The sequence below is a fragment of the Quercus suber genome, unplaced genomic scaffold, assembly GCF_002906115.3.
Source record: "Quercus suber isolate HL8 unplaced genomic scaffold, Cork oak 2.0 scaffold_363, whole genome shotgun sequence".
NCBI classification, from domain to species: domain Eukaryota; kingdom Viridiplantae; phylum Streptophyta; class Magnoliopsida; order Fagales; family Fagaceae; genus Quercus; species Quercus suber.
In genome coordinates, this window is record NW_027069815.1 from 685,700 (window position 1) to 757,788 (window position 72,089).

The 72,089-nt window shown below is 34.7% G+C and overlaps 3 protein-coding genes across 20 annotated transcripts in view; 1 reads left to right on the forward strand and 2 right to left on the reverse strand.

Moving 5' to 3' along the window:
* The first annotated feature begins 22,019 nt into the window (after positions 1 to 22,019).
* LOC111995614 (aminopeptidase M1-like) lies at positions 22,020 to 24,008 on the forward strand. The gene is made up of 6 exons (XM_065760361.1): positions 22,020 to 22,191; positions 22,275 to 22,389; positions 22,473 to 22,540; positions 22,646 to 22,720; positions 23,539 to 23,616; positions 23,797 to 24,008. Exons 1-6 carry the CDS (start codon positions 22,060 to 22,062, stop codon positions 23,974 to 23,976), a joined length of 648 nt encoding a protein of 215 aa, XP_065616433.1. The 5' UTR covers positions 22,020 to 22,059; the 3' UTR covers positions 23,977 to 24,008.
* Positions 24,009 to 28,475: 4,467 nt separating this feature from the next.
* On the reverse strand, positions 28,476 to 29,395 carry LOC111994692 (probable F-box protein At5g04010). Its single transcript, XM_024026576.2, has one exon. It carries the CDS (start codon positions 29,313 to 29,315, stop codon positions 28,536 to 28,538), a length of 780 nt encoding a protein of 259 aa, XP_023882344.2. The 5' UTR covers positions 29,316 to 29,395; the 3' UTR covers positions 28,476 to 28,535.
* Positions 29,396 to 48,525: 19,130 nt separating this feature from the next.
* The window catches only part of LOC111994691 (serine/threonine-protein kinase ATM-like), a 27,983-nt gene continuing 4,419 nt past the window's right edge, over positions 48,526 to 72,089 (reverse strand). For 5 of the 18 annotated variants that reach the window (XR_010623762.1, XR_010623763.1, XR_010623755.1 and 2 more), the window contains 18 exons: positions 70,240 to 72,089; positions 69,445 to 69,527; positions 65,824 to 69,345; positions 64,722 to 65,611; positions 64,564 to 64,634; positions 64,331 to 64,454; positions 60,594 to 61,306; positions 59,831 to 59,899; positions 58,636 to 58,730; positions 58,279 to 58,393; positions 57,737 to 57,787; positions 56,929 to 57,018; positions 55,917 to 56,047; positions 55,725 to 55,804; positions 55,559 to 55,634; positions 54,420 to 54,466; positions 52,535 to 54,312; positions 48,526 to 50,771 (listed from right to left, as the gene is read on the reverse strand). The exon at positions 70,240 to 72,089 is cut by the window's right edge. Coding sequence is in view for 5 of the 18 variants with exons in the window: in XM_065760349.1 (XP_065616421.1) it covers positions 54,291 to 54,312; positions 54,420 to 54,466; positions 55,559 to 55,634; positions 55,725 to 55,804; positions 56,929 to 57,015 (312 nt within the window). In the remaining 13 variants the exon portion in view is untranslated. Of the gene's footprint in view, positions 50,772 to 52,534; positions 54,313 to 54,419; positions 54,467 to 55,558; positions 55,635 to 55,724; positions 55,805 to 55,916; positions 56,048 to 56,928; positions 57,019 to 57,736; positions 57,788 to 58,278; positions 58,591 to 58,635; positions 58,731 to 59,830; positions 59,900 to 60,593; positions 61,307 to 64,330; positions 64,455 to 64,563; positions 64,635 to 64,721; positions 65,612 to 65,823; positions 69,346 to 69,444; positions 69,528 to 70,239 lie in introns of those variants that run through there. The other 13 variants (XR_010623758.1, XR_010623759.1, XR_010623754.1 and 10 more) reach the window with 13 other exon arrangements.

Below are 72,089 nucleotides of genomic sequence, written 5' to 3' on the forward strand. Positions count from 1 at the left end.
TTCAATTGATCAAACCATAATTCGTAAAAAATAGTAAGCATTAAGAATAAGAATTAAACACTCAATCATGGAAATATTAAAAATAAAATAATTCAGAATATAAATTTTGTGTTCATTGCTAGACTACATCAACGCTTTAGAAAATAAAATTTAGTTCATAATAAAACTGAAAAGAAAACAAATAAAACTTATGTCTTTCATCTGATGGTTGATCAACATGAAGCTCTCGCCTTTGCCCTCAGATCCTCCTCTTCAGAAAGACTCCTAAAAGAAAAATCTTCAATGCGGCAGCGCCCTTTTCCTCTCAGGTTTTCTCTCCTTTTTTTTCTTTTTACCCTAAAGAGCCTTTAAATAGGTTAAGGAATCCTATTTCCGTTTGGAGAAAATTCTAGATTTTTAGGCTTCACTTAACCGACGATTTTGGCCCATTTAACGTCAGAATTCGGACATTTGGTAAACTACAAAGTTGTAGCCCTTTAAGTTAACTTTCCAGCCCAACTTGAATCATCTCGATTGGATATCTGAGCCCAAAGTTATGCTAAAAATACTAACTGATATGCAGGCTGGAATCCTAATCCGAATTGGACTTGGATTTTGTACAAAATTCCTTTGATTCCTTGCTCTTCTCATTCCTTCAAAGCACAAATGAATAGATAAATATAAATAAAAAAAATCGAATCAAATCAAAAGAAATGAAGGAAAACTAACAATTTTAATAAATAAGAGGATAATAAAAATCATGTAAAAATTACACTTATCAAGTACAAAGCCCTACTGATAGGAATGACTATGGTCCAAAGAATGGGAGGAAAGGCAGTGGAGTTATTCTCGGACTCAAGGTTAGTTGTGGGTCAAGTACAGGGGGAGTTTGAGGCGAAGGATAAGAGGATGCAGGGATACTTGAGCCGAGTTAAATGTCTGCAATCACAGTTTGAATTTTTTTAGTTTGCTGTACATACCCAGAAGCGGTAATGCACATGCTGATTCTCTAGCCACACTCGCTACCTTTTCAACACAAAACTTGCCGAGAGTTATCCTCGTCGAGGACTTGCATGGGCCTACTGAGGCAAGAAGAGATGTAATCCAAGTTCACCAAATTAGAACTGAGCTCTGCTGGAAGGATCCGATAGTTAAATTCTTGAAAGAAGATATTCTGCTTGGAGAGAAGGGGGAAGCTGACAAAATTTGGAGGAAAGCAACCAGATTCTAGCTATCCGAGGACTAGAAATTGTACAAACGCTCCTATTTAGGGTCGTACCTACTATACATACATCCTGAAGCGGCTGAATTGCTACTAGAGGAATTGCATGAACGAATCTCTGGAAGCCACACTGGAGGTAGGTCTTTGGCTCACCGAGCCGTTACTCAAGGTTATTGGTGGCCGAACATGCAAAAAGAAGCTCATGAATATGTTAAGAAGTGCGATCAATGTCAATGATTTGTGCCGAACATACACCAACCAGGTGGAGTCCTCAACCCATTATCTAGTCCATGGTCATTTGCTCAATGGGGCTTAGATATAGTTGGTCAATTCCCAAGAGCCGCAGGAAATAGGAAGTACCTCCTAGTCGGCACAGACTATTTCACCAAATGGGTTAAAGCTAAATCTCTAGCCAACATCTGAGACGTAGATGTGCAGAAATTTGTATGGAAGAATATTATTACTCATTTCGGAGTTCCTCATACTCTCATCTCGGACAATGGCCTACAGTTCAACAGTAAAGCATTTCGAAATTATTGTAGCGAACTGAGAATCACAAACAGATACTCCACCCCTGCTTATCCCCAGGGGAACGGACAAGCAGAAGCAGTTAACAAAGTCATAGTTAATGGATTGAAGAAGAGATTAGACGATGCGAAGGGCAAGTGGGTGGAAGAGTTGCCACACGTACTTTGGGCTTACAAAACTATGCCTCGCAGATCTACTGGAGAAACCCCTTTCTCGATGACTTATGGGGCTGAAGCTGTCATCCCTCTAGAAACTGGGTTCCCAACTCTGAAAACCAGTTCATTCAGTCCAACCAGTAACAATGAGCTACTAGAAAGGAGTTCGAATTTGATTGAGGAAATGAGAGAAAATGTAATGGTTCGATTGGCACATTACCAACAAAAGCTCAGGCAAGGCTATGATGCCAACGTAAAGCTAAGGCCTCTAGAATCTGGTGAATTGGAACTCAGAAAAATTATGGGCACTGCGACAAACTCAGCCTGGGGGAAGCTAGGACCCAATTGAGAAGGGCCATATCATATCACTTTAAGGGCTGGCATCGGGGCATATTTCCTGGAGGACCTAGATAGTCATGTAAATAACCTCAAAAGGTATTATTATTAATCGAATCTTCTCTTTAATCACTATGACAATTCGTCATCCTTAACGGTTCTTAAGTGTTCAAACTTAAATTCAATCATGCCTGTAGTCCTCGGACCAGATGATTTGGGTTAGTTAACACTCTTTAACGATTCTCTAAGTGTTTAAAATTAAATCTAATCATGCCTGTAGTCCTCGAACCAGATGATTTATGTTAGTTAACACTCTTTAATAGTTCTCTAAGTGTTTAAACTTAAATCCAATCATGCCTGTAGTCCTCGGACAAGATGATTTTGGTTAATTAACACTTCTTAACAGTTCTCTAAGTATTTAAACTTAAATCTAATCATGCCTGTAGTCCTCAGACCAGATGATTTGGGTTAGTTAACACTACTTAACGGTTCTCTAAGTGTTTAAACCTAAATCCAATCATGCATGTAGTCCTCGAACCAAATGATTTGGGTTAGTTAACACTCCTCATCGGTTCTCTAAGTGTTTAAACTTAAATCTAATCATGCCTGCAGTTCTCGGACTAGATGAGTTAGTTAACACTCCTTCACATGCCTACAATCCTCAGATCAGATAGTATGGGTTAGTCAACACCTCTGCGTAGTTATTGTTATTGAAGTTTAACTCTGGAATGAGTCTTGCCTGAAATTCTCGAATGTATTTAAATTAACTCTAACTTATGTTAACCTTCTTTGTGCATATTCGAAAAGACCTGTGAAGCTTTTATAACACTCGTTGCATTCATTATTTAGTAGTAGTTCTTATACAAACTGCTCTTTTTAGTGCCAATTTTAGTTATGTACATTGTCAGCATGATATGGTGATTATGTTTACCTACATTACCATAATTACAAAGTGCAATTATTTGTAGCAAAAGTAAGTCATATGATATGCAACAAAGATACCAAAAGTAAAAGAGAAACTATTTCATTGATCAAAAGATAATAGTTTACAATCCCTTACATAAAAGAAAAACAAGTACAAGTAAAAAATAAATAAATAAAAACCTAAGTATCTAAGTTTTCGCTTGAGGGACCACAGGGTCGGCAGCCTGGCTTGTCCGAGTAGCAGCAGTTTTTGGGGCCTGGTCCTTAGACTCTGAAGAGGTCTTCTCTTTTTCCAAGCCCTCGCTCTTATCCTTGGGTGGCTCAGCTGGTTTGCTCTGATCACCAGGCTGACCAGACTCCTTGGAGGCCTCAAGGGTGGTTGGAGAAACTTGGCTGACCAAGGATTGCTCCGAAGCCTCCGGGAGTTGTGTTAGAGGAGGGGGATCAGACCTTGGGAGCTCTCGGATGTCAGGGTTGTAATATATGCTCCCAAGCAGCCTCAGTTCCGAGTCAGCAGGCACCCCAGCAGCATCCAGTGCCTTGCCCCACGTTATATCGCAGTAGTCTCGGCTGACCATGGCAAACTGCTCGATGAGGCCTTCTTCAGTCTCCTCTACCCCCAGCTGGTATGCTGCTTTCTTTTCAGCCTCAGTCGCCTCCTTGGCCAGCTGAGCCTTCCTCTGAGCTAGCTTGGCAGTCTCCTTGGCCTTTTGGAGTTCGGCGCGAAGTTCCTTCACAAGCGCTTTCTTAGCTACCAAATTGGTTTGAGTCTCATTTAGCAACTTGCGTTGGGCTTCGGCCTGGCTCTCAGCATTCTGCAGGCCAGCATTAAGACTATTCCTCTCATTAGTGACCTCTTTGAGCTGCTCAGAGAGTTGGAAAAAGTCCTCCTTTAGGCTGCCCAAAGATTTCTCTGCCTCGGATCGAGAGTGGGCCTCCGCTTGGGCTTCGACATAGGCTTTCTTGTTCCACTCTTCAGCCAAAAAGACTTGCTAGGTAATATGCATAATAAAGTGAAAGAGTTAGCATAAAATAAACGAAAAATTAACATGCCAAATTGAAGAGCTGGATTAACTCGCTTACCATGGCCAAGTCCCTCTTCAGGGACATAAAGAGTTCATACTGGTAAAGTGCCTGTATGACTCCATGTCTCGGGGAAGGAGCAATGGTTGCTCCAAAACTTTAGCTACTAGTCTTGCTCTTCCCCCATCATAGTTTCTGAGGGAAGTCTCCCAAGAAATAGAGCGCCGTCTAACTCCAACTTGGGAGACCATGTGCGTGGCCCTCGGCGCACATCGGCAACGTGAGGGTCATCTCGGCTCTCAGTAGATAAGGCCTTCTTGCTTTGGTGGTCTTTTGCCACCTTCTGTTGCTTGGTTGTCTTTGGTGGCACCACCACCTCCCTCTCCTTAGTTTCAAGGGGCCTCTTCTTCTTCAGGTCCGGCAAGGGCTTTAAGCTGAGATCACGAACCTGAGGTGGTGGTGGAGGTAAACTCACCACTGGTTGGGAAGTCCCAGTGCCTTTCGGCTCGGCCTTTTTACCCCTGTTCCTCATTAATGCCTTCAAGTCTGACATGTTTTCCCCTTCCGAAAAGTCTTCCGGAAGAGCAATTATCAGAATAGGAGGATGGACACTGGATTGCCTATCAATCTCCTCTTAGAGTCTGAGGATGGTATCACTTGAACCCTTCATGAAGCTTCCCCCTCAAATTTAAATTTGTCTATTTACTCCTTTAGTAAGGAGGTCGAAGAGCTAACCCTTTCACCTACAACCACCGGTTCAAAGGGGACTTACTGAACCGGCTGGACGAGCAGTGGTACACCCTGTAGGTTTTGGATGTGGCACCGGAGAAAGATCAAATAGAGCCAAAAAATCCTTCTGACCAACGTTGATTCGGTTGAGGCGATAGTCTCCTTGTCTTATTGCGTTCCCGACAGGCTGCAAATCAGATGGTTTGGACATGTATCCGAGAATGAGGGGAACCGATCGGAGTTGCTCGTCTTCACTCACGAAAATCTCTGATCATAACAAGTAGTTGAGCGTGGCGGTGTTGGTAAGGCCCAGCCGAGGAGAAACGTGGCTTTTATCTGTCAACATCACAACAAAATTTAATCAGAAACTTGACAACAGCAAGACCAAGAAGACTAAGTTGCAAAGAAAAGTCGATCCTAAATCTAATGTTAGCAAGCCTAAATCTAAGATGCCCCCACCTGGCTCTCCTGGTGTGGTTGAGCAGTGGAAACCGTCATGCCAGGCGCCCGAGATGATCAAATAATCGTCTTTCATCCCCTTATTAGACTTGGGAAGGCAGGAGACAAGCCTAACAGCGTTGGATCAGGATTTCAAATAATATCCCGCTCCTTTATGACTGTGGCACTCGTACATATGCCCCACGTCTCGCCAGGTGAGTCCCAAGCTCAGATAGCGGTTCAAATCATCAATGGCTCCTAAAACCCTAAAGACATTGGGCGCACATTGCTCGAGGCTAAGCCTATGGTTTCGAAGATAGTTAGTGGTGATAGAGCCCATAGGAATCATCATTCCTCCTTCCAAGAAGGCAATGATGGGGATTATCATTTCACCCACTTTTCGATCTGTTAGGATTTTTTCTAGGGGGCTATATCTCAAACCCACATCTTTAGGTATGAGATATGTGGCTCTAAACTTCTCCAGCTGAGCGGGACTGTCCACCAGATACTGATACCTACCCATCTTAAACAAACGATATAGGAGGAACTCTAAATGCAGTGACTAGGGGGCGACTACTCGAAGGACAAATAGGGTGTCTGAAGAGAAGATTAAAGATGAATATATGAAGACTTACACGAACCGGATCGGAAAATGATATCTGAGCTTGTGGAGATGCTTGTAGATTTTGGATTTGATGATCATAGAGTCTGATCAATTTGAATGCCTCTGTTTACTGGAAAGTCTGAAAATATGTAAAGTAAGGGAGGAAAAACCTCCTCTAGGGCTTTATATAGAAACAAGCGAAGGGGAAGGAGTTATCCCGCCCAAATTCAGAGGAAGAATCACGTCCGTTGGATCAGTAGTCCACCGTTAGATGGCAAAGACAAAACGCCGCCTGGAGTAATTAATGGTGCTTTGGAAACCTTGAAACGGCAGCAGCAATTATGAAGCGTGCAAATCCATGCTCCTACACGTGTGAACTAAGATATTTTTGCATTTTTTATTTTTATTTTGTAGCAAATCAAAATCTTATTTTTTCTCTTTGGAGGCGAAGGAAAAATTAAAATTTTGAGGGGCTATTATAGGGGGAAAAGCCCAATCATACGTAGTGGGCCTAAAACTCAATGTGAATGTTATTGTATGTTCGAAGAGGTTAAAATCGTCGAGGGGTACTTCGCACGAAAGAAGGATACATGGGGGCGAAGAAGATCGATTCGAAGAGAGCACTAGTGTTCCGAAGAGATCATTATCCTCGGATGTAAAGATTCTGGGTCATATAAATATCTGGGTGGTTCGAATGAGTTTACTAGTGACTTCAGCAGTCTAGATAAGCTTTGGACACGCCTGGAGATAAGAAGAATGAAGAAATATCTAAAAGGAAAAGCTGTCACCACCGTATTAAATGCACTGCAGCAACTTTTCTGGCCACATTTATGTGGAGAAGACCCCTGAACAGTATAACTTCATCTACTGCCACTCACAAAAAACTGAGAAAGATACATGACATGACATGCACTCAAGCAAGGAGCTAGATGAAGAACAAGTGGACAATGAGGATGATGTGTGAGGATACTATATAAAGAAGAAGGGCCCCTAATAGATAGGGGGGAAAAAAGAAGGAAAAAGAGAAAAGAGAGGTTTTACTATAACCCTGAGAATTGTAACCTGTATTCAATTTATCATAAGTCTCTTCGGACTTGAACTTACTTGATCTTTACATGTATTTTTATGCTGGTTCATACTGGGATGTTGTGATCAACCGTTGTGAGCTCCATAGTCAACCTAACTCTATCATCCACACTCTACAAATTTATTGTTTTTGGGCTTGGGCCACAAATCCTAAACATATATATATATATATATATATTTTGTAGTATTGAAAATGAAAAGCATCATGGATGATTTCAAATTTTAAAAGCGAGCAATTATATAACAAATGACAAACTTAGTTTTATTATTTTGAAGTGAACATATTAAAGCAAATAAGCATGCATCTATCACAGTGAAGGATAATACCCTCTCTCTCTTGTCTTGCATGGACACGTGTAAGGATTTCCATGATGTTGTTTAAGTGTTTCTGTATGTGTGGTTTTAAGATATTGCCCATTCATGGGTCAGTCCTGTATTATTATTGTCCTAAACTCGGCATTATCTATTATATTGCCTATTGTGGGCTTGGACTTCCTATTGCCCATTGCGGGCTTAATCTCATGTATTTTGGATATTGTTTGTGCTGAATATACAAAATACACTCATAGGAAATATTCAAAATACATGAGTTTCACAATGGGCAATAAGAAGTCTTGGACTGCGTCCTCTTTATTTTTATTTTTTAAGGAACTGTAGTAATGCCTCTGAAGTCTTCTATATACAACTTTTTATTATATAAATGGTGTCCTTTTCATTTTTATTTTTTGAGGAGCTATAGACTGTCTTTGAAGTGTTTTATGCCTGATGTGTAAACTTTTTATTATATAAATAGTAAGCTACTCCTACATGACCTAATAAAACTCATAAAAAATTGGTAAGTTGATAACAATTTGAAACTCTAAAAGCTAGCTTCAGCTCTACAACCAATATAAAGCTGGGCAAAAATCTGAATGATTTAACATAAAGGTTATTCGATGTGATTTGTTGAGAAAGGCAAAAGTGGTTAGACTTGTTACTAAGTTTAGTCACAAACGAACCAAGACTTGGACAATTAGAGCATTTCCGGCAGACTCTTTAAATTTTTGTACTGTTTGGAGTGTGAACAATTCATTTTACCTTTTACCTATTTACTTTTTCAAATACACTTTTTAACAAACTCTTTATCATTTTCTCTATCTCATTTAAATATTATTTCTTCATTCTTTCTTTAATATTTCTTTTTCAGTCTTCTTTCATTCATTTAATTTTAATGAAAAGTACTATGTTCTTAACATTTTACAATATTTTCACAATAAATTATATGTGATAAGTTATTACTGATTTTAATTTGAACAGACTACAATAAATATTTTTCAAATTCCAAACAACATTAACAATTATATTCTTTTTAATGAGAAATGTTACGTTTATTACATTTTTTGGCAATACTTTCACAACAAAATGAAAAATGAAAAATTGTGATGTTTTAAGTTATTAGTGAAAATTTTTAGGTTCTCCCCCCGCCCTCTCCCCCCCAACCCCAAAAAAAAAAAAAAAGGATCCCTGAAAGGAAGTGAAGATTTCTTATGATGGAGATTTATGTAATAGCCATCAATCAATGTTATTTATGTAATGTACTTTCTATTTAGTAATTGAATGTTTCATATTGAGAATAGGGATATCTAAGATTAGAATCCTAATGTGCAACATTCATTCAGAAGCAAATTACAATATTAAGTTTTCATGTTAAACTATAATGAAATGATGATTGTAGTAAATAAACAAAGATTAAATAATAATTCATACTCAATATCTTTTCCATGCATCGCACGGGTTAGCGACTAGTATTTTTTCAATCAATAAATCAATTCAACAATACAACTTATCAAAACTAAGTGATGAGTCCAAATGAAAACTATTAACAACTTGTTACCAAAAAAATTTTGTAAAATTGTTGCGAAAATATTGTGCTCTTAACATTACTCTTTATATAATAAAAGTTTTTAGTTTTAATAATTTTTTATATAAAATATTTATGCACACACTTGGAAGTTGCGAGAGAGAAAAAAAAAAGGTGGTAGCTGATTGTAAAGTGTATGGTTTATTAATCATATGCGTGGCCACCTTGAGCATATCTGTCACACATAGGGGTGTGCAGCCAACCTGCCAATTTGCCAAAACCGACCCCACCCAATCCAACCCACTGAGTTGGGTCAGTTTTTAGGCCTTGGTGGGTTGGGTTGGGTTACAAAAATTTTTTTGTCATAAAATTCCAGACTCACTAAACCCGACTCGACCCACCCACATATTTAAAATATATTATATAATTAATAAATTTTTTTAAATAACCAGTTCTTCCTCCTATCATATATAAAAGCCAATATTAATGTATATTACTTCATATATTAATGTATAATTGAGTTGAAATATTACTTCATATATTAATGTATGTTTTGTTTATCAACTTAGGTGGCAGGTGTGATATATTTTTTTCTGCTCAATTTAATAATAATAGTAATAAAAAAAAAATTGTCAAACTCATGGGTTCAACCCGACCCATGTGGGTTGAGCTAGATTGGGTTGGACTTATGTGATGGATTGGATTGGGTTGAATTTTTTTTAACCCACACGGTGAGTTTGGTCAAAAAATCCCCTTAACCTAACCCATGCACACCCATACTCACACACTAAAGAGATAAGATTCAGAAAAATGAGAGAAGAAAGGAGAAAGTTCTGGCTGAAAAAAAAAATTATATATTGTTGGGAACTTGCGTGCAACCGCATCGTACGCCACACGCCGCATTCCCAAGTGTCCAACGGGGTTGCGGTGACTAGACGCATTGTACTTTCCAGCCATAAACACATCTAATAAATTTTATATTCAACCCAAGTTTTTTTTTTTTTTTTTTTTTTAAAAAAAAAAAAAAAAGGAAAAGACAAGATTGACATAAAATAATAATAATGGTTTTCCTTTAAAAGTATAACAAGCATTATAATTTTGTGATTAAACATATAAGTAAAAGACCATTTGAGATTTAAAAATTAACTAGATGCATATGAAACAAGAATGACTCATCTTACCCACTCCATCATCTATCTTTTTTAATTAGTGAGATTAAAAAATGTGCTAAATTTCAATAAGCAATAAGGCACCAACATATTATAGAATAACGTTCAATTAAAATATGCTGTAGTTAGCCACTTACTACACATCCATAACAGAAGTGAAAAAGAGTTTAAATTTCAAATATATCTATTTTACGACAAAAATGATCAAATTTAATCTTAAAATGTAGTGTTTTAATCATAATAGTTAGCCACTTAGTGCACATTCATAAAAAAAGTTAAAAAGAGTTTAAATTTCAAAGATATCAACTACCCTTAAAACTAAGAAAAGGTACGTAACATTTTTTATGGAGTAATAAATTAATAATTATTAAAAAAAACATATATTGAATTTCACATAGAATTATACAAATGATAAATATAATTTATGTTACAAAAGAAATTTTTTTACAACAATTTCTTAGATAACAACCACTTCATGTGAGGTTTAAATTGTATAACCATTAGCATGATACATCAAAAATATAATAATACCTTTTTAAAAAAAGTAGCATAAATTACATTTTTTTTTTTAAAGTAGCGTAAATTACATGGAAAAACTTGTTTACATAATACCCTCTAAAAAAAAAATAGCATAAATTACATTAAAAAGAATAGCGTAAATTACCACCCTTAAAACCCAACACCAAATTGACCAATCATGCTGACATCTGCTCCGGCTTGCAATGCCTTCATAAATTCTTTGGTCCTAGACCTTGCAATTGTACCCAAATTGTTCACCAAATCTATAACCCAAAAACCAGAAAAAGTGTTAGCAATCTAAATCACTTTAAATATTAAGTTCTTGGACCAAACAGAGAAGAATAATATATAAGTACTTGCACACATAAATAGAGAGAGTCTTGTTGACTTTGTCTGTGAGGCTCTCAAATTGATTCTTATCCAATACCTCAAGGATTTTGGTCGTTCTTCTCCGTTTTCATGCTGAATTTTCGCTGTTTTCTAGATTTCCGGCCCCAACCAACCCGCTAGGATCCTGTTGAAGTTCCAACCCACTCGATCCGATCATCCTCTCAGTCGGCTGCAGGTTGAGATTCCGTCCACCCGATCTGGTCAGGTCAGATGCAGGTTGAGCACAAATCCAATGTAGGAAAGTAGGAACTCATTAATTGAGTTTTTGGAAAAATTGCCCTGTAAAAGTACAAGCTCATCAATCAGCTTTTGTAGAGGATGTAGACTCTAGTTATGTTAACCGGACTTAATAAAAATCAAAAAACCACATTTAATGAAATATAATATAATTTTTTTTCCAAATACGGTGAGTGAGAAGTGAGCATTGGATTTGATGGGTTCCTATATACCCTTCTTTCTTTCTTTCTTTTCTTTTTCTTTTGGTTTAAAATTCTCAAAAGTGTGTTCAAACTCACTTGCCAAACACCCCCTTCACTTTTAAGAAAAAAAATATAGGGCCACTATATTCCTAATCCTTGGATTTTATTTCTCAAATTATATTATTTATTTATTTACTAAAATAAGCTGATTGGGATTTGCCACGTGTTTGTAGGAAAAAAATTAATAATACGGTATTGTTAGAGAAAATTTTATTGTTTTTGTTTTTGTGGGGATGTACTATTTAATAGTAAAAAGAAAAGAAATGGAAAGCCACTATGACCTGAGGATGGGAAATTTACTGGCTCCCACCAAAGGGTCATGTCACTATCTATAGAGCTAGGATAGGCCTCGGGTCACATGACTCTGATACCAACCAAAATGTACGTTTGGGCTTTTTGGGTATCTGATCCAATATTGGGTTTTGTAAGCAAATTTTTGAGGTCAGCTTTATTTTTTACTTTTTGAATTATCCTTCTAAAAAATTCTAATTATACTTTATAAAATCATAAAATATTTACCTTAACCAAATTAGCCTATGATCTTTAAGGGTCAGGCATGTGGTCAGGTTTGGGGGCAAAATTCTTACTGTCACGACCCAAATCCATGAAACATGAATTTAGATGCATGACTAACGTGCCAAATCTTGCACAACTAAAAGTAAAATTAAACCAAAATAATTTAAAACTCCAAAGAAACAATGCTCTTAATAAATAACCTCTTACAAAAATCTAAACTCCACAAATTGGAACTAGTCTCCAAAATATAAATCATGAATTACAAAATAAGGATAACTAAAATTCTGTAAGTCTTCAAGTAATATAGAATTCGCCTACAACTTCCACGCTCAACCTTGCACCTTACAAAGCGATCAGAAGGTCCTATATTCCCAACTACACTTCAATCTGAAAAATAATAATTGATGGGGTGAGCCACATCTAGTAAGTAATTATACAGAATACACAACAGAACAGAGTCAAGCAACGCACGAGTATTTTGATTTTTCACAAACTCATTTAATGATATCAAAAATAATTATTCCAAAACATATAATGAATCACTTAATACATATGTAATCACATCTTAAAATCATTAGAAATCACATACATAAAATTGATCAGAGCACAGTGTCACATATACACATCACATATTCTCACATACAATCCTGTGAGCGGATACCAACATCTAACCCCTGCTGGTGAGGGATCAACACATATTCTCACATACAATCCTGTGAGCGGATTTACACATAAATCTGATATATCTGATCAATTCTAAAAACTTTCATTCTGAGTCACATATCACAAAACGAAATATATACAAAATAGAATAATTTTCTTAATATTAACAATTATTCCAAATATACAAGCATAGGGAATATCACAATATCGAATTGAACATAAATCAAAGGATGCTTGACTCTCATGGGGAACGAATAGAAACTGAGAAGTTTATATAAATATATTACAATTCTTGAGTAAATCTGAAAATTTGATTTGCTAAAAGAAACTTTTTAAATACCATTTGGAGAATAGGAACATGACTTTGAAATCACTTGGTTTTAACAAATTTAAAGAACAATAACCTTTTTAGAAAACTTACTTTGAAACTCAATTATTTTCGATAAACAATTTAGTATATAAATCATCTTTTAAATGAGATTTGGACATTCAAAACGTTATTTAAAATTCGAAGTTTCTCTTTAAAACATTGTCTAAAAGTCGGAGTTTTTCTTTCAATGATGTAAAAATAATGCTTTCGATAAACTTTCGAAATATAAGTTTGAAATACAAAACTTTTGAAAACTTTTAACTTCTAAGAACCTAATGGACAAAACTTGTGCATATAATGCATAATTACTTACAGCACTTGAATCACTCTGAAAGTCCAGCCGAAACAACCTCCAATAGCCTCAAAATACTCTTAAATAAGACCTATATTCAATCATAGAAATTACTTAATATCCTTCACAAAATATAAAACTTATTGAATTGTACAATCTGATTCACTAGGAAAAATACTTTGCAGAACTGATAACACTTTAACACTAAGTTAAAGTCTCTCTAACTAATAATAATCCCTTGCACTAATCGAAACTCATATTGCCATGAGGAAGGCAGTAGCCAAAATATCATTGACCTCAGATTTAATATAAACCCCAATGAAAATGTAAGAGCCATATACCTGAATAGATATTTGCAATCCATGGCTTGTTTAGAGACACACAGTCGGAAACCTAGGATTTAATTATATAACTCCGATGAAAACATGAAGGCCATATTCGTTAATAATATTTTGAACCATGACTATGTTCATGGGTACACACGGTGGCAAAATCATTGACTTCAAATAAATTATATATGTACATATCCGGCATAATCATTGACTTCAAATAAATTATGTATGTACATATCCGAAGGAAGGCATATACCATAAACATAGATCCTTGATATCCCGTGGCTCAAATCTTGGTTTATATATATATTTATATCCCTACGGCACAACGTTAAAGGCTTAATGCTATTCTAACGTTAAAGCCATCCTATAATATATCTATATATGTTAACCAAAATTTAAGTTCTACAGCCATGTTCTTGAATTAGGAAATTGAAATTCCAAAAATCTGTTCAAGAACCCACGTACTGGGCAGTGGGCAATCCAAGGTTTAATAATGTAAATAACAATTCTAGGAAAATACCCCTTTTTTTAACAATCTGCACATCACTAACTCTTTTAATTCTTTGATTCTAACAGATGAAAAATCATACCTGAACAATTAGTTGCCTCTTCAATTAACTCCAAGGAAAAATACACCTTCTAGCCTCCTTAGTGATGAAACCCTAGCCTCCTTAGTGTTGAAACCCTTCTTATCCCAAACCCTAATTATCTTTTCCTCCAACTTATATTTTAACACATCAGAAATGTGGGCCTTGTGGGGTAGTGGGCTGGAGTTTAAATTCACTTAGGCTTATCTCTTCAGTCTCCAAGAGGCCCATAGAATGTCTTTCTCTTTTCTTTTTATTTATTTTAATTGCCTCACTAAATTGTATGCACTAAAACTTTAATTTTCTCACCTATTTGTAGCACCACAAAATTGTCTACTCCCATCTTACTATGCACACACATACAATACCTCAACTCTATATTAAAATTGACAAGGTACAGTGATAATCATAAAATCAAAATTGGGGTATTACATATTTACTTATGCTTTAATTGATATCAATCAAGTTACTTTGATAGACTACTTTTCTTCATTTATGGCCCTATAAAATAAAGTTCATCAACCTTGTCTTCACACATAACTTTTTGCTATGAATTAGGCTATTTGTATGTCATTGTTTTGTTGTGAAAATACATGCAAAATAATAAAATAGCAAGCTCCACAATACACAAAACTTAATGTGGTTAGGTTAACTCCAAGCCTACTTCCGCAGGCAATCCCAACAAAATTCACTATTAAAAATAGGAATTACAATCACAAAAACTCTCAACAATAAACTAACCCAAAATCCCAATACACCCAAAGGTGCCTCACACTAACTCACTAGGCAAAGCTAGTCTTTATCCCTCTTACAAGACAAAGCTTTGCTATAACTCTCACACACAATAAAGCTACTTTACCACTCCTTTTATAAGGGACAACACTCCTCCTTACTACTTCTCTTTTCAATATGAGACTAACTTGTAAAGTTGTTATTTACAACTATGTATTTTGTTGGCTTTTATTCTGTGTCAAATTTGATTGTAATTTTATTCAATTGTTTATACCCTGTATTTATTGTGGGATCTCATTGTAAGGGTTGTGTGTTAGAGAGAGAGAGTGTGTGAAGACTCAAGCATTTGAAGACTGAAGATTTCTCGCGGGTATGTCGCGACTTAGCTTCCCGCGAAGTGACACATGTGCCCTGCACATGCTGGAATGTGAAGAGTCAGGACAGATGTAGATAGCTTTTTTTTGCGAGTATCTCGCTGGTAAGGCCTTCCTGCGAAACGTTCTGTTTAGCTGATCTGTCATTTTTTATACACTCTATCCTTGCCCACTCTATATATACCCTCATTACCCACATATGTAGGTAAGGCTATTCAGAGAGAAAAACCCTAGAGAGGTTTTCTAAAACCCACACACCCATCTTTGAGAGAGAGCTACTCATCCTTAGTGAAAAATCATTGTAGTCTCTTCTCTATCCCTCTCTCATTATCATACCTTGAAAGGAGATTTGTACCCAAACACAACCCACACATATTCAGAGTGTAGTGAGTGTTTTGGAGTTGCTAGGAAGCATTGGAAGAAGCCAAGGATGGCAGATGCAACATGAAGCTTGTTGCGGGATCCGGAGAACTAGGACAAGACACAGTTCCGAGAAGCCTTGTTGGAGTAGGAGCTTGGAGGGCTTAGGTACATCAGGTAGATTAGGCTTGGAGGGTCTCTTACTAACCCATGTATCCCAACTGATTGTCTAGTGATTGATTTCTGCTTGGAGGGCGGCGGAGAGGTTTTTCGCCGAGTTCTTCAGTTTCCTCTTCAAAAACACGTCTTGGTGTTTTCTGTGTTTGCATCTTTCTTCCCTACTCTTTTATATTCCATTATACTGCTATGTTGCATAGTTTATGGACTAGAGTAGCTTATTTGCTTATCCGCTTGCATTTACACTATTCCGCACTTTGTATTAAGTTAGTGTAAAAACTATTGAGCCGTAACTTTAATTGGGGGTCTAAATTGCTCTTGTGTTTTTCAACACATTTCCGAGCTTAAAATTGGTATCAGAGCAATTTAGACCCCCAATTAAAGTTACGGCTCAATAGTTTTTACACTAACTTAATACAAAGTGCAGAATAGTGTAAATGCGAACAGATAAGCAAATAAGCTACTCTAATTCATAAACTAAGCAACACAGTAGTATAATGGAATATAAAAGAGTAGGGAAGAAAGATGCAAACACAGAAAACACCAAGACGTGTTTTCGAAGAGGAAACCGAAGAACTCGGTGAAAAACTCTCCGCCACCCTCCAAGCGGAAATCGATCCCTTAGACAGTCAGTTGGGATACATGAGTTAGCAAGAGACCCTCTAAGCCTAATCTACCCGATGTAACTAAGCCCTCCAAGCTCCTACTCCAACAAGGCTTCTCGGAACCGTGTCTTATCCTAGTTCTCCGGATCCCGCAACAAGCTCCATGTTGCATCTGTCATCCTTAGTTTCTTCCAATGCTTCCCAGCAACTCCAAAACACTCACTACACTCTGAATATGTGTGGGTTGTGTTTGGGTACAAATCTTCTCTCAAGGTATGATAATGGGAGAGGGATGGAGAAAAGACTACAATGATTTCTCACTAAGGATGAGTAGCTCTCTCTCAAAAGATTGGTGTGTGGGTTTTAGAAAACCTCTCTAGAATTTTTCTCTCTAAATAGCCTCACCTACATATGTGGGTAATGAGGGTATATATAGAGTGGGCAAGGATAGAGTGTATCAAAAATGACAGATCAGCTAAACAGAGTGTTACGCAGGAAGGCCTTACCAGCGAGATATTCGCGAAAAACAGTTGTCTACATTTGTCTTAACTCTTTGCATTCCAGCATGTGCAGGGCACATGTGTCATTTCGCGGGAAGCTAAGTCGCGACATACCCGCGAGAAATCTTCAGTCTTCAAATGCTTGAGTCTTCACACACTTTCTCTCTAACACACAACCCTTACAATGAGATCCCACAATAAATACAGGGTATAAACGATTGAATAAAATTACAATCAAATTTGACACGGAATAAAAGCCAACAAAATACATAGTTGTAAATAACAACTTTACAATCTCCCCCTTCGGCTATTCCGTGACAAAACCCTAAAACAGACTCTAGACTTAAACGTGAGTTTGGGAACAAAGGCAAAACTCACTCACACCTAATTCTAGATTTTAATAAGCTCTTGAAACACATGAACAAGTATCTTCTGAAACACAACAACACAATAACATCATTGTATGCAAAAAAACTTGAAAATCATATGGAGCAATAAAAGCATGATCAAACAAAATGAAATAGAAACAGTAGATCGTGGCAAGATCAAACAAGCAATCACTATACAAAAGCGATCACTATGCTCATTCACACAAGGAATGAACATCCGGACATGCAAGATGATAAGCTCATTTGAAGAGTATCATTTGCAAATCCAACACTCAACCAATGCGAAATACACGAAGTATTTGCATCTAGGAACAATCCTACAAGGGCACAAGAGTGATGTATTGGCGTAAAATGTATGACATTAAACATCAAGTGCACAAGCATAAAGGCTGCATAAACAAGGTACTGCATATGCATGGCACAAACCATAAAAGCCTACAAACATGCATGGAAACAAACCCTAAAAGCTTACAAAAGCATCATGGGTACAAACTATAAAGTACTTCCCTATCATATCACTCCCTCTATCATGAATCATAGGAGCTGTGATGAACTTGGAACATATATACCTGTAACCTGAAACACTTGCACAAAACACATTAGACCCTCAAGGTAAATTATGTGATAAAAAGACAAGTATAATGTAACAAGTAAAATGCGATCAAGTAAACATGTTGTGAAACATATGAGCAACTTGATCAAACACATGACGGTCATATGGAAATGACTACAATGATCATATAACAAAGCAAATGATCATCCGAACATGCAACCAATAAAGCGCAATAGCATAAGGGTAAAGCATGTCTAACACATAAGCATGATGCAATAAGAGCAATAAAGCATATCAAAACACCATAAAGTAATGAGAAAACAAGCATAAAGTAAATCCAGGTTTTCTCAAAAAATATCTTCTCCCCCTTGGTATATGCATCTCCCCTATGGCTTTCTCCCCCTACGAATGTGCACAAGGTAGAATTTCTCCCCCTAAGAGCGTGCACATGAGTCATATAGAAATGACGAAACACACTAGTATACTCTCCGGAATATAACTCTTTTAATATAATTGGTGCACCTCCTTATTATTCTTCTAACCAATGTGGGATTCCAAAACCAATGAGGAATTCTTGAACCTTCTCCTATCATGCGCTGGAATCAACATGTTTATAACTTTCTTAAAGAAAGTTCATTTAAACCATATATATAAAAGTCAAGCCTCAAGTTCCACTAACTACTTAATACTATGTTTTAACTTGATTTGTTTATCAATCAAGCCTCAAAAGGTTGGCTTGAGCCTAACTTCCTTATCATTATTAATCCACTATTTCACATCTTTTTTTTTTTAATGTGTTAAAATGGTGACATTTTTAAAAGTGGACATTCTTGCATCAGTTGTAGATATGTGAGTGAAATCAGTTGTAGATATGTGTGTGAAATAGTAGTTTGAGCTAGTGTGAAAAAATATTTTTCCTTATTAAATTAAACTACATAATTTTTTTTTGTTGGAACATAGCCCAAGCACTTCGTAAATGGTTTGGTTTTTTCTTTTTTTCTTTTTTTCACACAGCCAGCATGGATCATGTGTCTATATATTATTCCTTATTACAATTCGTGTTGTAAATTATATTTCGTTTATTTCAATATGTGCAGGTCAGTTATTTAGCAGCTGATCGCTTGTTCCTAGAATGGAAAGTGTGGACTCAGTTTCTTGATGAATATACAAAGGGTCTTGAGATGGATGGGCTTAGAGAGTCCCATCCCATTGAGGTACTATAATTGCTTTAAGGAATTAGTATTATATTTTTTTGTGTATATCTCAATTTAAGCGTACTTTTTAGGTGAAGATAAATCATGCTAGTGAGATTGATGAAATAATTGACTCGATAAGTTACATAAAAGGTGCATTTGTTATCCAGATGCTGCAAAGCTATCTTGGTGCTGATTGCTTTCAGGTTGGTTGTTAGATTCTATACTAGTATATATTTCTTGTCCCAGTAAAAATATTTCTAATTATTGAAGAAACTCTTTCCCTCCACTCCCAAATTCACATGAAATTTATGTCATGGAAACTTTCATAAAGTAAGTCCTAGAAAAAGATAGAGCAATAGGAGTTTTCTTTTTGCGAGTTCAGAAGAGGTTAGAGAGGTTTTGTTCAAAAATAGTTGGATAGAATGAAAGAGGTTTAGGAAGTAACCACTAACGTGATGAATACTATGTAACTAATATTTTGAAAAGTGCTCATTTCTTTTTATATAGAAACAATGGTGAGTACTCATCTAGATAAGAAATGGTATTAGAAAGCATATTTACTTGATATCTGGTGACATAGCCTCAGCTTGATTATCTTCTATATTCTTTCTTGGCTGCCATGTATTACTGGTTCGTTTGGATTGAGGGAAGGGAGGCGGAGTAAAGTAAAGTTGGTTGAAAATTAGCCTAATTTCCACAAACTCTACTCTGCTCCCCCTCCCTTCCCCCTTAATCCAAACAGGCCAATGATTGCAATTAAGGTTCGTCCTTTTAAGGTCCATCTTTGTCAATTGATCATCTTCTGCAATATATGAGATTTTTGCTCAAATCTATTCTTTGGATTAAGAAGCTCAATTAGCTTGCTCATTGTACGGCAGTTAATTATTTTTTTCTTGCATCTGTAAATTCTTTTTCCGCCCTTGTTTTAAGTAACTGTTTTTTGCTCCTCTTCTTCTCCTCCCCCCTCTAATTTGTATATGCAATCAGAGGTCACTTGCTTCATATGTAAAAAAGTTTGCTTGCTTGAATGCAAAGACAAAAGATTTATGGGCTGCACTTGAGGAGGGATCCAGTGAGCCTGTGAACAAGCTAATGAATTCATGGACAAAGCAAAAGGGTACCCAGTCCTCTCTGTCAAAGTCAAAGATCAGAAATTGGATGTTTGAGCAGGTTTCTTGTGTCTGGTCTCTTTCACCCTTTTTTTTTTCCTGGAAATAACATATTTTAACCCTGTTGCATCCCAATTTGTTTTATTTTGTAATGAGTTTCACTTAATAATATTTTGAGGACTTACTGGGTTCATACAAATCAATGAAATAATGGCAGTCACAATTTTTGGCAAGTGGTACCCATGGGGATGGCCAACGGATTGTTCCAATAACATTATGCTGCGGCTCATATGATGTGCGCAAGAATTTTCTACTGCAAAAAAATTCTGAAACTCTTGATATGAAAGAGCTCATGAGTGATGAAAGCAATTTAGCATTTGCTTGGGAAAACTTAATGTCAATCAGACTGGTTTCTATAGGGTTGAATATGATGAGGACCTTGAAGCTAGACTCCGAAATGCAATAGAGAACAAATACTTATCTGCAACAGACAGATTTGGTAGTTTTGATATTTTTACTCACACCAGCTTTTATCTCATGATGTTATGTGTTGATGGTTGAAAAGAGCACTTAACACAACTCATTCGTTTAACAGGCATCCTGGATGATTCATTTGCCCTTTGTATGGCTCGCCAGAAGTCTTTCACTTCATTTTTTACCTTGCTGAATGCTTATAATAGGAACTTGAATATACCATACTATCTAATTTAATCAAAGTAATGTTCAACTCTTGCTTAAGACTTAACTATATATCAATTGTGCTCTTAGTACTAATTCTGGTCCCTCTATTCACAGATGAGTTATAAAGTTGAAAGAATTACAGCTGATGCAGCCCTAGAGTCACCGGTCGACATTAAATTTTTTTTTATTAACCTTTTCCTGCATTCAGTAATGTAAGTTGTCCTATATACAAATAATTCAAATTCCTATGGTGGTCTTGTTTTAAGTCATTCGGGTTGTTCTGTCTACAGTTTTTTCGATATAGTGATATCCTTGTAGTTGATTATATTCATTTTGGTTGAGAAAACCCTATAAGATGTAACATTATTTAGAGCATAAGAGATCATTTCTTTATATACTGAATAATTATAATATTAAGAGGTGATTAATCACCCATATATATGACATTTTCTAAATTTAGTCAATCTTTTTCTTTCTTAAATAGAGATGCTAATTGCTAGTAAATAGCAGACATAGGTATTTTTTCATAAAATCTAGGAAATAAAGTTTAAATGTTTCAGAAGGTAAAAAGAGAGCTTTTAGGAAGAAGAAAAAGTCACTTCAGGATCGTTGTGATTCCTCTTTCGAGTTTTATAGTGATAGAGACAAATTTTTACCTCTGGATCTAGGATGTGGATATTTCATACATAATGAGACTGGAAAATAGTAAATGCATATTTATTTTTTTTATTTAGAGATATTCAACATATGCTTACTCAAGATAAAGATTGTCATACGTACTAATAATTAAATTGAATAAACCTTATAGATCATGCCTGAAGTCGTGTAATATGTATAAATATCTAAGGAAGCAAGTAGGATGCCAGGAAAAGTTGTAGGGGAAGGGTCTTTGACTTGATAGTTGCATACCACCAACGAGTTATATCAGACCTTAGATGCTAATGGGAACCAAGTGTGCATCACTAACCCAAATAATGATCACTCAAAAACTTTGAGCAAAGCCCACAGCCTTATAGCTCAGTGGACATTANCCCTTCCCCCATTGTGATGGCTATCAAAAAAAAAAAAAAAAAAAACACTTTGAGCAATATTAGCTTTCTTTTTATTTCATTCTTCCATTAATTTTTTCTTCTATGTTTGAATTTCTTTGCAGGAAGCTTGGTTGGGAGCCTAAGCCAGGTGAGAGCCATCTAGATGCAATGTTGAGAGGAGAGGTTTTGACAGCCCTTGCTATGTTTGGACATAATCTGACACTAGAAGAAGCAAGTAGACGTTTTCTTGCATTCTTGGATGACAGAAATACACCACTCCTCCATCCTGACATAAGAAAGGTTGGTAAAAAGAGCATTAGTCAATCAGTAGTATTTTTCCATCTACAGTACTTCTCAACTTTTCTAATGGGCTCTGGTTGCAGGCAGTATATGTGGCTGTAATGCGAAGAGTCAGCACCTCAAACAGATTTGGTTATGAATCTCTTTTGAGAGTGTACAGAGAGACTAATTTGAGCCAGGAGGAAGCACGCATTCTAAGTAATAACACATCATTATTTAAATTTTGCAAAAAATTTGATCTCTCTAGTATGTTGGAGACATGTCGCTTTTTGTGCTTGTAGGTTCATTAACATCTTCTCCAGATCCCAACATAACTCTTGAAGCTCTCAACATTTTGTTGTCTTCTGAGGTATATATAATTGTGGAGGTCAAGATTTTTTCATACATGTTGATATATAATGGTCTGATGGAGCTTGGGATGCTGATGCTGGCTTTTATTTCCCATTCAATCTAGGTTCGTACCCAAGATGCTGTTCTTGGACTTGCTGTTAGTAGGGAAGGAAGGGAAACAGCTTGGACATGGCTGAAGGTAATACCCCAGTTGTAACGTAAAATGCAAAAATCACATTGCATTGAAGAATTTCAACCGTTCATGTGCATGCAGTATATACATGTTTTACATTGATCAAATTGTCCTAAAAAAATTAAGAGACTAGTCTAAGATTTTGCATGTGGATTTGAGGAAAACAAAGGAATTTAAGCGTGTAAAGGGTAGAGGGCACTCGCCTTCTTTCATGTAGAAAAAAATGCATTGTGGTTTACCTGGTAGACCTTTGACCTTAGACCTTTCCCCGACTCCAAAGAAGACAAAATTCTTGGAAGAGCTGCAATTGAACCTTTAAGGTCCCTATGCCTCAGGTGTTGTCCTAGTTTTTGCGATTTAAGGCTCTAGTATTTGTGGGATCCCATTTGAATGATCAAAACCAGATAACGGAGCTCCAGAGAAGGTGAAGTTGTCTGTTGTGAAGGTAACAGGTCCTGAGGACTTACATGCTTAAGGTGGACTGACTAAATAGCTTGTAGGAGCTTTAGATTTTTTAATATCTCACACATTTTTTATGCCACATCTATATCAGAATTTCTAGTTTTAACACAAGTACAGTTTTAATTTATTTTGCTCAGAAATTACATGATGCTAGTCTAGACTCAGAACAATTCTTTTTCTAGTATGCATAACATGAATGAACAATTCTTTTTCTAGATTATTTTTCTAGTTTTGATTTACTTTGGCACTGATCCCCTATTATTCTATTCTTGTGTTCATCATGAATACATTCATCATTGATGCATACCTCTTTGTTATTTAATGCATTTTTTTTTCTGCTTTTAAATGTGAATGAAATAAAGGATAACTGGGAGCATATTTCAAAAACCTGGGGTTCCGGATATCTAATAACTCACTTCATCAGTTCAATTGTCTCACCGGTTTGTCTCTCCCTTCCTCCTCCTCTCTTCTGTTGTTACTTGTTAGTTTCTCACATATCAGTATAGTCCTTTGTATCTCAATTAAAAATAAATAAAATTTAAATTCAAATGCATTTAGTTAGTTTTTGTTACTGCTTATCTTTTTTTTTCTTTTTCTTGTTCGAAATATTTATCCCCCAGTTTGCCTCGTCAGAGAAGGCTGAAGAAATACAGGAGTTTTTTGCAAGCCGTACTAACTTCAAGATTGCTAGAACCTTGAAGCAGAGCATTGAAAGGGTTCACATCAATGCATATTGTGTTCAGAGTTATAGGATTGAGGTACAGAATGAACTTGCCAGGGCCTTTATGGAAATTATATAAACTTGTGTAATACAATGAAGAAACAATAAAATGATTGGTTAACAAAATGCTTAGAGGCACGAAACTTTGTTGTCAATGGATCACTATTTATAGCCAATGGGGTTATAGCCCTTCAAAATGCACCTTTAGAGACACACTTTAGATGGTTTTAGCGTTCATAAATGAATATAGATCACTATTTATAGCCAAAGGGGTTATAGCCTTCAAAAGGCATCTTTGGAGAAACACTTTGAATGATTTTAACATTCACAATACATACTAGCCATTTAAAGCACTTCAAAACTGTCATATGATAGATTTTGTACACACACACAAAACTCTATTCCCAAACCTCGATCAATCGAAATTTACACTTCAATCCATAAAAAGCACTTCAAAACTATTATATGATAGATTCTGTACACACACACACACAAAACTATATTCTTAAACTTTGATGAATCGAAATTTACACTTCAATCCCTTAGTTGCTTGATGACTCGATTGATCAACCTACAATCAAGGCAGGTGTTAAAAAAATAGAAAGGTCAAGAAATCAACCTACACAGGTTTTGATCCAGAAATTGAGCCATGAATCAAGCTGGCTCGATTGATCGATATAGCGGCTCAATCGATTGAGAAAAGAATCAAGCCCTTAATTTGTCTCTTCAACTGTATTATCTCAATTTTTAACCTTTTACATATTGCAACCTATTTTGTCAATAGGTATATATATATATATATATATACAATATTTTGTATATACTTATATATATATAACAAACACCCACTAGGTTGCAATATCCATTGGGTGACACTTTATCATACATTCTAAACCAAAGAAATAAATTTTGATCCTAAGACTGTTTTGACTTGGCCAAAGAACGAAATATTTCAGTACTAATTGATAATTGTATATTATTTTGAGATTATCACTATTTATATATCTATACTACTATTTAAGAGAATACCCCTGTTTGGGCCGAATTTTTTTTGTTCCAAAATACCCTCACATCCAACGTTTTATAAGTGAAAACTCTTGAGGACAAAGCAGTAAAAATATATCCATTAATTGCCCCTACAAAAATGTCTCATTAAACTATCTAAAATACCCTCACGTCCAACATTTAATAAGTGAAAACAATTGAGGATATAGTAGTAAAAATACGTCCATTAATTCCCCCTAAAAAAATGCCTCATAAATCTGTTGCAGTCTCCCATCAGTTTACAAATTGAAATTTAAACGTTCAATCTTCAACTCATTCACAATTCCAAATTTCCTGTTAACTGGACTTTCATACATTGGCGGTGAGGGATGGATGGAGGCCAGAACTATTCCTCACAGTGGTGATGAATTGGCTATGGGGATTGGTTTACAATTTTGTTGCTGAGTCTCAGAGATGGGCGTGGATCAATTGAGAGATCATAGTTCAATGGTAATCCATATTTTCATTCATTCACTTGATGTATTCTTTTACACTCTCTTTTCTATGCTTTAGTTACTTTTCAAAGATCCTATTTTTTTAGCACTTCACTGGCCATTTTTTTAGTACTTCAATATATTCATTTAGATAAAGTTTTAGTTTAATTGTTTTCAGAATTCTTAATTCAATGATTGTGTAATTGCTAACCTTTGAACATTCTTAAAAATAAGGGAATCAATTTTGTGATAGGAAAATGTAGCAGCCCAAATTGAGATAAATGAAAAATTATAACACTAAATCCAAATATAAAAAAAAGAGCCTCAAGTTTCCATAAAAAATGTTATGTACAGTTTCTTGGTTATAAAAGTAGTTACTAAATCTTGAATTTAAACTCTTTTTTACTTTTTTTATGGATGTGTAGTAAGTGACTAAATTTTAGGATTAAAAATAAGTTGATAACCCCCATAAATAAATCCGAATTTTCTTTTAAAAAAATATAAGAAGCAATTGAGGAAAGAGGTGTAAATAAAAACTTGGATAAATGAATCATTTCAAATGAAGTATCTTTTTCTATACTTCACTAGGAAAGAAAAAGAAAAAAAGAAAAGAGAGGGAGATAGTTTAGATATGCCCACAAATATCAGACTAAATTTAGTACTAATAATAAAAAGGAATGAATATTAACTTTAACAATTTTAATTTAGTAGTAGTATAGATTAAGCATATTTTATATTTTAGGTGTTCACGTCACAAGTTAACAGGGTTCAAGTTATAGTGGACTAGCCTCTAAGTCAGATGCTCTTCTATTTTTTTAAGTAGAGATTAATAATTTATATTCATTATAATTTGGAATTACTACATTTTCCAATCACAAAAAGATATAAGGGTGTGATAAAAAAATTATTTCACCCACAAATGCATAATACTTATCACACCCCTAGTTTTTTTTTTTTTTTTTGTGATTGAAAAATGTATAATTTCAAATTAAAATAAATTCTCTAAATTAACCCTTACTCAAAAAATAGAAGAGCCTCTGAGCACACGCATGAGCGCGTGCTCAGAGGCTAGTTTCTAAATATAGGGTTTAAAATAAAAAGTTGCAACTTAAAATATAGGGTATAAAGTGAAAAACATTTTCTATTTGTATTTTAGCTTTTTTAAATCCATTAGATAAAACTAGCCTCATCACATGTGCTTTGCGTGTGTGATAAGGCTCTTTTTTTGTTAGTGATCCTATTTTGTAGGAAAAAAAATTGTATTATTTTATTATTTTTATTATATATATATATATATATATATATATTATATATATATTTTATTTTGAAAATCTAATTTATAAATGAATAAATCAATTTGAAAATTAATAGGAAAGTTGTCCTATTTTTTAGGCAATATTTTAGTGGGAGTTAGAGTTGCATTTTTATCGGATTGTCCTTTAGTTTTGTCTCTGCTTACACATAAGGGTGTAAGGGCATTTTTAAACTAAAAAAAAATGAAAAATCCAAACAGGAGAAGCCCCTTAAATAATAATATGATAATTCTGGAAGATCAGTGGGTTGGAAATCTTCAGACTTCGTCAATTTTGAGAACTGGGTCCTGTAAAACCAAAACCAAATCAGAGTGAAGACCGGTGGAGGCCGGCCTATAACCCTCCGATGATGAAGTTAGAAGGCTGAAATGGAGAGGGAATATGTTTAAGTGTTTTCTTCCTTCTCTAGGCCAAAAGTAAAGAAAGTGTCTGAATGCCTTACCTTTACGCAGGATTACGTTTATATAGTGCGTGGAACGGTTACTGGCTCTGATAACCGCTCCTATTGTTAAGGAGTTCATCAAAATCGGAGGTAACTTCCTTAGACGTCGTTTCATCTGAACCGATGCCTCTTTACGAGCAATGGAGGTTTCCATCCTTTTTCAATGGTTAAGGGTGCTTGGCTCGTCTATCCCTAATTAAGGGTGGACGAGCCATGACACGGCCATGCTTTACTCGTCCGTCCTTTGCGGCGGACGAGGAAGCTTTACTCGTGCGTCCTTTGTGGCGGACGAGACCATTCTCGTCCGCCCCCAAAGGAAACACGGACGAGACGTTACTCGTCCGTTCCCAAAGAAAGGATGACACAACTTGGCTATGCTCATTTTTCTTATCTTTCTTCTCTTTCTGTAGACGAGCCATATGGACAATTTGAGGTAGTATAATTTTGTAGCATCATCAATAATATAGATAAAAACCAATACACTATAATATAAAATATAGGGTATAAAGTGAAAAACATTTTCTATTTGTATTTCAGCTTTTTTAAATCCATTAGATAAAATAAAAACCGATACGCTAGAACATAAAATCTGCTGTAGCACATTGGCAATTCTTATGGATTCAATCCAGGTTCAAATCCTGGCAGCGGAAAAGTTTTATTTTTTATTTATTTTTTCAAAGATCTTGTGGGTAGCCCAATTAGGAAAACAATTTTTTTTAAAAAAAAAAATTTATGTTGCAAAAATAAATAAACTGCTAATCAAATCACACACTCCGAATTTCAGTGCCTTTTTTTTTTTTCGACAAATCGCTTTCAGTTTTAGATTTATAAAAGATAGTTTTTCTTTCGTTGTGCCGTGAATACTATCAGAGACTATCAGTACCATCAAGTATCAACTAAGTATCAATACTATCAAGTATCGACTAATTAAGGATTACAATTGATTGTCGAATAAATAAATAAACCAAGGATTAGTCTATGCCTTGTGGGATGTAAGTAAATTGACCCAAATTATTTCTCAGAATTTACTAGTTTGTTTATTATTATTATTATTATTATTTTAATGAATGCGCTGATTGCATCGGGCAAAATATTTTACAAAAGAGTTAAGTAGATTTGTGATGTGAGGTTTTTAATATTTTGGTATTTCAACCAATCACAAGCCCAAACGGAAGGTTTCAAATTATTATTTTTTTCATCATATATAAAATCCACAACTTTTTTTTTTTTTTGGGTAAAAGGGAGAACCTTGTAATGGCCTTTTTAGGCCACTCCCAAAAAAAACGTTAAACATGAAATTGTACGTGAATTAAGAAAATGCAGTGAAAAAATGGCTGCGAGAGAATTATTACCATTTGGAACTCTACTAAATAAAATTTAAAAAGTAGTGAAATTACCCGTACAATTAGTCATCACAAGGAACAAGAAAATGCTGCAAGTACCTTAGACCATCATCAACACTCACATACCTCCAATTCACAATACTCAAAATCCCAACACTCACTTTGTCCACCTTAACCTTCCCAACACCACTCTCCCTCCTACTACAAAACCCCAACGTCAAATCAGCCACAACACCACTCGCCACCGTACCAGAGCAACAACCCGGAGACGGTAACTCCTCTGAAAACCACCCCTCGGCCCCCGGAGAGAAGCTCACCTTCCCTTCACAATTCATCATAGTAAACACCCCTTTCCACCCACTCAAAACCACATTCCATGTAATTTTCACATCCTGCAAGGCCGCAGCCATAGAGGAACACTCGTAGTTCACATTGTCAACATCGAATTTGAACACCTCATTTGGATCAAAGATGAGTTCTTCACCCGGTTTTGCAATTGTGACAATGTTGGAGCTTTTTGTACGGATGTTGATAGAGAATACAAGATCGTTAAGGGAAAGTTTAGGCTTACATGGGGTTTGGACTCGGCGCTTGGCCGCAGCGTGACCAATTGCATAGAGACGATGGTATGGAACATGACGAACTTGTTCACCCAAGTCAGTGAAGTGTAGGTTAGGGAAATGGGTGTTGCAAATTGGCTTCCAAAGGTGGTCTGAGGACATGGAAATGAACCAAGACTTGCACACACATGAGGCTATGGCTAGTGTTTTTGGGTCCAGGTAGTGAGCAACAAGAGCAAGGACTTCCCATGGGGGTGTTGTGATTGGGAAATTGAGAGACATGGGGATCAAAATCAAATTCAATTGCCTTTTGTTTTGTAAGACTGTGATACCCCTATTGGCTTTTGTGTTTAAAACTTCGATCTTATGAGAGAAAGAAACGGTTTGTGCAGTTAATTATATGTGAGGTTTGAATTTGTTTGCAGGGTCTTGTGTGCTTGTGAGGTTGAAACGTGTAGGGCAGGGGTGTTTTGCATGGGGTTGAGTTGCCACGTTACTTTGGATGGTGTACACGTGAAGAACTCAATAGTGCACGCGTAGCTTTCATGAGTTTGTTTTTAGGGTAAAATCTATTACACACGACAGTACATATAAGCACACAAAACAACTGAAATTATGCATTGGAAACACATGTTCTTCACATTCCCCTATTTTCTAAGTTTGGCTTCTTCAACTTAGTCAGCTCACTTTCTTAACAGCGTGATCTCAACTTTTATTTTTTGGTAACAAATTTCTTTGATGCGGAGGTAGAGAAAAATAGTAGGTATATGATTGTTAATTCTGCCTATTATTCACTGACAATACCGTTCTAATAATTGTGAAATTTGTTGGGAATATAGTTACGTTTGTATCATTATTTTAAGAGTATGTTTTATTTTAATGGACCTATTAACCGGTGGTTAAGTTAAGAGTTTAAATCATCCAGTCAAGCCATTTTTATAAGTCAAGGTACATTCAATTTAATATTTTAGAATTTTTATTATCTTCCGAACGTAGGTGTAACCTTAAAGACTTAAATCCAAAAAAGAAAAAAGAACGGAAAAGAAAAATGAAAAAAAAAAAAAAAAATTTCGGGACTCCCTTGAAACGTGAAACCTCTTTAATAGATGCCCACTTATTTATTTAGCTAAAATAATTAATAAAAAAGGATATCACTGGATTGCAATTAAAACAATATTTATCTAGCTAAAATTCAATAGGTTTCAGTTAGCTCGATTGATAAATTTATAGGGTTCAAATCCTACTATACCAAAAACTTATTGAAATCTTAACTTAAACAATCATCATGGAGTGAACGCTATAAGTTTAAATTCTACTGTATCTAAACATTCAACTTTATATTAATTGCAAATCAGCCTCATTAGATTGTTTTTTTTTTTTTTTTTTAATTAGTGATTTCTAGTAAAATCATGTTTGCGTACAAAATCTAAATAGCCTAACTCAGAAGCTTGATGACAGAAAAGCCAAAACATAATTCTAAATCGCATTATAAATAGTTAAATACATCAAACAAGAATCATCTCATCTTTACACCAAAGAGGACAAAAAGAAAACGAAATTACTTTTACTACAAAGCGAAGTAAAGAGGGCAAACGCCAAGAAAAGCCCCAAGTCCCACCAATGCATTTATGCTATTGATTCTGTTGGACCTAGAGAACTCAATCTTTGTTTTTAGTTTTGTCATTCTAGTTTTGTGGTGGTGGTGAGAATGCGATAATGCGAAGGCATGGTGTAAATTGGACCAAACATTAAATGGCACACTAGAAGAAATAAATGGTGTATTCTGTGAGATCTTCTTCATTGCTAATGCATGTACTAACTAGCTACTAACATTGATATGATCATTCACTGCCAAGTACTTTGTTATCTGGTTCTTTCTATTGGAGGGGGGGGGGGGGTGTTTGATGTGAATTCCTCCACCCCACTTATTATAAGGAAAAAAAGCCCATATAATTATTGTCTAAATAAACTTATAAATGTTTATATATGATTTGAAATTAATTGGATTAATTTTCTAATTAAATTTATTGAATCCAAACCACTTGAAAATTTATACAAAAGTGCATTTGGTTTTGCTTTTTTTCTTTAAATTGGGTAAATAATTTTCTATAAATTATCAAATTAAACTTTTTATTGATTAATTAACAACATTTTCATAACACTTTTTATTCATTAAAAGTATGTAATGACATGTCATTTAAAATTTGTTGTGAAAGTATTGTGAAGATAACATTTCTTATTTATTTTTTGAAACTTTTCTAATGGTTATTGTGGTGGCCCAACCCAAACCTTTGAAGTTGAGCTCCCAATTTATTTGTTTAGAGTGGAAAAGAGTTTCCTACTATGGTAAAACCCTTTTTAGGGTTAACCTAACAGTCCAAATGAAGGAGTTTGTGACCCAACTTGAACCTTATCCCCCTCTGTGTATTTCTCGTGGAATCTCAAGGCTACGTACCGAGCTTCCTTCTCTTCACTATTTCTCTCTCTCTACCTCGTCTGTATCTCTCTCTCTTTTTCCCAAATTTGCCAACCCTTCTCACACCATTTCTTCCATTTTTATAGCCTTTCCTTAGTGGATTTGCCATCATACGTGGTGGTTTTTCCCAAAAAGGTGGACCCCATTCTAACCTATATTCCTAATCGAATGGGACCCACCGCACATTTTGAATTGACCCTATTGAAACTTGTGCCAACCTCCAATTTTATGCTCAGCAGGCAAATATCCCCAAGGTATTATGTGACGTTCTTAGTATGCCTTGGATAAGTTTACACTATACCGTGCTCAGACCCTCCATCACTTGTTCGGTACGACTTAGGTGGGCCTGTCTTACGTGGACCTTAGCCTTGGGCCAATATTTGATATATGGACCATACAATTATATATATATATATTATATATAATAAAAATAAAATAAAAAAAAAATAAAAACCCAAAAATCTTTGGTCACTAAAATAAGAGAGATTTTAGTCTCCAGTTAAAAAAAAAAAATATATATATATATATATAGCCAGATTGTAAAAGATTCACTTACCTAATAAGGAACACAAACAAATTATAAACTGCTTGGCCATAAAAAATCTAAAAACTGTAACATCATACAATTATGTGATTTTTCTATTCAATGTCAAGGGTAATTCTACCGTACCTCCAAAAAAGGAGGGTACGGTACCCACTAATAGGCAACTTGCTATACCAGGTTACCAAATTCTCACATTTGATGATTTCATCTTCACATTATATAGTTTCAACATCACATGTGATAGTTCTTTGTCACATTGGTGGTTCCCTTATTTTATTCTCACATTTAATAGTTTCATCCTCATATAGTACAGTTTCAACATCACATGTGACAGTTCTTTGTCACATTTGGTGGTTTCCTATTTTTTTTCCTCACATTTGACGATTTCATCCTCACATTGTGGAGTTCCAACATCACTTTTGATAATACTTTTGTCACATTTGGTGTTTCTTCTTTTTTTTTCTCACATTTGACAGTTTTATCCTCACATTGTGCAGTTCAACATCAATGTGATAGTTCTTTTGTCACATTTAGCGGTTCCCTTTTTTTTTTTTCTCACATTTGATAGTTTCATTATCACATTGTGCAGTTCCAACATCGCACTGACAATTCTTTTATCACATTTAATGTTTTCTTTTTTTTTTCTCAGATTTGACAGTTCCATCCTTACATTGTGCAGTTTCATCATTACATTTGACAATTTTTTGTCACATTGATGGTTCCCTTTTTTTTCTCAGATTTGACGGTTTCATCCTTACATTGTGCAGTTTCATCATTACATTTGACTTCTTTTGTCACATTTTGTAATTCCCTTAATTTTTCTCACATTTACATTTCATCCTTACATTATGCAGTCCAACATCACTTGTGAAGTTCATTTGTCACATTTGGTGGTTCTCATATTTTTTTCTTATATTTAACGGTTTCATTCTCTCATTGTACATTCTAACATCACATTTTATAGTACTTTTGTCACTTTGGTGTTAACCTTTTTTCTCACATTTGACAGTTTCATCTCATATTGTGCAGTAAAAACATCACATGTAACTGTACTTTTGTCCATTCCAGTTTTTTTTCTTTTTTTTTTCTCACATTGTGCATTTAACATCACATGTAACTGTTCTTTTGTCATATTTGGTAGTCCCCTTATTTTTTCTCACATTTAATAGTCCTTTGTCACACTCAGCAGTACCAACATATCATTTACCAAAAAGTGACTGTAATACCCTAGAACCTAAAAAACGACTGTAGTGCACCTTAAATCTAAAAATGATTAAAATACCCATAGAGTCCCAAAAAAACTGATATGACACTGAGACCTAAAAAAATTTCGAAATACTCTTGAAACCTTATAAAATGACCAAAATATCTCATAAAACTTTAAAAAGACCAAAATACTCCTGAAACCCTCAACAATTACCAAAATACTTTAGAACCTAAAAAAAATGACCGAATGACCCTAAAATCTAAAAATTGATAAATTCCCACAACATAGAAAAATGATCGAAAATAACCAAGAAATTTTAAAAAAATGACCAAAATACCCTTAGGACTTATAAAATGACTACAATAACCCTGAAAACCTTAGAAATGACTAAAATATCACATCTAATCGTACTTTTGTCACATTCAGTAAGACCATTATTTTGTTTTTCACATTTGACAGTTTCATTATCACATTATAAATACCAACATCACATGTGACCATACTTTGTCACATTCAATGGTTCTCTAATTTTTTCTCACATTTAATGGTTCTATTTTCACATCAAATAGTACCATCACACCTAACAATACTTTTATTATATTTGGTGGCACCTTTATTTTTTACTCACATTTGACGATTCCATATTAATATCATGCAATACCAACATCATATCTGATTGTATTGTTATCACATTCGGTGATAACCTTATTTTTTACTCATATTTAAAGGTTCAATCGTCACATTACACAGTATCAACTAGTGACAGAGAGAGACCTAGATGTTAAGGGCAATGCCCCACCCCCCACCCAATTATTTTTATAAAAAAATTATATATACATAGGTACCAATTTTAGAACTTAGTTCCATAAAATTACATTTTGCTTCCCTTAAAAATATTACTGATTTTGTTAAAAGCAATGCTATAGCCACAAACCTTTCTACAACAATTTATCAAAACTTCTGATGTAGTAAATTTTTTTTAGTCTGCAATTGACACATCACTTACATCATTTTTTTACTTACTAATAACTGCTCATCACAATAGCAATTCATAAGAAAAATTTGTAACTCTAGTATTTCCTCATTTTAAAACTATCGCGATTAAGAATCCAAATAATTAATACACCCCACACACATATATATATATATATATACTATGCCACTTAGGATGCCACACCTAAACTATATATATATATAGTAAGAGCTCAAAAAGAAAAGCCTAGGCCCACTTAGAATAGTGATGCCTAGATCTTCAAACCAAGCCCAAACAATGACTTTTAAATAGTGGACTTCTAAGTTAGGTGCAATGCTGAGATAATCACAAATCTAAGACTAATAGAACCTAAGTAACAAATAGGAATGAATAGACCAACCATTTAGTGTAAACTCTTCCTCTGGCAGGTCTAAGGATAGATCTTGTATTGATAAGTAAGGTTGATATTACTTTATAGGGTAATTCTTTGTTCTCACACTTGCTTTCTTTTTTCTTGGAAAACATTCATCCCCTCTTTCTAGGGGGTTCCTTTCCTTATATAGTCCATGTATTTGCATCTCAACCCTTCATCTGTACGTTTCAAGGAAACTCTTTGGATGTTTGTCCCATCAAGATCCTTCTGAAGGCGGTAGAAAGAGTTGTGAGCAGTGAAGTCACTATTCAAGAGTCATTTTCTCATTAATGCACCTGGTTAGATTGATACATAGTATTGAATGCGGAGGTGGGAGGTGTCTTCATCAAGAAACTTCCTTCCTCCACCCTTGCACGTCTTGTACCTTTCCTTTGGCATCAATTCCCTTATCATTGGGTTTTTCGAGTGTGCCAACTGCCCTTTACATACCTGTCAGTCTACCCTGCTTGCCTCCAAATTATATAACAGCACTAAAGCCTGTAGCTTACATTAGAAAGGGAACCACATAAAACCAACAAATATTTGTAGAAGGCATCAAGTAATAACTTGTCAACTATAAACAAAGAGTATTTACTTTGCCAGCAAGGGTCGTGAACATTTTACATTTAGTGGACAAAAATCATAACTCCAAAAGGAACTTAAGAAACTAGTGAGGAACAAAATCAACACAAAACACACAAATGAAGTGAAAGTTACGTTCTTTATTAAATCAAACTTTCAAGTCCTAAGCACAAAACTAACAGAAACAAGGGAGCCAAATAATTTCACAACAATAATTAAAATGGAAGACAATTTTAGATTACCTCTACTCTAAGTGGAAGTTTCAGATTACCTTTACTAAGTGCTTACTCATTTCTTGATATTGTTGATGGTTCTTATCCATGTCCAGAAAAAATTTTCAAAGATGAGAAGGGATTGCCTACCACACAAGAAAATCCATATTCAATGGTGCATAAAAAGATCAAGCTTTAATGTCAATGATCAGTGCTACGTTGTCTCACTCAGCTCTTGCTCTTGTTGTTGGGAAAACTATAGCTAAAGGTGTATGGGATACTTTGGAAAGGCGCTATACTTCTATGTTTAGATCTAACATTCTTGGTTTAAAGAGAGAACTAAATGATTAAATAGCATTAGGAAGAACAATGATTATATTGATGTGTACTTGGCCAAAATCAAAGATTGCAGAGACAAATTGGTGGTAGTAGGAGTTCATATTGAAGATGAAGAGCTTCTACACATTGTTCTTGATGGACTGCCACAAGGGTACTATTCCTTCAGTTCTGCTCTAAGAACCAGGGATGATCCTATAGGATATGAACAAGTTCATGTTCTTCTCACCTCTAAAGAAAAATCACTAAAGCATGCCTCTGAGCTAATCAAAGACCTAGTTCATATGGCTATGATTGGTCAAGGACCTAGTCCGAATTCGTCTCCTCCAACCTTTAATGGTCAGTTCCAAGAAAATAGAGGAAGAGGTAGATCAGCCAATAATTAAGGCAGAGGAGGAAGATCTTATAGAGGTGGTTATCATAATCAAAATCAGAATTTTTATCAAGGTGGTTATCAAGCAAATCTCTCTCTCTCTCCCCAGTTCTTGTTTTAGGTTAAACTCTATTACTTTAAACTATGCATACATAACCATATAACTGCAAATGAAAAGAAAAAACTACAAATGAAAAGAAAGAAAGAAGACAACGAAGTTTGAAATTTCAAACAAAAAACAAGTTAGAGTTCACACCTTGCCAATCTTGAACTTCATGGAAGCAGTCTCAAGCATCTTCGTTGACATTGCCTCTGAATTGAAAGAAAGAGAGAGAGAACGCAACATCTCTTTTTCTTTTTTCCAGCTTTTATACTGTAACTTGTTCTATCAGTAATCAATAAGCCACTAAAACTCAGTTAAACGGTCAGGATTAAAACCTTTAGAATTAAAGGTCTAAATATGGGTGGGTACCATAGAATTACCCCAGTGTCACATATGGAATTAGGCAAACTCCACTTACTTATATTAATATTATAGGTAATAGAACACTAACAAGTCACAAAACACCAAGCTCTTATGGAATCCACAAGAACCAAGAAAGTGCATTTGGTTAGAGTTTGAGATGTTTTCCATGATCAGCTTGGTCATTGATCCTACCTTCCTTTGGCTTAGCTAGGTATGGAGGAGCCTTGCTTAGGTTCTGGTCACATATGTTACTGCCATTTGTCTAATCGTCAAGATTGTCTACCATGTTTCTCTTTTGGGTTAGGAGTGGAAAAAAAAATCTGTAGAGAAGAAATTGTACTGAATGCCAGCCATGAAAGCTATGTACTAGCTCAAAATAGAACCAGAAAGAGTCACAACTCACACGAGCACTTCTAGAGTTAAAGTCATTACCATTAACTATTTATGTATCTTTTCTTATTGTCTATATAATGCCATTACCATTTGACATGTATTTAGAGGGAGAAAAGATGGATAATAACTTAATATGTATTGGGATTGAAGTTATTGGTAATTTGGTAAGTTACTGTTACTCTATGCTTTTGGACGTAATTTGACCCATAAATAGTGCGCACTATGTACATTCCCATGACATTTCATGCTAGGCATTTTATTCAAACCAAAAGTCAACACATGCTTGGGTTATTAAAGAAATGTTATATCTACAATATTTTCACATTTTAAGTAGTGGTAGGTTGTTATTGACAGTTATTAGTGGATTAAAAAGTAATTTCAATAATGAATTCAATTTAAAACAGATATCAACTAAACGCCTAAGATTTCTTGTGAAAGTGTTGAAAAAAATTGTGGATATAGCACTTCTCTTTCCCATGTGTTGCATGTGTATTGTGATTAAGGAACACCCTAATTCAAGCCAATAATCAACCTCAACACACAATTGCTTTAAAAATTTGTTATTCCGACAAAGAGGACAACAATTCATATAAAATAATTATGTTAATAGTTTTTTTTTTTTTTAATAAATACTATTAGCAAAAGAGGACAACAATTCATATAAAATAATTATGTTAATAGTTTTTTTTTTTTTTAATAAATACTATTAGCATGGGACTGGATCATCCATCCTCATAATGTCTACCGTGAGGCGAACGACATAGTGGATGGCTTAGCAAAATGGGGCAGGGACTAGCTAGCAAGATTTTTATGCTTAACTTTAGTGTGTGATAACTTATGACTACTTCTGGGATGTATTGAACTTAGGTGCTCCTAGTCCTAGAGAGTACCAAGCTGCTGTTGTGTAACAGTTTGAACTATGAAGAGAATTGATAACTCTAACCTCACCATTCGAAAAATTGCATCATTTTCATGAGGGTTTTACCTGTTGAACATTGATCTATTGTACTTTACTCCAAGAGGGTTTTACTCCATAAGTCTTTCAACACCTCATTTTGTTGCTTGGGAAAATACTAGTTATTGTTTTTGCATTTTGCCTGCAAATACACTCAATTTCACAATATGTTTGGGTATCAACTTATGATTTGATTGCATCACATACAGAGAGAACCACTACTGTACTTGGTGAAAAAATGGATTTGGATGCAACCCTTATAAGTTGATAATTAAGCAAGTTGTGGATTTGTGTGTCCCAAGAGTTTCTCTTATTCCCCACATGCAGTAACTTAATGGGTATGGGGTGAGACAAACTCATCACACCATACTTAAGACTGTTGTTACTTTTAAAAATAAAAAAATAAAAAAATTCTCTTAATTTTACAGCCAACTCTTCGTTTTCCATAACCTTCTAGGTAATTTTATTTTGAATTATATTGGTAGATTGAACCCACAAGGTATGGCAAATTTGTGTTTTTTTATACATTTCCTGATGCAAAGATAAAGCATAAGCACTGAGTTTGTCACAAAAATATATCGTACCAACTTGCTACGTAAATGAAGTCTGAAGGAACCAGCCATTTTCACAGACAGGAGAGCAAAATTATATTGCACCAAGCAAGGACACAGAATTAAATCATCCCAGTGAATTCCTAGTCCTAAACAGAAACAGAATATTTAGCACAAAAATAAGCTGATGATAATTTTAAGATACATTCTGCTTCCTGAACGCAAACAAATATTTGGGAAAAAGGTCCCTGTACAGGTATCTTGTTTTTTTTTTTTTGATAAATAACGGAATTGTATTAACCAAAAAGTCCAAGTACACTGGGGGTGTACAACTCATCACACCATACTTAAGACTGTTGTTACTTTTAAAAATAAAAAAATAAAAAAATTCTCTTAATTTTACAGCCAACTCTTCGTTTTCCATAACCTTCTAGGTAATTTTATTTTGAATTATATTGGTAGATTGAACCCACAAGGTATGGCAAATTTGTGTTTTTTTATACATTTCCTGATGCAAAGATAAAGCATAAGCACTGAGTTTGTCACAAAAATATATCGTACCAACTTGCTACGTAAATGAAGTCTGAAGGAACCAGCCATTTTCACAGACAGGAGAGCAAAATTATATTGCACCAAGCAAGGACACAGAATTAAATCATCCCAGTGAATTCCTAGTCCTAAACAGAAACAGAATATTTAGCACAAAAATAAGCTGATGATAATTTTAAGATACATTCTGCTTCCTGAACGCAAACAAATATTTGGGAAAAAGGTCCCTGTACAGGTATCTTGTTATACATACACCAATTTACAACCATTACAAGGAATCAAATCACAAAAGAAAAACGCCTCAACAATATTCAGCAAAATGAAAAACTGCCTGTACAAGATTGACTGCCGTTTGGCTAAAGAAGACAGATTTTATCACAACCAATTGCATCAGGAAACATGACACAAATGCTCAGGATCAATTGCATCTTGTATTAGTTGTTGAACCATTAAAAGAATATTGAAATTGCATCAGATATGCTACAACTAGGGTTGGCAATTTTTAACCAAACCCGTCTATTATCCATCTAATTTGGATAAGTCTTGACCCAACCCAATTAAGCATTTGGGTTAAATGAGTAAAGACACTGGTTAACCATTAGACACCCAAAATATTTTTTTACCTACTCTAAAATTTAAATGCTTAAAAAAAAATAAAAATAAAAATAAATTAAAAAAAAAAAACCAACAACAACTAAACTAAACTAAACTAAACCCTACTCCAACTCCTTATACTTAACCAGCTGCCAGATTCCCATATCCTACACTTCTTCAATTTCCTAGCTACCAAACGAATCTTACACTATAATCCATCTCACCCTCTCTCACATCAAGGCCTCCATGGCCAAGGACTGTCACCGCTCACCACCACTTTCATCTCTGGTACCGACAACGGGTTTCTTTGCCGGAGATGACACAGACAAAGCTTCTGGTTACAAGACACATGCGCCATCGGAGACCGCCAGTGTTGTCATTGAAGTCCCTTCTTCTCTGCCAAAAAGACACGTCATAGCTCTAAAAAAGAAAGACTTGGCCAACCCTAACAAAAAATCCACTTCGAATCCCCATCAGGATTGTATCACCATTAATGCCCATAGCAAAACCTCTGTTCACAAGGTTTGTTATTAGCGAATATAGTGTGCTAACAACCACAGACACCTCGAATTGAGAAAGTTGATATATTTCAATAGTAGTTTGAGATTTTAGTTTTTAGATTTGAGTTTTTTTATTAACAAATTTTGATGATAGCAATGTGTTTTATTTGGTTGCTGAGAAAAATTGTAGGAAAAGAGAGGAAAGAGAAAGCCAATTTTATTTATTTGTTGTTTAAAATTGTTTTATTTGGTATCATGGATTAAATGGTTTGGGTTGGGAATTAAATTGGTTGGGTGGTTAATGAGTATTTAATTTATTTTTAAATGGATAATAAATGAATAAATGGATAAGGATGTATCTAAAAAGAGAAAGCCAATTTTATTTATTTGTTGTTTAAAATTGTTTTATTTGGTATCATGGATTAAATGGTTTGGGTTGGGAATTAAATTGGTTGGGTGGTTAATGAGTATTTAATTTATTTTTAAATGGATAATAAATGAATAAATGGATAAGGATGTATCTAATCCATTTATGACCCAACCCAAAATCTACCCAACCCCCCACTTGCCACACCTAGCTACAACATATTAAAAAACCAATCTCATCCTTTGCACAAATTATGGCCACCGACCCAAAAAAGAAATTGCAAAAGTTTCCTTGCCTGAAATAGAGCAGATTGATTTTGCCCCAAGTAATAGAAAACAAAATTGCAAGGTTTCTGAAGTTCTGTTTCAAACTCCAGTCAACTGCTTCTTACTCAGGTTTACTTATACAGGTGGATTTTTTTAGAAAATAACTATAAAACTCAAATAATATTATTAGTTAACCAAGGTTTGAAACTATTTTGGTTTCTAACAATTCGACTTCAGAAAGGTCGATTTTGATATATAAATTGAGTATATTGCACTCGATTTCCCATCGCACCAAAAGTTGAGCCGAACAAAGTGTCCACGTAGGCTGGAAATCGAGTCCAAAGAACTTGTTTTTTCTTCATTGAAGTCGAGTGCAAAGGACTCATTTAACTTAATGGAAACCGAGTCCTCTGAACTCGATTTCAGTATACCCAGCCAATTTTTTTCGTGTTCTTCCCTTCCTTTTCTTTCCCCAAATGCCGCCTGGGTTTCTCCACTTCCAAGCCCCAAAAACCCATGAAAAAATCAAATCCAAAACAAATCAAACCCACTCTCCAATGTGTTCTTCTCTCCTCCACTAGGTTTGCATCAGCGCCTGGGTTCGTCGGCATCGTTGGTTAGAATCGGCACCTGGGTATCGTTGTTCTTCGTTGAAATCATCGTTTGTTCTTCGTTTGCTGGGTTCTGTGTTTGTTCGTCAGCATTGCTGGGTTGTTCTTCGTGCTTCGCCGCGTGCGTCGTTGATTCTTTCTTCCACTGGAGCGGCGGCAAGAAACCACGTCCGATCCGATTTCCATCGCCAGCTTTCACCGGGGTTTAGTCAGAATCGGCGCCTGGGTTCTTCGTTTGCTCGTCGGTGTTGCTGGGTTTGTCGAGGTTTGGTCAGAATCGGCGCCTGGGTTCGTCGGCAAGAAACCACGTTCGTTTGCTAGGTTGTTCTTTGTTCTTCGTTCGTCATAGCTGGACGTGGATGGCATGTTTTTTGTACACAAAAACCGAGTTCACTGGACTCGGTTTTTATACATGGAAAACGAGTTCAGTGGACTCGATTTCCATGTATGAAAATCAAGTCCAGTGAACTCGATTTTTGTGTATAGGAAACGAGTCCAGTGAACTCGATTTCTTGGCCTACGTGGATAACTTTTCCACCTTAGCCGCGGGTAAAGTAGGCGAATGAACAATGAAATCAATTTCTCTGGACTCGAATTGTTATAAACCAATATAGTTTCAAATGTTGCCTAACTTATGCTATTGTTTGAGTTTTATTGTTATTTTCTAAAAAATCCCCTATACAGGTAGACTAAACCTTCAACAAGACATTTCTGTTTTTCAAAATATTCATTTGAGTGTAAACACCTGCAAATATATATATATATATATATAAGTAGAGACCTTGTGGGAGTGCACGAGCAATTGTCATGTGACACTCTAATTTTGTATTTAGCTTTTTTAACATCTTTCATTAAGTTTTTTTAACTGTTACCAAATAGATCACAATAACTTCTTTTTATTGTTATATATTATTAACAATTACTCTAAAGAATGGACAACCTTTTATATATATAACAAACCTTATAAAGAGCCCAAGCCTATTTATTACATATTATGACCTAGGCTTGACCCTCTGCAGATGTAGAAGAAAACAAAAACACCGACCCACTTACAAACTCCCTTTCTTCTCCCCCAAGTATAGATGAAACCCAGCCAAGACCTTGACTCACTTATGCTCTCTTTCTCTATACAAGCTTCCCTTCAGAACTACAAACACTTTTCAATTTTTTTAAACAAAGATTTGCACTGCGAATTCAGTGACTATTTGAAGCCATAAATGCAAAAGCTTTAGAGATCTCAGCGTTTGGTCTTTTGGGTTTCAATGCAGTTGCTTCCAACCAATTATTCAATGCACTTAACACCAGGTAAATGCAACTTGATTATGAAATTGAAGAGTTAGTTTCATTCAATGTTTGCTTTGCATGTTGTAAAATCTATTCTTTTATATATCCCTGTCTCCTTATGCCTCAAAACGTTATGCTTTTATAATCTCTCTCCCAATATTTACATTTCATTTCAAAAAGGTATGTTCATTTTCAAAATTTCATTTTCCTCTTAGATAGTTTATTTATTGATTTTTTTAGTCCCAAAATATTATGTTTATTTGAAGTATTTAGTTTAGCTCTCTAAAAACTTATTATAATTCAATAAGAATTTTTTTTTTTTAATTGTTTGAAGTATTTAGTTTAGCTATCTCTATAAATTGTTTATAATTCAATAAGTTAAAAAAAATATATATATTATACTTTACCACCCTAAACTATACATTATATTACATTTTGCACCATAAACTATTTGAATGCACTTCTTTTTTTTTTCACCATAAAGTATGACTCTTGTTACACTTTGAACCTTGACGTTAATTTTATTGTTATGTTATATGAAAATTTATAGCACATGACTTGCACATGAGTTTTGCTTAATTGGTGCAAAACTAAAAAATCAAAACACCCTTTTTCCAATCAATTAAAAACAAAAGCCTTTTTATTTACTTTTTACCCCCTCCCCCCCTCTGCAATTACAGATTCATAATGACACATAGAGGCACAGCTCACACACCTTGGCTGCTTTATGGCTCTATGGAAATAAAAAGGGCCTTGGCCATCTAGGTGTTCTTCCAAAGGAAAGGAAGAAACTGTGGAGCCCATAAGGTCAATATAGCACAAGATGGTCTTTTTTTAAGTAATATAGCATGAGATGGTCATTATAATGACTAGCTTTGGGTGGAGAGCAGCTACTGATATCTACGCACCCATCCCACCTACGAGAGAGAGAGAGAGAGAGAGAGAGAGAGAGAGAGAGAGAGAGAGAGAGATTATTTCCTTCCGGGATTTTCTCCTCAAATTTATTCTTGCCATTAATGCCACCCTTCCCACCCTCACCACCACCCACGGCTGACTGAGGAAAGCTACCAGCCTGAGTTTCAAAATCTGCTACCTGTGTGCGAGAATTATCATTCGGAAATTCCACAAAATTCTTCACGGTACCAGCCTGAATCTTTTCTTCACTGAGTGTCTGCTGAACATGCTTCAACCTTGCCTGTACCGGAGCTTTGACAGCCTCCACATAAGACCTGGCAGGTTGGTATTTTGGGATTTGCTTAAACCTATATGGTACAAACTTTAATCCACCCAAAGCATATTGAGAAGGTTCCAAAAGCCTTCTTAATTCAATCCCAAAAGTTCTCCAACCTTGTAGTAATTTTCTGGCAGGAATAATGATAGTATGCCGCAGCCCTCCTACCTTAAGCTCTGTCACTGATAAGTACTGCCCAAATGAGTTGGATCCCCGTTGCATCGTGTAAGCAGTATCACCTTCCCTGAACGTGAAGAACTGCTTAGGACTAACCCCACTCACGGTGTGTTCCAGATTCCGCATTGTCCAAAGAGTTGCACTCTTGCCCATAAACACCGATTGCATATGGTATTTTCCCCGTTCAAAGATCTTAAGGGAGAAAGAATTCCCACCTTCCTCAATCACCAACTGAAACAACTTAAATTCAATAAAGAAACTTCGAAATCCCCCCATACTGTCCCTAGAAAATGAAAACTAAAACAGAATTTGTGGCTAATTCGAGGTAGCCGGGCCTCCTCTCAACTCAGAGAGAGAGAGAGCACTTTTAATAGCCCAACCATTACATACACCAATTTACAACCATTACAAGGAATCAAATCACAAAAGAAAAATGCCTCAACAATATTCAGCAAAATGAAAAACTGCCTGTACAAGATTGACTGCCGTTTGGCTAAAGAAGACGGATTTTATCACAACCAATTGCATCAGGAAACATGACACAAACGCTCAGGATCAATTGCATCTTGTATTAGTTGTTGAACCATTAAAAGAATATTGAAATTGCATCAGATATGCTACAACTAGGGTTGGCAATTTTTAACCAAACCCGTCTATTATCCATCTAATTTGAATAAGTCTTGACCCAACCCAATTAAGCATTTGGGTTAAATGAGTAAAGACACTGGTTAACCATTAGACGCCCAAAATATTTTTTTACCTACTCTAAAATTTAAATGCTTAAAAAATAAATAAAAAACCAACAACAACTAAACTAAACTAAACTAAACCCTACTCCAACTCCTTACACTTAACCAGCTGCCAGATTCCCATATCCTACACTTCTTCAATTTCCTAGCTACCAAACGAATCTTACACTATAATCCATCTCACCCTCTCTCACATCAAGGCCTCCATGGCCAAGGACTGTCACCGCTCACCACCACTTTCGTCTCTGGTACCGACAACGGGTTTCTTTGCCGGAGATGACACAGACGAAGCTTCTAGTTACAAGACACATGCGCCATCGGAGACCGCCGGTGTTGTCATTGAAGTCCCTTCTTCTCTGCCAAAAAGACACGTCATAGCTCTAAAAAAGAAAGACTTGGCCAACCCTAACAAAAAATCCACTTCGAATCCCCATCAGGATTGTATCACCATTAATGCCCATAGCAAAACCTATGTTCACAAGGTTTGTTATTAGCGAATATAGTGTGCTAACAACCACAGACCCCTCGAATTGAGAAAGTTCATATATTTCAATAGTAGTTTGAGATTTTAGTTTTTAGATTTGAGTTTTTTTATTAACAAATTTTGATGATTGCAATGTGTTTTATTTGGTTGTTGAGAAAAATTGTAGGAAAAGAGAGGGAAGAGAAAGCCAATTTTATTTATTTGTTGTTTAAAATTGTTTTATTTGGTATCATGGATTAAATGGTTTGGGTTGGGAATTAAATTGGTTGGGTGGTTAATGAGTATTTAATTTATTTTTAAATGGATAATAAATGAATAAATGGATAAGGATGTATCTAATCCATTTATGACCCAACCCAAAATCTACCCAACCCCCCACTTGCCACACCTAGCTACAACATATTAAAAAACCAATCTCATCCTTTGCACAAATTATGGCCACCGACCCAAAAAAGAAATTGCAAAAGTTTCCTTGCCTGAAATAGAGCGGATTGATTTTGCCCCAAGTAATAGAAAACAAAATTGCAAGGTTTCTAAAGTTCTGTTTCAAACTCCAGTCAACTGCTTCTTACTCAGGTTTACTTATACAGGTGGATTTTTTTAGAAAATAACTATAAAACTCAAATAATATTATTAGTTAACCAAGGTTTGAAACTATTTTGGTTTCTAACAATTCAACTTCAGAAAGGTCGATTTTGATATATAAATTGAGTATATTGCACTCGATTTCCCATCGCACCAAAGAACTCACTTTTTCTTCATTGAAGTTGAGTCCAAAGGACTCGTTTAACTTAACGGAAACCGAGTCCTCTGAACTCGATTTCAGTATACCCAGCCAATTTTTTTCGTGTTCTTCCCTTTCCTTTTTTTTCCCCAAATGCCGCCTGGGTTTCTCCACTTCCAAGCCCCAAAAACCCATGAAAAAATCAAATCCAAAACAAATCAAACCCACTCTCCAACGTGTTCTTCTCTCCTCCACTAGGTTTGCATCAGCGCCTGGGTTCGTCGGCATCGTTGGTTAGAATCGGCGCCTGGGTATCGTTGTTCTTCGTTGAAATCATCGTTTGTTCTTTGTTTGTTGGGTTCTGTGTTTGTTCGTCGGCATTGCTGGGTTGTTCTTCGTGCTTCGCCGCGTGCGTCGTTGATTCTTTCTTCCACTGGAGCGGCGGCAAGAAACCACGTCCGATCCGATTTCCATCGCCAACTTTCGCAGGGGTTTGGTCAGAATCGGCGCTTGGGTTCGTCGGCAAGAAACCACGTTCGTTTGCTAGGTTGTTCTTTGTTCTTCGTTCGTCATAGCTGGACGTGGATGGCATGTTTTTTGTACACAAAAACCGAGTTCACTGGATTCGGTTTTTATACATGGAAAACGAGTTCAGTGGACTCGATTTCCATGTATGAAAATCAAGTCCAGTGAACTCGATTTTTGTGTATAGGAAACGAGTCCAGTGAACTCGATTTCTTGGCCTACGTGGATAACTTTTCCACCTCAGCCGCGAGTAAAGTAGGCGAATGAACAATGAAATCAATTTCTCTGGACTCGAATTGTTATAAACCAATATAGTTTCAAATGTTGCCTAACTTATGCTATTGTTTGGGTTTTATTGTTATTTTCTAAAAAATCCCCTATACAGGTAGACTAAACCTTCAACAAGACATTTTTGTTTTTCAAAATATTCATCTGCAAATATATATATATATATATATAAGCAGAGACCTCATGTGGGAGTGCATGAGCAATTGTCATGTGGCACTCTAATTTTGTATTTAGCTTTTTTAACATCTTTCATTAAGTTTTTTTAACTGTTACCAAATAGATCACAATAACTTCTTTTTATTGTTATATATTATTAACAATTACTCTAAAGAATGGACAACCTTTTAAATATAGAACAAACCTTATAAAGAGCCCAAGCCTATTTATTACATATTATGACCTAGGCTTGACCCTCTGCAGACGTAGAAGAAAACAAAAACACCGACCCACTTACAAACTCCCTTTCTTCTCTCCCAAGTGTAGATGAAACCCAGCCAAGACCTTGACTCACTTATGCTCTCTTTCTCTGTACAAGCTTCCCTTCAGAACTACAAACACTTTTCAATTTTTTTAAACAAAGATTTGCACTGCGAATTCAGTGACTATTTGAAGCCATAAATGCAAAAGCTTTAGAGATCTCAGCGTTTGGTCTTTTGGGTTTCAATGCAATCGCTTCCAACCAATTATTCAATGCACTTAACACCAGGTAAATGCAACTTGATTATGAAATTGAAGAGTTAGTTTCATTCAATGTTTGCTTTCCATGTTGTAAAATCTATTCTTTTATATATCCCTGTCTCCTTATGCCTCAAAACGTTATGCTTTTATAATCTCTCTCCCAATATTTACATTTCATTTCAAAAAGGTATGTTCATTTTCAAAATTTCATTTTCCTCTTAGATAGTTTATTTATTGATTTTTTTAGTCCCAAAATATTATGTTTATTTGAAGTATTTAGTTTAGCTCTCTAAAAACTTATTATAATTCAATAAGATTTTTTTTTTTTAAAATTGTTTGAAGTATTTAGTTTAGCTATCTCTATAAATTGTTTATAATTCAATAAGTTAAAAAAAAAAAAAAAAAAATTACACTTTACCACCCTAAACTATACATTATATTACATTTTGCACCCTAAACTATTTGAATGCACTTTTTTTTTTTTTCACCATAAAGTATAACTCTTGTTACACTTTGCACCTTAACGTTAATTTTATTGTTATGTTATATGAAAATTTATAGCACATGACTTGCACATGAGTTTTGCTTAATTGGTGCAAAACTAAAAAATCAAAACACCCTTTTTCCCATCAATTAAAAACAAAAGCCTTTTTATTTACTTTTAATATAGCATGAGATGGTCATTATAATGACTAGCTTTGGGTGGAGAGCAGCTACTGATATCTACGCACCCATCCCACCTACGAGAGAGAGAGAGAGAGGAGAGAGAGAGAGAGAGAGAGAGAGAGAGAGAGAGAGAGAGAGAGAGAGAGAGAGAGTTGGGCAGGGTAAAAACTAAAGAGAAAGGCTTTTGTATTTGTTTTTAATTGATTGGGAAGACGCTGTTTTTGGTATTTTAATTTTGTGCCACTTAAACAAAACTCACATGCAAGTCATGTGCTATAAACTTCTATCCAATATAACAGTAAAATTAATGTTGGGCAGGGTAAAAACTAAAGAGAAAGGCTTTTGTATTTGTTTTTAATTGATTGGGAAGACGCTGTTTTTGGTATTTTAATTTTGTGCCACTTAAACAAAACTCACATGCAAGTCATGTGCTATAAACTTCTATCCAATATAACAGTAAAATTAATGTTAGGGTGCAAAGTATAACAAGGGTCATAATTTATGGTGCAAAGTGTAATCTAAGATATAGTTTAGGGTAATAAAGTGTAATTTTCCCAAAAAAATATTGATTTGTATGTTGAATCCCAAAAAATTATGTTCGTTTGAAGTATTTAGTTTAGCTATCTTAGAAATCTGTTTATAATTCAAGGAAAAAAAAAAAACAACAACAACAAAGTAGGAGAATGCAAGTTCATTGTAAATCCATTAAAGTAGGAGAATGTAAGTTCGTTGTAAATCCATTTTGGTAATGTAATGAATTGTTAGCCTTTGTGTGTTATTTGGAACTGTGAGTTCTTGCAGAGGTACTTATCTACCTATCAATGTGTTTTAAGCAACTCAGGCCTTTCATTATTTCTGAAGCATACACAAGCAGCCCATCACATTCCCTATATCAGTTTGGTATCAGAGCTTGAGATCCTTAGGATTCAAGTTCGTTTTCAATTTGTTTCTTCATTTTATGTCCAAGAACCTATCAAGATTCCATCTTGATTACTTTTCCTAAGCCTAAAATACCGCTAACAATTAGTTTGTAGTAGCAAGAAGCCATGGTGTTTGAAAAGACAAGGAAAGATAAGGGCAAGAAGCAAGCTATTCTTGTAGTGAGGAAAATGATATTGCATCCAATGGAACTGTAGAAGGGTTCAAAATGGCTTAGAAGCTGAAGTGGAATTATTGAGGAGGCAACTTACAAGCCTTGACTGGACAATTGAAAAGAGAGGAAGATACAATAACAATACTACCAGCATGGTACTGCTAGAAGTGTAGTTATAAATGAGGAGGATTATGAACAACCTTTTGTTCATATTCCTAGATCTACAAGAGAGGTATGGGCTCATTCCTATAATGGTCCAACCAAGGGAACCAAAATAGAAATGGGATTAAATCTTCAAAATTGAATTCCTTGAATTCGCCGGAAGCTTGAATCATAAGGAATTTGTGGATTGGCTTAACCAAGTTGAGGAGAACTTTGTATGCTATGATATACCAGAATCCACGAAAGTTAAATTGGCAGCAACTAATTTAGGAGGCAAGGCAAGATCTTGGTGGGAGCAGTTGAAGATTCAAAGATTGAGGGAAGGAAAAACCAAGATTCAAAATTGGGAGAAGCTAAAACAGAAACTTAGGAAGCAATTTTTTCCGTACAACCATATCCAAACCCACTTCAGCAACTTGCACAACTGCTGGACAAATTCAAATGCAGCGAATAGAGCAGTATTGACTGGGACTCAACAAAAAATGAGATCACAATCAGTCCTTTTAAAAATTCAAGAACCAGCCCAAGTGGTGGTGGTGCATCAAACTTCACTAAACATTGGAGGCAACCAACCAAGAATGTTGAGATTGGGTCAAATAATACTGGATCTAGTGAATTTTCCAAGATACCAGCCAAGATCCAGCCTAAAATGGTTAAAGGGTTAGAAAGACAAGACTCGATGGTTATTTTTAATAGCTACATTGAAGAATTGATTGGTGAGGGAGGACGAGAATTGGCTGAATGCATAATAAGTATGGTAGAATCTGTGCATGGTCAGTATGTAGAAGAATGAGCAAATGTTGTTGTTAAGGAAGCCAATGAGTCTCTAGTGGCAACAAGGGTTATGCAAGTTCTAAAACAAGAAGTGGAGGATGATAGACTGCACAAAGGTTATGTTCTTTGTGAGGAGGTAGCCATGAATGGGTTCCATCTTTTACATAGATGTGAAAAATCATATGAAGCTATCATGGGCAAAAGGTGCAACACACACGGCATGTACAAGCTAGTGCATTCACACTCCTTGCAACCAAAGAAAGGGAAGGCAAACCCCAAGCCAACGGTCAAGATGAAGAAGGTTGATTCACCAGTGAAGAATAAAGCCCTGTAATGTCAGAATATACATGATTGATCATTAGCGAGGCAAAACACTTAATGTTCAATTTGGTGTACATGTTTTACAATTGAAAAGTCAACCAACTTTGAGAACAAGTTTTCTTTCAAGAAAGGGAGTCCTCTTAATGCAGATGCATCTACATTGGTGTTTCATTTGTGTAGGACTTGGCTGGGAAGAAGCAAAAGCCTTTGGTGTGCTGCAACAACAACAAACTCATCATACAAGGCAACTGTACCATCCTATAACTTCATACAAATCTTGTAGCAACCAAGAGCACTCAAGGTCAAGTGCTTCTTAAGAGGGAGAGTCCTAATGCAGGGCATTTCAAGTAACTATGTGCCTATATCCTAATCCTCTTGGAACTAATTAGTTAGTTAGTTAGACGATTTCTTAAGCATTAGATGATAGGATTTAGACACTTGTCAACCATCTAGAGGCTACCAATGCCAAACAACTAGTATAAGTAGGAAGATGTAAGCTTTTCTAAATCATTTTTGGTAATTGAATGAATTATTAGCCTTTGTGTGCTATTAGGAACTCTATGTTCTTGTAGAGGTACTTATCCACCTATCAATGCGTTCTAAGCAACTTAGTCATTTCATTGTTTCTAAACCATACACAATCAGCCCATCACATTCCTACATCAAATGATCTATGATACAGATAGTTGTAATAGAGAAAAACTTAACAGGCGAATGGTACTTAACCTTATTAATTTAGTAATTAGCTTGTTTAGAGTATCTATATGGCTATGACTTGCCTAAAAGTGTATTGAATCTTCACTTAGGCTAACAGTACAGTCACCCTTGATGTACTTAGAAAACATGATAGCAATTAAAAAGTTTTCTTTGACAGAGGTTTGATCAAAATATATTCTTAAAATTACTCATATGCGTCTCTCTTTTTGGTGTTTTGTCAAATTCACATTAACACTTATGCTTTTTCCAAACTCAACAAAATGACTAGGATTCGCAATTTTGAAGTCCTATCAACTATAAGACTTATTTAGACATGCATTCAATCTTTGATAGGCATAAAAGCACTAACTGAATTTATTTTACTTTTGAAAATCGGTTTCACCATTTCATATTAGCTTTTTATTTATCTCAACTGTGTAACGAAATAATCAATACAAGAGGAGCTTATGTTACTTTTGAAAATCCGTTTCACCATTTCATATTAGCTTTTTATTTATCTTAACCATGTAAGGAATAATCAATAATGGAGGAGCTTATGCTACATGGCCATAAAGATAATTTCTTATATGATATTTAAAAATAAATTTATACTGTGCCCGTGCATCGCACTGGACATCGGCTAGTACTGCAAATGATAGAAGAACCCACTACTCTATAGTCCTTTCTTTTTTTTTTTTAAATAAGTAACTCTACAGACCTAATTACCAATATCTGTTGGAATTCAAGGTCTCCCCCTGCAACCACTACGCTAAGAAGGCTGATGTTGTGTAAACATCAAATTACACCAAAAACAAAACAAAAGTTAAACCAGGATATCAACCCTTTATTAGGCTATGAAATAAAAACCCTAGATACTTGTTTGGCTACAAGGCTTGCAGTTTCTTGGTTCATAAGGCTGACAAGAATTTGCATTTGCTGTCAAAATTCTAAATTGCATTGGATAAGTATTTAACAATTTAACTCAAAATTTCTTTTTTGTTTCTCTTATCATTCATGTTTAGATGCAAACCTAACTATTATTCATATGAACCACTGAACATGAACATTTTTCTGAAAACCATTGAACATGAACATTTTTCTATGAAGCAAATTTCACCTACAAAGGAAAAGAGAAGTATAGAAAAACACTACTAAGCATGATGATAGGGTCGTGCTCACTAACATGCATATTAATTAACAAGGCCAAACTTATACACTATTAGGTAAAAGACAGAAGGTATATATTAGCATATGGGAACATGCATTAATATTAGAAAATTACCTGCCCACGTACATTTCGCATTTCACCTTCTTCATATCCATCTAGTTTTTGTTTGACACGCATCAGTGCATGTGTAGCATCCTTGTTCCCTTCACATTCATCTTGTGAGTCTTCCAAGATTGTCTCCAGATCATCATCTGTTTCCTATCGAGGAGAAAAAAAGAAAATGTTTCTTGACCAATTGTGTATAACATGCCTGACATACAGACATGTTGGGGCAAATTATACATTTAGAATAAGTAATTGAGAAGAAGATAAAGAGAAACGAGAGAAAAGTTTATATGGTTCGGCCTTGTGGCTTACATCCACAGGACAAGAGCCCAAAGGGTTACATTTTCTCATATACTTTTCTTGATAGTACATTGCAATGAAATTCATATTTATAATGGAAATTACACATAAAAGTCAATGATAATTTAAATTTTGAATTGGATATTGATTGTCACAATCCCATAATTTTCTCTAGAAATCAATCCCTTGATTTGCTGATTAAGCCCAAGATTTTCTCTGCAATCAATGTCCTGATTTGCTCCATTTTCATAAAAAATATATTTTATTTTCTAACAGTAACGCAACAATTCCAATCAAAGAGTTCCAGCTAACTAAAAAGTAGAGTCATCAAGTAAATTGCACCAGCGACATATCTGGGTACTAAAAAACACACCAAATGAACACCATGTGGTATTTTAGTTAGGGAAAAAAAACCCTCGGCAAATGATCACATCTTCATTGAATTGTATTATGATTTTTAAAGTCATTTAGTAAGCTTGTTTTTTGGGTGCCAAAATACAATATGTGATGCAGATGGAAGTATTTTTGTACTAAATAGATTTTTATTACAGCTTATGTGATTTTTTGTTTTGTTATCCCTAATGAATAATTAAGAGGCCAAATTATAACAGCTTAAAAATTTCATGATTTTAATTGAAACTTCTTAAAATCTAGTAATTCATTTTGAAACAACCCGAAAACTATACGGAGAATAGTGTAATTTACCCTTTTGTTTTGTTTTAAGTCACTAATATTCCAATATTATAATTATTATAAACAGTCTTTCACACACTTCAACACAATTTCAAACAAACCTGTCCTTTTCCCTCTCTTTTTTCCAGAGGCAAATTAGTCCTGGACCCAAATATATGCATATGAAGAGAAAAGTTTCTGAAATACCTTTTGACGCTACAAAGCCTTCTGAGGAGATAACCCACTTATACAGTTGGCATTTCATATAGTTGCAAGATAAGATGATACTGCATGTGTACAATTTGGCTGACTGAATAGGATGAGATTTTTATCAGAGAGAGAGTTAAAAGTAGGATTTGGATTTTGCTAAATAGGATGAAATTCTGTTGTTTGGTTAGTTAAGTAACTTGGGGTGCAAGAGTTACAGTGATCAGAGAGAACCATATCCACGCTGGTTTGATTATACGATCAGAACTGTTCATTACAAAACTGTTTTGGCAGCCGTAAGTTGGCACAAATTAGCAGGTGATGCAATTAAAAATAAAAAATAAAAAGACATGCAAGATAAGCTTTTGGGAAAATTCTTCCATCTTCCACCTGCCTGTGTTACAAGCACTTGAGTGTATTCATATAACCATATTATAAATATTAGAGGGGAAAAGATTGCTATGAAAATACAAACTTGGATTCCATAATAGATAGAAACCATGATTATCTCAATAAATAATGGATCATAGCCAGTGTAGAACAAACTGACCATGGAACCAGCAGCCACGCTTTGTGCGTAAGCAAGTCACTTCCCAAACCAGTCAAGCCTGCATGTGGTGTCACACAAAAAAAAAAGTAACTAAGTTGATTTTTTTTTCTTTGTGATTTTGTTTTCAGTTTTAAAAGATATTTTCTACCCAGACAAAGGATTAACCTGAAATTCTCTGAGACTCCATGAAATGCTTTACACTTATCTTTTTCCTATCAAAAAGACCAAAATACTTGAAGGTGAACAAAAAAAATTTATAAGAGCAAATGATAGAGTAATTTCAATCTGCTTTCCCAATTCACTAATGCCACTTTCATATTATCGTGTTTACTGTCAGGTGTTGAATTGTTTAGTCTGGCAACAGAATATTTCACAAGAAGTAAGGTTTATACGAGAGTGTTCTCATACATGCTTTTGGTTTAAGCTTCTTATTAAATTATTGCATCAACATCACAGTTTTAAAAGCATTCATCTGTAAGACTGAGAACTGCACTAATATTAAGGAAAAGTAATGCTACGGACACAAACTATTTTACAACATTTTTACAAACTGCTGATGTGGCAAATTCTTACTAGTTCTAATATGGGCCCATCACTAACATCACATTTTTACTTGCGATAACTATTTGGAAAATACTAAAGTCACATTAGCAATTTGTAAAAATGTTGTAAAATAGTTTGTGTCTGGGCCATGCATATATAAAACTTTAAAGATTATGGTCAGACTTTTTGGTAGTGAGCCTTGTATTTACCAATCCTTTAAAAGAAAGAACAAGGGCTCAAAATGATATTATAATCCTTTCCCAAAAGATCTCCCAGTGAAGAAATGAAGACATCAAAGCATTTATTCGAGAATAAATATGCATAAAATAATCACTATTATTATAATTATTATGAAGAGATACTACTAATTTTTCTTTACTTGAAGTCCCCACTGGCTGTTATTCTCCAAAGTAATTTTATCATCAATAATGAATGTTTGCACTTGAAACAACACTTCTATACCAATGTTAGACAAACGCTCAATTAACAAATCCTCAACTGATTTTTCAAAAAAGCCTGTTTTCAAATAGCCATACTAAACGAACACCAAGTCTGTTCTCCTGTGCTTTTTATTTGAATCCTTTATAATAATAGGGGGTATCTAATAATTCGTTAGTAGTTATGAATCTTTTATATTTCAAATTGTAATTCTAGAGACTAGTAATTTGGAGTCCTCTAATTAATAAAATTCATTATCACTTATTAAAAAAATATATATTATTATTATTATCATAAAAAGTACAAAAGCATATGGTACTTACATTTGTCATGTGCTCTCGGCATCTAAGAAATGACCAGTCTCCTAATCCGTACCGACCATGAGCACCTCCATTTCTACTGCAATTTGAAGAACATGATAATACCATATAAAGAGAAGATACAACAGAGGCAACACTAAAAGATCAAACCTATTGGAATTTAACTGACCTCCTAATAAGATATTCCCCAAGAGGAAGGGTGCCATCAACCCATTCAAGAACACTGGCACTCAGAGTAAAAGGAACCACCTATTTAATGTAAAAGATGCAAATTTCCAAACTTCATGAGCACCATAATTATTAACAATGAACATTAAAGTTCTATGCACATATGTATGTAACAATTAAGAGAAAGCAATACCTGCAATCATTTTATTCACAAGATTTCATATACCCCAAAATCATTAAAGGCTCGAGCCTACTAGAGTAATGTCCAACTATGGGTCAAGTTCTTCAAAAGTTGGATAAGTAGTACATGTACAGAAAAATCGTCTGCATTGCACAAGTTATACAAATTACTAGAACTAAGAAAAATGAAACGTGGGTTCCAGTTAGCTTAAACTTGTAAAGTCTCTAAAAAATGAAAAATGAAACTGCCCAAAGAAGTTTATGTCATGAGTAGATATGTGTGAGGGGTAAAATTCCAATATCAGTATAATTTCCCACATATAAATAAGATGTATGTGTGTGTTAAGGTAAAGTAATTAACCCAAACACAAGTTCCAAGACTTAATTACCCCTTTTGCTGCCAACAATCAGACAGTGATTCCCATTGCTTCTAATCATGTGTTTCACGAGCAAACCTTGAGAAGGAGCGGAAAGAGGTGTAATTGCTACTCCATGTCTCTACAGAGCTCAAGTCCCTAATATATTTACTAAACCTTTGTGCAAGACACATTTGTATTTGTTATTTAGGTAACAAGCTGGGATTATATAATATATGTCGCAGTTTGAGAGGGGGGGGGGTGGTTATGAGAATGTATATGTGAAGGGTAAAATAGTAATATTTTAATATCAATATAATTACACACATGTAATTACTATTTTAATATCTATATAATTACACATGTAAGTAAGATGCATATTTGTTATGGTAAATTAATTAACCCAAACACAATTTCCAAGGGTTAACAGTTTAAAAGTATATTTAATTATTGACCAGATCAAAGAGCTAAATCAAAATAAATATGGAAGAATAATAGTATCCACTTATCAACAATCAATTGTTTCTAGATGGAAATCCAAAGCAATTTTCTTTCATGCAAAAGTTTGATCGGAACTGACTTTTCATTTTTACCAGAACTTTCGTTCATAAGAAAAATCCATCAAATTAATCTCAACCATGTCTTGTTATATATGAAAGGAGAAGATACCTTGTTTGTACACACTCCCAGTCTTTTTTTTCCATGTATCCTGATGGTTCTGTAAAAGGTGTTAACTGAACCAAAAAATTGTTCCATAACCTGTAAATGATTTAGAGATATACCATCAGTGTAATGAGACAAAAAACATGCATCCTGTATTCGTAAAAAATAAGTTATTCCAGCATTCTTATATATATATATATATATATATCAAAAGCAGAGGAAATAAAACTAAGGTGAAACTATTACAGAGGAAGTGTTACGTTTATCATATATATATATATATATATCAAAAGTAGAGGAAGTAAAACTAAGGTGAAACTATTACAGAGGAAGGTGTTACGTTTATCATACTCATACATATGCATAGACCCAATCCCAACAAAAAGCAGCAAGTTTACTGATTTTAAAATGTACCAATTATGTTTTTGATAAATGAAAATTTTAATAAACCTGAATGAGAAAAAAACACCAAACAGTTAACAGGACATGTACTGTAAGGGGTAATCAACCAAAAGTACAATAATCTAGAAAATCTAGCATACTAGAGAATGAATGACCACTTAGCGTAGCCATCCAAGTATAAAAGCTACATAACAAACTCAGCTTCACATTTGCCAACAAATGTTCCAAGCCTTCGAATGTCCTGTTATTCCATTCCATCCAGATAATCCATGTGATGCATAGAGGGATAGCATTCCAAATAACTCCAATACAATTCTTAGTATCCCACCAATTTCAACACACCAACAGATCCACTACCCTCTTAGGCACAACCCATTGCACCCCAAACTAGCAGAAAACAAAATGACAATACCTCTCTAGCCACAACACAATGCAACAGCAGATGATCCACAAACTCCCCATCCTGTTTACACATACAACACCAGTCAACAATAAGAATCCTGTCTTCTCAAATTATCATAGTAAGGATTTTCCCTAAAGCAGCAATCTAAATAAAGAAAGCCACTTTAGAAGGAGCTTTAACCCTCCAAATGCTCCTCCACAGGAATAGGCTGGCACTCCTTGTGTAACAATTTATTGAAAGATTTTACCTCAAGAAAAGGAAGAAGAACTTGGCAGGTGGTTGATGCAGACCAATAAATTCATACTCATTTATGTAATGCCAATATCAGCTATGGATGCAGATGGTCACAACAATTTTTTTTTCTTTATGCACATTGTTAGAAGTAGCAAGGACTGAATTTGGATCACATACTGCCAAGCATGGTCACATGGACTTTATGCTTCCCATTCAAATTGATTGAAAACTACTTATCAAATATTTTCCCAATTTTTAAATGTTAGATGCTAAATAAGCATAAAAAATGATGAAGAGTGTGTAGCTAAAATTCTTACAGCATCTTGTCACAGATCATCATTCCAGATTTTGTCAGCTGTCCATATTTGCGACCATCAGAACCTAGGCATTCTACCACGTTTGGAGCATTAATCCATTAATCCATTCATTACCCTGTATGTCGCATCATATATAAGTACTGCCATTATAGTGTGGGAAAAAAAAGTGCAATTTACACCTGCTAAAATGATTTTTGGTTAAAGTTACAGGACTAAAATAACCAACTTCAAACTTAGAGAATTAAAATGATTTTCAGACAAAGTTAGCAGGTGTAAATTGCATTTTTTCCAAATTATATAAAAAAAAAAAAAAAAATGTAAACTGGTATGAGACTGATTTATCTGGCTAATACATACATTACAAAATCTGCTAAACCTTTCAAGTAAGGAAAAGAGCCTTAATGATACTGACAGCTACGATCAACTGGAAAGGTGGTTGTCACTATTGGTACCTAAAGATCCAACACAAATGCAAAACTTCTAAGTTTGTACTACTTTAACTCTGGGAATAAGGAAAGAAAAGTAATGCAAGATCAATGACACAATGTATCATCAATAAGCCAAATAAGAAGCAAATATTGAACGCATCATCATGCATAAGTCGCAAGAGTCACAAAAAACACCCACAAAATCTTTGATGAATTTGCACAAATGCATAGGCTATTTCAGATTAACATTTTTATTCCAAGTATTAGAAAAATAAGTCTACATCTTTTCTTTTTCTTTTTTTTTTGGAAGGGGGTGGGGGGGTGGTGGAGGGGGTGATAAAAGTGAAATTGTAAGGGGTTCCATCCAAAATAGGCTCCTTTTACACAAGAGGCACGTGATTCCTGACATTTCATTTTAGCCCATACTTTAGGGGGTAGAAATGTAATGATTGAAAAGTTTGTGGGACTAAATTGTGATAAGGCCAAACCACAAGGGTGGAAATTGAAATTTATCCTCTTAGGAAATTGAGGGACATTTTTAGCTTTGAAACAGAAGTATTGCGACAAAATGAAAACTAGTATTTTCGATAAACAACTGAACTGCATTAGATCGTAGACATCTGACAATCATGTAATGATGCTGTGTGAATGAAACTACAAAAAAGAGCACCTAGAAACCAGATAGTAGAATTGCTAACATAGCACAGTTAGAGAGAAACAAGTAAAAGGATCTAGCTGACCAGGTATCTACAAACCTATATTTTTTTTTTTTGTCTAAAAGCTCCCATTCACATTACCATTCTCTCTCATCAAGGAAACTATCTTGGGCCAATACTGCATCATCAAATCAATATAAAACACAAAGATCCTAGACTAGAGATGACAGTTTTGTACTTAAAAGTTCTAGCTGTCAGACTACATATTTCTCTTGGTAGCGGCATCCTCTTATTGGTATCCTGTTGACAAAATCATGTTAGTTAGGTGTCAACAAAGCAAATACGAAGCTTTCACAATAGGAACACAATATTGAGTTTTTCATAATTTTTTTAATCGAAGATAAAAGTTTTTAACTACCATAATTAAGAACTAAAAAAATGGAAGAGAACAAATTCTGAAATTATAACCTATTTTTCTAGCTCACTCCTTGTTTCTAGTTCTGCAAGTTTGATATAGATCTCCACCATTTGATTCATCTATAAAGAGAGAGAGAGAGAGAGAGAGAGTGATATAAGATTTTACATAAGAATGGAATCTTACAAAGGTATATTTACAGAAGTCAAACATATGGAAGTCACTTTTACTATAATAGTTCAATGATGGGTCCATTTGAGACCCGCTTATTTTGCCAAAATTGAAATTTTTTTGCCGAAAGTACTATAAATATGGGTAAAAGTTAGCTAAAATAGTACAATGAGACCCATAAATAATACCAAAAAGTACAGTGAGCCCATAAATAGTAGCAAAAATAACCTAAATAGTAAAATAAGTTGACAAAAAATAAGCTATTCAAACACAACCGATATGATAACTCTAATAGATTTTCCGCTGCAATTTTTTTTTTTTTATCAAAATCTACCACGAATGAGATTCCACTACACTGTTTTTCCTTAGTACGGTCACCATTTGCAAGAGCTAGAAGCTAGTAACACAGAGAGAAGTAAGACATTAAAATATAGAAAGCCTCGCAAAAGGGCACATTTACAATACCTCCAGTCAAACATGCAAAAGTGCATATGAATATATCACTGATAAGGTGAAGGGTTCAAGTTTTGCTCCTTACTTATCAGTTGCAATTCCATATAGAAGTAATCCAAAAAAAACTAAAAGGAAGAAAACCATAACCGTATAATATGCTTAAGACCAGCAAATGGAGTAGAGCTTATATACCTGAAAGATTGTGTGGTATGGATGGTCAATGTCCATTTTCTTCACCAGTGAAAACAAAGCAAACTGCATAGTCCAACAATCCTGGTTAAAAATGAACACCCAACTCTATAATGTATAAGAATATCAACTCAGTTTCAAACCTAAAAATTATGTGGCCCTGAAGTGTCCTTTAAGCTACCCATTCTTGAAGCAATTTGGTACGCTAAAGGTATGAATTTGTAAGACTGAACCTATATATATATATATGTGTGTGTGTGTGTGTGTGTGTGTGTGTGTGTGTGTGTATTTAAGAATAAGACATCAAACACCCATAAGATAAATTCTTAAATAAAGGGAAAAAAAACATTTTAGGAATTAACTAACTATGCTAATTTCAATGTACCGCATTAATTGTGCTAAACATGCTGTTGACAACATTTTGTCTAGAAAAGGTGATCACAGGGAAACTAGTCAAAACACCTGAAACCACACATGTTAGATCCTCCAAGGAAGCCATTTTCTCTTTAATTAAAATTCATGCAAAGTAATTCAGATTCAGCGTCATATATTCTCACATAACATGATTCAAGCTTTTCAACTTTATCCATTTCACCCAAACAGTGCATAACAAGTTTCAATTCGTTGACCAGAGGACCTGGATAAATAATTTCATACTACTCGCATCATATTTGATACCCCTCCAATGCTAGATTGAGAAAATTGTCTCTACCATCCTGCAAGAATTGGTAATTTAATAAACTTTAATTAGTCAACAATACATTGGTAGTGTAGAAATTTCAATACATAATGGAGTTGAGCTACCAGTATTGCATGCACATAAATGGCACAACACAAGCAAATAAATATCCAAAGCATCAACTTTGTTTTCAACATTAACATAACAAAATAACACATTGGCGGTCAAATAAAAAGGGAATATAGGTTAACACCATTTAAACTTATAAAGTCCACAAATGCACTTTCTTATCAAACTCATGAATCATGTTAAATAAAACATATGAAAATATTGAATTTCGATACTTTCATAATTTTTGAAATAGTACATATCAAAAAGCACCTACACCAATTAAACCACCAAAATCAGTCAAATAGATTACAACACACCATATCAAAAATTTACCAAAGCATTCAAATAGTGAACTCTCAAATTCCCACAACTCCAAATATTTGCTAAGTTTTTATTTGGTGTGTGTGTGTTGAAATTACTTCTCTTTTTTTTAATGCACAGAATGTGACATGTTAAAATGCAATACCGTGAACACGAACATGCCACATTACAGCATAAAGCACAAGACATAGTGGCACTAAATCAGGCATAAAAATAAATGTGGTTTAGGATAAACTCAAACCAAGAAAATAATCATTACTTAATCTATTTCTCAAACAAAAGATCATAAACATTGATAGAAGCATCTTGTACATGACTTGAAGAATTAACCTGTAAAGAATTTGATTCCAGGAAATATAGTATAAAATGCATCCATAAAACTTTTTTGCCTTTTTCTTTTCAATTTTTCCCTAAAAATGCATACTCAAAACATAATATTCAAGTTTCCCGTCAAGCATATATATCAATACCATTGAATCATCAAAATATCCATGCCTTAAGGAACAAAAACAATTTGATTACGGGGTTGAATTATGTGACCCTGAATCATTTCCAGTTCAACAAAAGGACAGGTTTTTGAAACACTTGAAACTGATGTCAACCTACTTTGTATTGGAGAATGTCATGTAAAAACAATGCAAGGAATATGACAACTTTATTTACAGCATATGAAGTGGGAAACAATTTAATGTTTCCTTCTAAGGGAGCAAATTCCATGCTTGTCAAATTCCTCAATCAATACATTACACCATAGACATTTATTGGCCCCAAGTAATTTTATGAGCATAGTGTTTATGTCAGCTCCTTTTCCAACATGTTAGGATGTATGTAAATTGTCAATCCCAGATGTTCTTCCCTTTGTCTGGTTTAAGAAGATAAAAGGGGAAAGTCCTAAAAGTACAAACTTATAATAATAAACCCCCAAAAAATAATCACAAAGCTAAGTACAAACTTAGGATGTGTTTGGATACTTTTTATTTTGCTAAAATTGAAAACTTATTGTTGAAAGTACAGTAAATAAAGGTAAAAATTAGTTAAAATAATACAGTAGGCCCATGAATAGTACCAAAATGTGCAGCAGGACCTATGAATATTAGCAAAAATAAGTTGAATAGTAAAACAATTTTAATCTTCCATCCCAATCCAAACGCACACTTATAATTTAATTTTTGTGATGTATTTCAAGACTTAAAATTTTATCTTCCTATCTCTACAAACGTTGTCCTAAAATAAACTAAGGAGCAACCTGTGCCAAATATGATAGCAAATTCCCTACCTATGTTGGGGAAAACTATATTAACAACGATGGTAGTTCAAACACACTAAGACAAATTAAAAATGTTCTTAGTGGACAAAAAGAGCACATTACCTCCGCAAGTGCAAAGCTTACACCACAAGCAACCAAGCAAAAGATAATTGATAATGCAAACAGAAAAAACAGGATGGATTTTATAACTCTGACAAGGATCAACAGAATCAACTGCACACATCATAAATACAGCCTAGATGAGCCATCGAGAATCATGAAATAAACAAAATGAGTTTGAAACATAACAGGATTGAAGCAAGTTTCAAACATCCTAGGTATTTTTTTATGCCCCAGCCCCACTCCATGGAAAAGAAACAGATTGATAAGAAAATGGCTACTTAATGAATTGGCCTTGGTCAGGATTCATGCTCATCTATCATGAGAAATTACCAAGTATCTTTCCACTTTGACAGACTGAATCTTCGTTGGAGATCAAAAAACCTTAATTAATGACACTTTCAAGGAAGCCAGGCATTACAAGAATGGACATCTTCACCCAGATTTTATATTCATATTTTAATCATAAATTTAGATATATAATGATTAAATAGGCAGATTAATTTTTCATTTTGCATAACTGGAAAGAAAGAAAAAAAAAATTTGGGGGGGGGGGAATTTGATACTCGTTATCCTTTGCCTCAAAAAAAAAAAAAAAATGCTTTAAATAAATAAATAGATGAAAAGGCATTACATAACAATATCCACCAATGATAAAGAATCACTTTTTCAAAATCAAAATATCAATCTCTATTAACCAAAATAACAAAATCCACCAATAATAAAGAAAAAAAAAAAGTGAAGCACCCCCAGACCAAGAAAATCCGAAATATAAAAGAAAATAAGCCAATCAGAGAGCAAACATCACAAATTACATTAAGAGCAATCCAGCAAGTGATCATATACCCTCACTAATAATTGAAACTAAGAGAACAACTTCAAAAATAAAAAATGAAGAGAGATACGGGGGGAGAAAGACAAAGTGATTATAAAACATATATAAGAAAGAACTAAGAAGAAAAGACAACAAAAGTGGCTGCGAGCTGACTTCAAAACTACTTGAACAGAGCTATTAAAATAAAATCTTTTAAAGCCTAAATATAATGAAGTGCCTGTGCATCCTAGTCTAAATCTCTAGGCCCCACAACATCTAAGAACGCTTTTTAAAAGGGGAATTTAAACATATGAGGCCTTAAACAACAGCACCACTTCCTGTCCACCTCAACCACATCTTAATATACCAAAATAGATACTAATGGGCAAATTCTAGGTACCTCACACTAACAACTAAAACATAAAGCTTCTCAAAGTAAACTCACTTACAAGTGCTTGAAACAGCGGCTCTGTGCCCAATAATACTTATAAGAACCTCAATTCCAGCCAACCGATGACATTTATGCCTATGATGAACAGCTGCAGCTATTTTATAATGCATTTCTACTAAAAACTGCACAATACAAGGAAACACTAAGAAATAAGAAAGAGATCTGGATTATGCAAGAGAAATTTCAGAAAACCCGGAAACAAAAATATATTGGATGAAAATGCAACATCACCATGAAAACTCTATCTGGGCGAAAAAATGTTAATCTTGTCAACTACACCAGCAGTTACATGATTGTCCTCCCTGCATGAGTCCAGTAAGAACAAATGTGAACATAAGGCTCCACAAAGGAACACAGATAAATCAAAAAAATGTAGAAAGGCAATGCACATTTCCAAAAAACCATCAACAACTTTTTGAACCACATGCACAATGGTATCCCCAGAAAATATAGGGACCGGAGGATCTGATGCAGAAGAGGCTAGAGACAGAATGTGGCTGACAATAGATAGCTGCAAATAACAAAGAAGCCAGATAACATATTATAACTAAAGACTCTTTAAAAAATTCACTTAGTCCTGACTAATGAGAAATATATATTAGTTTAACTCTTTATCAACTATAATATATATCAGAACAAATCAGCATTTGCATAACGAACCTCTCGTGGAGAGATGCACATTGAAATTAGTGATGTTGTACCATTGGGCTGGATGGAGAAGAATTATCCATTGCAACTGCCCTAAACTAGCTCATTGAACCTACTAAGTTTAAGAAGTTCTTTTAATCCAGTAAGAGTAAGTGGCAATCAGCTGATACATAGTAAATTATTTTTTTGACAATTTATGTCTTTTCAAAATTTTTAATTAAGGTTTAAATGTATGGCCAGGATTTAATCAAAGGTGGAGCCAGAGTTCGTTTTAATTAATGTATGGCCAGGATTCACCAACACAAAGAATGACTAAAACAACACAACAGGACAAAGGGAAAAGGATTGGAATGAAAATTTCAAACCGTAATTAAGAAAGACCATAATTTGTAATCCTCTTACAAACAAAGCCTATGACAAGCAAACACTACACCAGTATTTGAAAGAATTAAAACAAGCAGAAACTGTCCTTATAAAGCAAGGATTGTAACAGAGAAACAAAAACAGAAGTATAAGAGAGAGAGAGTGAGAGCTTATCACCAAATCAAACTCTGCCACTTGCCCTACCAAGCACCCAAAAGAAATTCCATTTGCTGTCAACATGTCATGATTGAGATTTTTAAAATGCACCCTGAATTACAAAAGTTACAAAAACAATGAACAGAAGAACAATCCTGAGACAGTGGTACAAGGTTGAATTTTTTGGGGTAAGGACACAGTGGTACACACAAAATTTCCCTAAGCACAGTACTCCGAGTAGCACTACACAATCAGCACTAGGGTACAAAACATACTGATAATGGGTTATAAGGACATTCAGAAAGGTAAATAATATAAACTAACCTTGTTTGACAAGATGATCCCATACAAGCGGTCAGGTTCACTGATTTGAGTGACTGCCAAGACCAGTATTTCAACATGAAGTGCTAACAGGTGATCAAGAAGACCAAAACAAACAAAAAAGACAGGAATTACGAGAATCTTCAAGAATGCAGAGGACCAAAACAGAAATAATAACAGTTCAAATGTAGTCGAAGATTACATGGATCCATAGTGGCTATCTATTTTTCTACAACAAATTGGTCCATAAACATGATCCTGAATAGCAGGGGGGAAAAAACCTCCATATCCAAAATGGGTACGGCACACAGTATCTCCATGAGACTTACAATTTTATTATGGGAGAAATCTGGACTCCCAGTATGAGGCTATTGAAATGCTCTTCACACCAATACCCAATGTATATCATAGAAGTAAAATACGAACCATAGATCAATAAAGTAAACAATCAATGTCACAGAAACTGTCAAATAAATGACAAAGAAGTAAATGGATTGGGACAGCAAAATTAGAAACACAAAAATAAGAAGGAAACTTCGATAATTACAATGGCTAATTTAGCTACAAGAATATAATCAATGCAAAGTCAATAAACCTCTGAACAAATAAAACATGATAGAAAAGAACAATAGACCAAAAAACTATCACATTTAATGATCCTAGTCAAACAAAGACTTAATCCCAATTAAATCAAGATTTTCATTTTGATAAATAACTAAATCCAATTTCTTTGAAGCTACAAGCCAAATATAACAGCTTAATATAAACACAAATTTATAAGTTTGTGTGCATGTAGATAATACCTGGTCCCACAAAGATGTTGCCATTTCTACGGCACTTGATGTAGAACTAAAACCTTTACTTTTGTGGAACAAGATTTTGATTACTGTCGTGGAAAGGGATTTTCAGCTATAACTTGAAGGCTTCGCAGACCACAGAACAAAGCAGTATATTTTTGGGGGAAGGGGTAGTGGGGTCATTAAAAAGAACTCCCAAATAAACCATGCACTGGCTGAAATTAGTGTATTTAACCTCAATGGGTTATCATCACTGACCCAAATGATAGAAGTTGAATTGTCATGAGAATAAAAATACTTGTTAAGGATTTGTGATCCCATCAGTATTTTTTTTTTCTTTAAGTAAAGCGTTTTTGTGGCAACAGCATCAATTAAGTTGAAAAGATAACTGCATAAATTTGAAAGTAGACAATCTCAATGACAAGTCATATTGACTGCAATGTGACATAATTGAACAAAATTAGCCCTGTATAAAATGAAAACTAATTAATAGCCCAATTTTCAAAGAACAATTTCACAGCATTAAGTGAAAAAAATACGATATCCACCAATGATAAAGGAAAAAAAAAAAGTGAAGCACAACCAGACCAAGAAATTCACTTAGTCCTGACTAGCAAGCACAACCAGACCAAGACAACATACTATAACTAAAGACTCTTTAAAAAATTCACTTAGTCCTGACTAACAAGAAATATAAATTAGTTTAACTCTTTATCAACTATAATATATATCAAAACAAATCAGCATTTGCATAACGAACCTCTCATGGAGAGATGCACATTAAAATTAGTGATGTTGTACCATTGGGCTGGATGGAGAAGAATTATCCATTGTGGATGCCCTAAACTAGCTCATTGCCCCTACTAAGTTTAAGCAGTTCTTTTAATCTAATAAGAATCCGTGGAAATCAGCTGATACACAGTAAATTATTTTTTTGACAATTTATGTCTTTTCAAAATTTTTAATTAAGGTTTAAATGTATGGCCAGGATTTAATCAAACGTGGAGCCAGAGTTCGTTTTAATTAATGTATGGCCAGTATTCACCAACACAAAGAATGACTAAAACAACACAACAGGACAAAGGGAAAAGAATTCGGATGAAAATTTCAAACCGTAATTAAGAAAGACTGTAATTTTTAATCCTCTTAGAAACAAAGCCTATGACAGGCAAACACTACACCAGTATTTGAAAGAATTAAAACAAGCAGAAACTGTCCTTATAAAGTCTGGATTGTAAGAGAGTAAAAAAACAGAAGTAGAAGAGAGAGAGTGAGAGCTTATCGCCAAATCAAACTCTGTCACTTGCCCTACCAAGCACCCAAAAGAAATTCCATTTGCTGTCAACATGTCATGATTGAGATTTTTCAAATGCACCCCGAATTGCAAATGTTACAAAACAATGAACAGAAGAACAATTCTAAAAGTAAATCCAATATTTCCCTTGCATTTAGAATGATGATTAAAACATACAACTCATTTCTCATATGGCTGCCAAATGACAAAATTGATGATCTTATATTCTAAAAAGTTGTGAAAAGTACAAGTAGAAGGAAGAAAGGAAAAAAAACAAATAAAGAGGACAAACAAGATGGGTAGAACTGGAATTAGTTAAAACCAAACAAATGGAGTAAGAAATACACACAATCAAAACACCAAATTTTGTCACTCCAGCAAATTATTTTTGTCAACCAAGTAGTTAAGGGAGTATTAAGATCAAAGGTAAATAAAATCTAAAACACAATAGCGAAAAAGTTATGATAATATCACTATTCAATATATAATTTTTAAGGCACAAAAGGAGAAAAGTACCAACACGAGATTGTTGAGAAAACAAAGAGAATCATGATCTCAACCCAACATCACTCCAAAAAATTAGTTTTCTAACTCATAAAATCTTAATCCAATAATTAGACCTTAAAATTTAGGAGAAGAATACAGAAATCAAGAAAGAAAAGCCTGAAAAGCCTGAAATAAATGCAAGCACCAATTTTCATTTACAAAGCAAATATTTAAATACTTGAACACATAATAACCACCAAGCCAACAATAAGGGAATGGAAAGTTTACATTATTGTACTCTTAAAAAAATGAACCGAATTGATCTAGTAAAGCCAACTTTGCCAAAACATTCATACCTTCAAAACTACCAAGCACCAAAAGTTCATAAAATAAATTCAACAAGGGATAGTATCAAGTTTAAGAAAACAGTAAATTTAATATTTATAAGCAAATCGTTAGAGGCCAAGTTTACCACAACAAACTCCTTATTAGGTAGCCAACTAAAAATACGCTAAGACTGCTGGAATTAATTAAAATCCACAAATGAAAAAACCCACATTATTTTTCTCATGCCAACCATATTTAGATCAAAATCCTCGTTAATCTAACTACTCCACACCAATAAGAGGCATTACCACATTCAAATTAGATACGAGCATGCCAACACAATGACTAAAACAAGACAAGGGGACAAAGGGAAAAAAATTGGATTGGAAGTTTCAAACCCTCATTAAGCTACTGTAATTTATAATCCTCTTGGATTCAAAGCCTAAAAAAGGCAAACACTGCAACTGTTTGAAAGAATTAAAACAATGAGAAACTGTATTTATAAAGTGAGGATTGTAAGAGTAACAAATACAGAAGGATAAGAGAGAGAGAGAGAGAGCATATCACCAAATCAAACTCCGCCACCTGCCTTGCCAAGCACCCAAAAGAAAATTCCATCTGCTGTAAAAAAGTCATGATTGAGATTTTAAAAAAACACCAAGAATTGCAAAGTTGCAAAACAATGAATGGAAGAACTCTAAAAGTAAACCCAATACTTACCCTAGCATTTAGAACAACGATGTTTGGCACAAACAACTCATTTCCTACAGGGTTGCCAATGACAACAATGATGATCTCATATTCTGAAAAGTTGCTATAAGTATAAGTAGATGGCAGCAGAAAAAAAAGCAACAAGGACAAACAAGCCAGGTAGGACAGGATGTAGTTAAAACCAAACAAACAGAGCCAGAAACACAGTCCAAACACCAATTTGCGTTAAAAAAGTGACAATTTTAAACCCATAAATTTATATATATATATATATATATATATAAATGAATTAAATGTTGTCAAAATTTAATATTGCAAGGCATACTATAAAATAAACTTCTACATTCTGTAATTAATATAAAAGAAAGGTGATTTTGATGAGAAAAAATTAAGTCAGAATTTAGGGGAACTTATATTCTGTAATCCTCCATAATTGATTCACTGATCTATCTTCTATAAGTAACATGAAATTTGTTGCAGGCAACATTTCTTATTTATCCGCTAAAGAGGAGCAGCAGCAGTTTGAGTTATCCATGCATGTTAAGATTAAATTAAAGAAGCCACAAAAGCTGCAGTTCCTTTTGAAAATGCAAGGGACACACTCTCTTTCTTGTTCTATTTGTCTCCCCCCACTCCCCCCCACCCTTTTTGGGTTGTGTTTTTTGTGGGGAGGGGCACAGTGCTACACAAAAAATCTACCTAAACACAGCACTCCAAATAGCACTACACAATCAGCACAAGGGTACAAAAGATACTGACAAAGGGTTCTAAGGACATTCAGAAAGTTAAATAATATAAACTAACCTTGTTTGACAGGATGATCCCATACAAGCTATCAGGTTCATTGATATGCAGAGGACAAAAACAGAAAAAATAACAGTTCAAATGTAGTTGAAGATTACATGGATCCTTAGTGGCTATCTATGTTTCTACAACAAATTGGTCCATAAACATGATCCTGAATAGCAGAGGGGGATGGGGGGAAACCTCTATATCCAAAAAGGGTATGGCACACAGTATCTCAATGAGTCTTACCATTTTATTATGGGAGATATCTGGACTCCCCAGTATGAGGCTATTCAAATGCTCTTCGCACCAATACCCAATGTACATCATAGAAGTAAAATACGGCCCATAGATCTATAAATTAAACAATCAATGTCAAATAAATGACAAAGAAGTAAATGGATTGGGACAGCAAAACTAAAAACACAAAAATAAGAAGGAAACATCAATACTCACAATTGCTAATTTAGCTACAAGAAGATGATCAATGCAAAGCCAATATACATCGAAACAAATAAAACACGATGGAAAAGAACAATGGACCAAAACACTGTCACATTTAATGATCTTAGTCAAACAAAGACTTAAACCCAATTAATGATAAATAACTCAATCCAATTTTGTTGAAGTTACAAGCCAAATATTACAGCATAATATAAACACAAATTTATAAGTTTGTGTGCATGTAGATAATACCTGGTCCCACAAAGATGTTGCCATTTCTACGGCACTTGATGTAGTAACTAAAACCTTTACTTTTGTGGAACAAGATTTTGATTACTGTTGTGGATTGGGATTTTCAGCTATAACTTGGAGGCTTCGCAGACTGCAGAACAAAGCAGTATATTTTTTGGGGAGGGGGTAGTGGGGTCATTAGAAAGAACTCCCAAATAAACCATGCACTGGCAAAACTAGCATATTTAACCTCAATGGGTTTATCATGACTGACCCAAATGATAGAAGTTGAATTGTCATGAGATTAAAAAAACTAGTTAAGGATTTGTGATCACATTAGTACTTTTTTTTTTTGAAAGTAAAGCGTTTTTGTAGGTAACAGCATCAATTAAGTTGAAAAGATAACAGCATAAATTCAACAGTAGACAATCTCAATGAGAAGTCATATTGACTGCAATGTGACATAATTGAACAAAATTAGCCCAATATAAAAGGAAAACTAATTAATAGCCCAATTTTCAAAGAACAATTTCACAGCATTAAGTAAAAAAAAAAAAACAATATTCACAAATGATAAAGAAAAAAAAAAAAACAGTGAGGCACCCCCATACCAAGAAAATCCAAAATATAAAAGAAAATAAGCCAATCAGAAAGCAACCATCCCAAATAACATTAAGAACATCCAGCAAGTTATCATATACCCTCACTAATAATTGAAACTTTGAGAAAAACTACAAAAAATAAAAAATAAAAAGAAGAGAGACATGGGGGGAGAAAGACAAAGTAATTATAAAACATAGATAAGAAAGAACAGAGATGAAAAGACAACAAAAGTGGCTGCATGCTGACTTCAAAACTACTTGAACAGAGCTAATAAAATAAAATATTTTGAAGCCTAAATCTAATGAAGTGTCCGTGCATCCTAGTCTAAACCTCTAGGCCCCACAACATCTGAGAACACTTTTTAAAAGGGGAATTTAAACATATGAGGCCTTAAACAACAGCACCGCTTCCTGTCCACCTCAACCACATCTTAACATACATAAATAGATACTAATGGGCAAATTCTAAGGACCTCATACTAACAACAAATACATAAAGCTTCTCGATGTTAACTCACTTAGAAGTACTTGAAACAGCAGCTCTGTGCCCAAGAATACTTATAATAACCTCAATTACAGCCAACTGATGGC

Bases quoted from the DNA above. Each gene is read 5' to 3' on its own strand.
- LOC111994692 (XM_024026576.2), bottom strand. From the start codon at position 29,315: ATGTCTCTCAATTTCCCAATCACAACACCCCCATGGGAAGTCCTTGCT.
- LOC111995614 (XM_065760361.1), top strand. From the start codon at position 22,060: ATGTTGAGAGGAGAGGTTTTGACAGCCCTTGCTATGTTTGGACATAAT. The intron at 22,192-22,274 runs GTTGGTAAAAAG...CTCTGGTTGCAG, and splicing joins TCCATCCTGACATAAGAAAG to GCAGTATATGTGGCTGTAAT. The intron at 22,390-22,472 runs GTAATAACACAT...TTGTGCTTGTAG, and splicing joins GGAGGAAGCACGCATTCTAA to GTTCATTAACATCTTCTCCA.